Raw genomic sequence first — 72,089 nt, 5'->3', positions numbered from 1 at the left:
TAAGCATCTGGAGCAGCCCAATGAGGCGCACGACACAGTAGGGAGAGGCCCAGAGCCAGATGGGACAGAGCTAGAGAGAAGGCCAGCGTAGCCACAAAATGGGAAGGTGGGCCAGACAGCGTACGTGTGTGCACACGTGTGTGTGTGATGGGGAGAGTGGACAGGAGAGGCCCCAGAGCCAGATGGGTCAGAACTAGAGAGAAGCCCAGTGTAGCCACAAAATGGGAAGGTGGGCCAGACAGCGTACGTGTGTGCACACATGGGCGTGTGATGGGGAGAGTGGACAGGAGAATTTCACCCTGGCAAATCTATCCCGTCTCCATCCATCCACAACCCTGAGCTGGCACTCCACAGGAACGGCTCTGAGAGGCCCCGGGGGCGATTTAGAGGCATGGGTCCTCCCTGGGAGCTTGCCAGCATTGGACAAGTACTCAGTGGCAGATGGGTCAGAACGGAGCAGAGAGCAGGTGGGGAGAGGCCCCATGGGGTTGGGGAGGAGGTAGGCAGACAGAGACCTTGAAGGGTGAATGGAATCCTGACAGTCAGAGACAGCGTGGAGAGTGCATGGGGAAGGGGCGTACTGTTGGGTCTCCTGGCAAAGCAACGACCAAAGGGTTTGCTGAAGGGTAGGGACCTACTAAAGTAAGAGGGTCCACTAACAGTGAGCTTGATTCCTAGGTGGCAGGCCTGGGGTCCAATTTCTGGGGTTAGAGGCTGCCTCTGTGAGGACACCTTTCGGAAGATGGTCCTCAGACCCCCTCAGCCTGAAGGGAGCCAAGAACAAGGCTGGGGCATCCATAATACAGCAGTCATCAACTACCATGTGCCAGGACCCTGGGGATCCCACGCCAGCCCTGGGGACGGGGGCTGATGCCAACGTGGTGAGTCACTGAGGCTTGGAGAGGACAGGCACTTGTCCAGGGTCACACAGGGCAAAGCGTGTTTGAACCCAGGCCCTCCTTGCTATACTGTGGGGCCTTCAAGAGGGAAGCGCAGCCTGGCTCAACTCCTCCCACCAGCAAGAAGGGCCTGGGCATGGATGGGGGAGGAAACAAGATGCCCAGGTCGGCCCTGGTGCTCCTGCGGAATGACTTTTGGCGCTGGGAAGGTCTTCCAATTCCTCAAAGGAAAACCTAGACTCTTGTCATCTATTAGGGATAATTTGGGGTAAAGAGTCAATAAGGCCCCATTTGAACGCAGAGCACACTTATTTGGGGTAGGTCTGGCTCAGCCTGGGGAGCTGCTGCTTGCTCTCCCACTTGCAAAGCTTAGTGACCTTGGGCAAGTCATTGCCCCTCTCCATGCCCAGGCTTTCTCACTGGTGAAATAGGGTAAGAACAGGAGCCACCTCACAGGGCTATACTGAAGGTGGAATGCAGCACACAGGCAAAGCACATGTAATGGTATCCGGCTGAAGAAAGCTGCTAGAGGTGAGCTATTGCTGCTATTGCAAGTCTTAGCACCTCGCAGAACTATTCAGAGGAAGAACAACCACCATTCAACAACAACTTGGCTCCAAGGTGCCAAGGAGCTTGTCCAAAAGGGAAGGTGTCACCCCTCCCTTCCTCCTCACCTGCTCCTTCCCAGGGTTTCCTCGGGACACCTGACCAAGCCAGGAAACGCTGACTCTACTTCCTAAATATTTCAGGACCTGGTCCTGCTCTTCCACCTCTATGGCAATGAGCTGAGCTGAGGGGCTCCCAGCCTCCCTCACCTTATGGGCAGGTTCTCCCTGCCCATAGATTCCCCGTCTGGACCCTCCTCTACTGCAGCAGTTTGCAGCTTTCAAATGGCAGGGATTTTCAAATGGAGGAATTTTCCTCCAGTGCAAATCTGAGCCTCTGGGAGCCTCCTGTGACTCTCACGTGTTTGCCAGAACATGCCAGAATAAACTTGGCTTTGCACTTGCAGACATTCCTCTGTCTGGAATGCCCTTCTCCCCACTTTGTCCACCTGGTGAACTCCCTTTTATCCTTCAAAATCTAGTGCTGGCACGCCTCATCTTGAAGGCTTCCAGACCACCCTTCCTCTCCAACAAGTCTGAGACAATATGCCTGGTCTTTTATGCTGCCTTTTATGTTGTGTGGACCGCTCTGTTGTCACCCAGTTTACATAATCGTTACCATTGTGCAACCTCCTTTGGACCTATCTCCACCCTCACCCCTAATCCAGGGTCTGGCTCGTGTCAGTTTTAGTTGACCCAAACTGAATTTGTTATTAGTCAAAGACTCCATGAGCTATAGATGTCACTAGATCAGGGCCACAGTGTGTGGCCTTGGTCATGCCCTTTCCCTCTCTGGGCTGCAGTTTCAGCATCTCTATAATGAGGAAGCTGCTAGAGTCTCTGGGCTGTTTTGAATTTCTGGAACTTCCCAGGTCTGCCTGCCTACTCTAGGGGTGGACAAAACGTTTGGGGGGTCTCCATGCCTCGTAGACCACCTGCTTCTCTGGTCAGCTGTGCCCACGGGAACCAGCAACTTCATTCCCCTGGAATCTGGTGACTAGCATTCTCAGGAAACACAAGGATGTTTGCAGAACTTAGTATTTCTTTCTTTTCCCCCAAGAAATGGATAAACCTCATTAAGCCAAGACAAGAGAACTGGGTCATGCCCTGCTGATGCCAAGCAGGGGCTTGTGAATGAAGCAGGCTGTTAAATTTCATACATAAGAAATAATCTGCTCCTTGCACCCGCCTGATCACTTTATTAGCACAAAAGATAAATTTAAACCTCTGACTTATGACAAAAGGAAGTAAGTCTGCACTATCCTCCTAATTAAACCAAGAGAAGCCAGCTAGATCCAAGGACACCAGGCCCTCTCAATTAATTAACATTTATTACAATCAGAAAATAATCTAATTCAATTAAAATGTTTCCACAAAAGCGGTTTAATGACTTTCCCCAAAATAAAGTACATTCGACTGGAGCATTTATTATGCCAGGGCCCAGTGTCATTCGTGAGGGAGCCGAAATGACAGCCCTGATGTGGCTCTGTGGAAAGGTGAGGACAGGGCAGGTGGGGCCGGGGAGGGCTTGGCCGAACCCCTCGTCAAGAGAGAGGGGATGCTCCTGGACAGCAACGCTCTAGTGATCAAGCAGGCCCAGAGCCAGAGGAGCTGCCCACAGCTGCCTTCCTCCTCACCCCCACTTCCTGCTTCAGCCCCCTTCCCTCCTGCCAGCTCAGTGCTGTGTCTGGCACACCCTTCCCCTTAAAGGATCAAGCTTGGGTAAGGTAAGGAATTAAGGGGCAGGCTTGGATTCAGGGGCCTGAGCCCCTTTCTGCCTGTGTCACCTTGGGCAGGTAGGAAGTGTTTAGAGAAAGGACTGTTAGCAGGGCTTTCTGAAACTTAGCCAGGAGATATTTGCAAAGCTGGAGAAACTGCCATTTGAAAGTTGCAAGCAGTTTTCTGACTTTCATGAGGCAGAGATTTGAATTCATAGTGCCTTTGTTCAGCAAAAATCCCTTGATGGGTCCTTAGTTATAAAAACAGAAAGCAAATACTTGGAGTTCATCCTTTGGAGCTGACAATATCTGAGCACATACTATTGCCAGGCAGAGGGCTAAACACATTTGTTGGACTACGTCCTTTAATCCTCACAACAACCCTGCAAGTTAGAACTCTCCATCGAAACCCAGGCTCAAAGTGTGCCTGAGGATCACGGTTAGTTAGAGGTGAACCCTGGATCCAAACCTGGGCAGCCAGACTCAGGGCAGAGAGGCCCCCGGCAAGCTCAGAATAACTGTGGGACTCGGCGGGGGGGCCGGGGGAGGGAGGCCTCTGTCATTGGACTTGGGTGGGACCCCAGAGTCTGTCCTTTTGAAAAGCCCCCTGGAGACTCTGGTGCTCTGATCTTGGAGACTGAAATCTCTACATCCACCCTGTCTCCTGGCGTCACACCTTGCCCAACATCCCTGCTCAGCTGTGGCCTCAGAGAAAGGACAGTATGAATTAAGCCCCTTCTCATCTAATTCAATTGCACCTACATTGTCTGAACTTTATACAGTCACCAGCATTGAGTAGAAGCTTTAAAAAGAGCTCTGTTAACTTGATAGGCAGAAAATGGGAGGCCAAAAATAGGATCCTAACTAAAAAAGAAAAAGGCGGAGGAAACAACACTTGCGGGATATATAGCAAACGTTAGTGATGGTCACTTCTGGGTGGTGACCTAGTGGGTCAACTTTATTTTCGATTTTCTACTGTAAACGGACATCACTTTTATAATCAGAAAAAGCTATTAAAATGGTTTTTAGGTATGCCCTCTTAGTTTTTCATTTCTCTTATTTCTAGAAAGTTTAAGCATTTGGATTCTTCTATGACTTGTCTGTTCTCATCTCTCTATTGGCATTTTATGTTCTTAATGATGTGTATAAGCTCTTTATAACAGGATTTTAACCCTATGCCCATTATATTTGTTGAAATGGTTTTCCTGGCTGGTTATTTACTTTTCAATTTTGTTTCTAATGTTTTCAGTGGACGAAGGTTTATCATCTTTATGTAGTCAAACCTATTGATCTTTCCCTTTCAGGTGCCTTTTGTTGCTTTATAAGTTAGAAAATCCTTTATCAACAGCAGATAAAACAGGTATTGACTTAGCTTTCTTTCTAGTTCTTAGGGTTTCTTTTCTTTTTTCTCTCCTTTGTGCCATGTAGCTCCTTGTTTGATCTGCTTGGATTTATTTGAGTTTACAGAGTGCAGATTATTTTCCAAATAGCTAACTGATTGTACCAGCACATCTTATTGGATAAGACTTTCTTTCCCTTCCATATGGTAATGTCTGACTGATCCTATATTGCATTTTTGTAGATAATAAGCTTTGTTTTTAAGTTACCTATCCCATTACACTGACCTTTTTTTCTTGTATCTGTATCACACTGTTTTATTGATCATAGCTTTTTCATATACTTAAACAGCCTCTCAATTTCAACAATTCCTGGGTTTCTTTCACCTATTCATTCTTCCAAGTGACTCTGAGAACCATTCTGTAAAGGTCAAAACAACAACAACAACCCACTGAGGTTTAAGATTCAAATTTCATTGAAATATTTGAGGAGATACATTGTCTTTCTACCCAACCTGGGGGCTCATCTCTCTATCTGTGCATCTTCTACTATAATTCTTGGGAGAGTTTTGTAGTTTCTCGTACTTCTTTGTTTACCCATCCCTACAAGAATGTGACTAGATGCCCAGAGAAACAGAAATGATAAGAAGAATAATAAATTTACATATATGTATGTTATATAATACTGTCATTTTTAGTGAGAGAAGCTGTCTTTTGAAAAGTGCCATGATTGTGATGTCTATTGGGTCAGCCCTTAAGTGAGTTAAGTGAGGAAAGCAATTTGAAGAATATTGTACACATTGTACAGGTGTGTGTGTATGTTTTGTGTATATTTGCACAAAAATGGGGCAAGGGGTTGAGCACTTTACCATCTAGATCACCATGGCATGGGGGGAATGGAGAGGGTGGAGGAATGGAAGGTAGATTCCCGCCCACCCCTTTGCTTCCCACACACACAGGAAAAGAAAGTTGCCAAATTGGCCAGTTACCTCTATGGTGGCTGATGGTCACTCAGTTGCCTTTTTTTGTCCCAGAAGCAGTCCTAGGAGGCCCCCATGGTAGGCACCTGCTGGGTGGGTGAAACTGGGGTTTACTTGCTTGGCAAACTTTGCCCCTCTCCACCTGCAGAGGTGGGGTGGGGGGAGGCAAGTCTGCTCCGGGGCCTCTTGAGTGGGAAGCTTCCACAGGCAGCCAGTACCTCCCTCTCCTCATCAGACACCCCGTTCCTGGCCAGCTCCTTATAGAAGGAGCCAGGATCTGACTGCTCAGCCTGGCAGGCCATTTCTGGATTTGTCCCCTTCCCCATCCCCACTCTGCTTGCTTCAGGAAGCCTTCCTAGGCTGCCCCAGTCTGTCACGGTTGGCGTGAATGACCCTAGGACCCAGAATTATACATTGGCATAGAAACAGGCTAGCAGACTTGTGACGTGGTGGGGAAGAGAACTGGCTTCTGAGTGAGCCAGGCTGGGCTCGAATCTCAGCCCTACTACTTACCAGCTGTGCAGCCTTGGACAAGTTTTTCTTTTTTTTTTTTTTTAACATCTTTATTGGAGTATAATTGCTTTACAATGTTGTGTTAGTTTCTGCTGTATAACAAAGTGAATCAGCCATACATATACATACATCCCCACATCCCCTCCCTCTTGTGTCTCCCTCCCACCCTCCCTCTCCCACCCCTCTAGGTGGTCGCAAAGCACCGAGCAGATCTCCCTGTGCTATGTAGCTGCTTCCCACTAGCTATCTATTTTACACTTGATAGTGTATATATGTCCATGCCACTCTCTCACTTCGTCCCAGCTTCCCCTTCCCCCTCCCTGTGTCCTCAAGTCCATTCTCTACGTCTGTGTCTTTATTTGGACAAGTTTCATACTCACTCTGAGTTTCAATCTCCTCACGTGTAGAATGGGGGTCAGAGGGCTGGAGTGAGGATGGGCAGCGGGGAAGGCCGGCCCAGGACCCATGGGCCGCAGTTCTGCCCCTGCCCCTCCTGCGAGTCTCGCTCAGACTCTTGAGGAGAGAGATGGGAGGACAGAGCGGAGGCAGGAGGCAGGAGGCAGGACACACACCAGGCCAAGAGCTGAGTCTGAGGCGCAAGTTGGCGATTGCAGATAGCTGAGGGAACACTTCCAGTTGGAGTCACCCCAACAGCTTCTTGGCTGAATGGGGCCCTGAAGAATGGGGAGGAAAAAGGACAAGAACCCTGTGGGCAGGGAAATCTCCAGGTGTGTTTGACGAGCAGCAAGGAGGCCAGCCTAAGCAGGGCCTGGGGGTCTGGTCAGCAGTAAGCATGACCGGGTGGCTGGATTCAGGCTCTGCAATTGGGTTGTCTTCTCTGGGCACCAGGAAGCCACTGATGATTCTGGGGCGACAGCAGGGGGTGAGGGAGGAAGGCCATGAGCTCCGGGAAGCTGGGAGGAGGAGCCGGACCGTCTTGAGGACAAATGCTAGTTCCCTCACTAGGGATTTGGGGCAAACAAAACCTCTCTGGCTTGTCTTCTCATGGGTAAAATGGGGATAATTCTAGAACCTACCTCATAGGGTTGTTGTGAAGATAAAATGAAGCTAGTTCAACCCTAAGAAGCTCTCCCTTGCTCTCCTTTGCGTTCCTAGGAAAGAGCACTGACAAGAAGGCACACAGATCTGGGTTCATACCCTGAGTCTGATTAGTTGAGTGAAAATGGGCAGAATGGAGCCATTTCCTTGGAAGGTTGTGGGGATGAAGCACACTCTCACCTTTGGTAGTGTTGACACTCCCACCGGCGGCAGGCCAGGGCCTCTCTGAGCAGCGCCTAGGCCACAGAGCGTGGGGGAAAGGCCGGCTGCCCTGACCTGGAGGAGGCCCACGGTCAGGAGGCAGAGGTACGTCAGTGTGGGGGACGCTGAGCCACTCAGAGCCTGAGGGAAAGAGGCCTGCAGAGCCTGACACCCACAGTGGGGCTCTATCCTCAGCATCGTGAGAGCCTGAGTGGCCTGGCCTGGGATGGCCATGGCGGCAGGGTTAGGGTGTTTTCGGATGTGCCCCTGGGTGTGTGGGGGAGGGAGGTGCAGGGAGGAGAGGCGCTTGTGGGGAGAGGAAGAGCTGATGAGGAGCCATGGCCTTGCAGGTTTTCACTCTGCCTGACTTCTGACCCCTGGTTCCAAGACTCCAGCCCAGGTGTGGGCTGCTGGGCAATGGGTGGTGGAGGTGATGGACTCAGAGAGCTGAGAGCTCTGCCCCCCTGACAGAGATTCGGAGCCCCTCTACTCCTGGGGCCCCGGGTCCCCCTCACCGAGCACATTCCCCAGCACCCAGTAGCCCTGTTTGGATTCTCAAACTGGGACTGGTGACCAGTAAGGCTCAGCCTTTTGGTTGCTTCCATGTACCTTCCAGAGGGTAAGGGAATAGTTGGTTGGGATATGTGTGTGCGGAGAGTTATCTGTTATCTCCAGATCATCAGGGGTTATACCCAGGCAGCCTGTTTCCACTCAGAGGTTTGCAAGTTTGAGAGAACTGGACCTTGGCAGCCAACTCCCTACTCACCCCCCCCACCTCCAACCCCGTATGCAATCCAATTTTTAAGTTTCAGCTGTTAATTACCTCGACCTGCTCTTACTGGCAACCTGTGATCTGCCAACTGCAGTTCTTGGCTCCTGAGGCACTAATGAAGTTCTTTCCCTTGTAGAGCACAGGCTCACTTAAAAGGAAGCATAATTTGCTAGGTCTTGGAAAGCAGCAAGAGCTCCCGAAGCAGAGGGTGTACACTCAGTGCCAGGCACCCAGAGAGCTTCTCGTACCACTTAATTCCAGGTAGGAAAGAACTCAAGATTCTTTGTGGTCTGCATTGAAAGAAGTCAGTTCTCAGGCATGTAAGAAGCCAAAGGCCCTACTCAAATGTCAGTGGCCCATCACCTCTGGACAACCCAGAATCAAAAGGGAAGAGTGGTCTTCCTGAGGGCCCACTAACGGAATTCCTAGGAATGGATCCCATGCTGTGCAAGGCGAAGGAGGGGAAATAGGATCTGTCTCCAGTTATACCAAAGGACAAAGTGATCCTATTGATGACCCTGCTCCACCTCACTTGGAGTCAGGCTTGGGCAACCCTGAACTGGTCCCACCATCCAAGCTTGTATCTTTTCAGGGGCCCCGGTTGGCCACTCACCGGCAGAGCATTAGACAGCAACCCAAGCCTAGTGTGCTCCATCCCTGGGACAGCTCCAGCTGTCTGTCTTTGTCTTTAGTTCTCTTCCTCCAGAAGCCAGTGTGCTGTGCTCAGAACGAGGAAGGCTAGCTCCCCGGCTCCTCTCCAGCAAGCAGAGCCCGTGTCCCTGGGGGTCGTCTCTCAGTTTTGTTGCTGACCCTTCCTCCTAGGCCCAGGCAACAGAGAGAGCTCTGAGGCCCACATCAATATGGGTGTTGCCTCTTCAGCAACATAAAACTTGAGTATGGCAATCAGTTTTCTGGAATATCCCTTAAATACCATGTCTGAAAATTCCAGAGTGCTTGCTAGTGGAGAGAAGCAGAAATACTGGGCTGGAGACAGTGCCCACTGTTTAGAGCTCATGTTTGCACTTTCATTCATTCTACTCCAATAACGTGCCAGCTGTCACTGCCACTGCCCACTGCCGACTCGTCCTGCCTGAGCCCGGTGGCCTCCTCTCTCTGCTCCTGAAGTGTCTGCACATTAGCTTGTCTGCCTTTGTGAGGACAGTGTGTGTGACCGTGTACCTTTAGGAACAGGCAAACGATTTGGATTCTGTAGCAGACGATATTGTACAAGGCCCTGCCTTGCTCATATTGTCTGCAGAGCTCTGAGATGGCCACTCAGAGGCTCAGCCACAGCCAGCTAACCAAACCTCTCAAACATCTAACTGTACAAACCCAGGAAGTCTATATGGTGACTGGTCACCAGGGGGCGATCTGACACAGCAAACCCGCAGCCCTCTGAGCTCTGGGGGAAAGCTGAAGGCCTTCTTGTTCCCTTCCATGCCTCGTTTTCTCAGTTTAGGGAGGGAACGAATCGAAATATAGTCCAGGTCAGCAGGGAGGAGCATTCAAGAGGGCACGCATCCTGGGATTTAAGAGGTAACCATGTCTGCAACCAAACTCCCCCTCCCCCGCAGCACGTCAGTGTGGGAGAGCTGCGGAAAGGACAAGCGCTCGTCCGGTTTTTAGTGTATATGAAAATGAATTTATTTACACAGTAACATGATGCCACAGAGAACACAGCAAAGTACCACAGCAAACCAAAGGGCGGCGCCACCTGGTGACAGAGGGGACCTTTCATTGGTAGGTTTATACAACTCCAAAACATGTTAAGTAGAGGTGAAGCTCCAGGAAAGAGCAAAAGAAACAAGATTTTCAAAAAGAGAGCATGGGCAGAGCCATGGGGAATGAAAGAGAGAGTGGAATGAGGGCTGCCATGATTCAAATCACTGAGAAGGACCACACCTGGCTTCTGCCCTCATCTCACGCCAAAATGCCCGGCATATCATCAACAGAAAAATCCCATCCCAGTGTGTTCACACATCTGCTAAGGGAAGGGATAACCAAGTAGTATTTGGAGCAAGTTTCCTGAAGCAGTGTGGTTTATCTTTCAAAAATGCTACCCTGAAGCCATAGGACTGGTTCAACATTCAAGTTATCATGAGTGCGGACACACACATACTTTCCACACACTACACGGGCAAAGTGGATTTTCCATAATATAATATTTGTAGCAAAATATATGACTCTGTACTTCTGCTAGGTTAGAAAATGTCCGACCTCTTTGGATTCCCTGAAACTTTCTGGATTAAAAAAAAACAACAACAAACATGGAGGCAAATGGGTAGGTAAAGGTGAGAAGCTGGAATAAACGCGGAGGCTCTCTGGAGTGGGAAACATGCGATGGGATGTCCGGATGCAAGCCCCTGCCGCCCACCCAGGTGGGGAAAGCTTCTAGCAGTGGCTGACGCAAAAACCTACTCTAATTTCAAACAGCTGCAGAGAGGGGGGTGTTTAACAGCTGTATAGCACCTTGTACATTCTGGGCACTTATAAATATTAAATGGTGGTGATGCTGAGTGATAAACACCTCAGTAGGAAGGTTTATAAAAAAATATTACAATTTGTTAAGAAATTTCCCAAGAGTTCTTTAAACAAACCTATGGAAACTACCATATCTCTTTAAAAATATTCCTCAGCTCTCAGTATCACGTGGATATGATGTTCCCAAGCTGAAATTTGGGCAGTAGTCACAACCATGTCAACGAGAGAGGAAACAGTTCCTTCTCCTTAAATACTGGGGAACTTTATAATCTGTGCAAGGTTTTCTTCATCATCATCATCATCATCATCATTTTTTTCCTAATACACAAAATGGACTTGTTTTAAAAAAATAGGTGCTTATTTGAGGATGCATTATTTTATCAGCTGAATACCTGGATGTGGAATGTATGTGAATTCTCCTCCCATAGCATCTGTCATAACTCAATCTCATCACCTAAGAAGCATCAGGACAAAAAGGCTTGATTTCTTTGGCATAATCTCTACCTAGGATCTTGCACTGCACCTCTTGTGGCTTCCCTTATGGCATCATTTTTAGTCCAACGGAATCCCCACTTGTAGCGCTGCCATCAGCATGGACAGCTGGGCTGCAGTGCGCACTTCAGCAAGAGCGGCACTTGGATTCGTCTCAGCACAGCACTTAGGGTCTTTGAGAATATGAGCTTCAATGAGGTAAAACTAATAACCCGGTTTCGTGGGCAGCCATCCTGTTTACTCATTAGGCTGAACTAGAATCTTTAATCCTTATCAACTAGTGAGGGGAATAAAAAACATGTCAGAGTTAACCCAGGGAGTCAAGTTCCTTCCCCCCCACCCCAAAGTATGCTCATACTTCATTTATACATCTAGAATCATTTGGAATATAGTGCAGTATAATAAGTCCATCCCAATTTCTGGAACTAGCCTGCATTTTTTTCAGATCACTGCTGGTAACATCTAGGGAAAAATCCTAGTTGCAGGTTATCAGCAAAACCAAGTCAGGTTACTTCCCAGCACCAAAGTATTCTTAATTCAAATTTGGGAAGCTGAGTGCAATCCTTCTATGCCCTACCATTTACTAGGCCCCAAAGATCTTTCATGGAAATTTTACAATGCTGGAAACTTTAAAATACAATTTTAGGTAGTTTAACTCCCAGAAATATCATTAATATTTCTAGAGGTTCAGATCTCTTGGCTTAGAGTTTTCTAAGTTCACAAGCTTATTCTGAGTTTGGAAGCACAACTGTCCCCCACTGACAATGAAAGGTTACTCAGAGTCTTAAAATCCTAACAAATAGGTTTTACTTTAGCCCCTCAACATCAGTAGGCTAGGGAGTGTGGGTGCTTGTGCCCCCCATATATCTCACCTGGTTTATCTTCTGAGGGCAAAACTTGAAACCCACTGCCATATTCCTGGCTTCCAATTCAGACTTAGCCTAGGGGTTGGTGGACGTCCTTCCCGATTCTTTTGTTGTTGATTCCACATGTTGCAACTGCTCTTTTCCCCATCCTGCTGTTATTCTTGATGAATTAGCTTCTGGGCATCACACTAGTACACCAAAGGGGCTCTCCTCAGGCTAGCAGAAGAGCCCTCTCACAGCCCCCGTCCTTCCCGTGGAACATCTAATTCCCTTCCTTCCCAGACGAGGTTATCATGCTAACAAGGCACTCTGCTGTACATTCAGTCTTGGTCTTGGCTACTCCAGCCATTGTCCTGTTTCTCTAATACCCAAATGTGTACGAGAGATTATTCTTGCTCATGTGGCTTAAGGAAAAGTTCCAATAGCGGCTTAATTGTTCAAATTCTCAATATAAATGGAAGAATCTATAGTATAAACTTCAATAGAAGAGAAAAAATCCAATCAGTATTGAAGACAATAACTTGACATTACTTGAGAAAACAAAGTGCTATACTAGTCACAATCCAAAACTCATATATATATATATATATATATATATATATATATAAATATGTATGTCTGTCTGTCTGTGTCTGAGGGCAGGATTTCTTTCCAGTTGATGAATGTATTCAAAGTTCCTACTACAATTAAAATGGAAATGTAAAATGTTTGTGATAATATGAGATTGACTGAATTTCATCATATTTGGAAAAATATTTGGAGGACCATCTGATGTAAATACTTCTTGCCTAGAAATAGGGTTATTTTGCCTATTCTGCTCTAACCTGTAACACGTTCTTCCCTCCCCACCTTACATTCCTTGGCCCTCACTCAGAGAGCTGTTAACCTAGCCACCTGTCTCAGGGAAGCCTGAGTCCCTTCTCTGACTAGTTGGCATTACTCTTTTGCCCTTAACAAGTCTGAATATGAAAACAGTACTAAACACATCTGATGTGAAGAGGTGCTCGGTTTGCCAGTGCTAGGAGATAACGGTAGTGGAGGGTGTCCATGATTATAATACTGTAGAGTTAAAATGAAGAAGACTGGGTCCAAGGCAAAACAGAAACAGAGAAAAAAAGTGTGTGTGTGGGGGGGGGAGGGAGGATGCCTAGAGAACAAATAGAGGGACCAGGAAACATTCTTCATTAAATATGAAACCTCATTAAATAGTCAACATTCAAATTTACATGGGCAAGGCACCACGAGAGTGACATTGAGAAAGTGTCTCAATATGCAAACCATGGAGGGGGGCTGCTAAGGGAACGTGCTGGCTGACAGGGTCAGTGGTCTGTGCACTGCCACTTCAGTGTATAATTGGGCAGGGAGTTATGTGTACATGGGCTATGCTAAGATGAACCGAACACCAGCCTGCTAGGCAAGGTGTGGCCATGTCACAGGACACCGAGAGAGAGAGTGGACTGCTGGCCTGCAGCGGCATGCCCACCTTGTGGCCATTCCTAGGGGCAGAGCCTTGCACTCTGGCCAGAGGAGACAAGACTCTTTGTGGGCCAACCAGCTCTCTTCCCTGGAAGACCTGTACTGCTGGCCAGGAGGACAGGCACATGTTCCATATGGAGCCTCACATGTCCCATTCTCTACAAAAAAAAAAGAAAAAGAAACAAAGAAGAGCACAATAAAATACATTCTTCTCCTTTCTTGATCCTCTTTGATATAGGTGAATCACATGAAAGGTTGTTAATAATGTTAAAAGTTTAGAAATTACCAAAAGGCCACTAACGTGCTATCTAAGTAATACTGCGCAATCAGGCTTGGCTTTAACAAACTCTGCGCCGGTAGATGAGGGGCCCAGGGCTGTCTCACTAACCAGTGCAGAGAACGCGTCTATCAACCCTGCCACAGGTTGCTCCCCCAGAGGCCTGGCCTCTGCTTCCAGCGTGCATGTGCACACACACGGGTACATACGTGTACACACTCTCACACTGTCTGAGTGACTCTTGGGATTTCAAGGTTGAAGTAAACAGAACAGATACTCACAGTTTTGAATAACACACACACACACACACACACACACACACACACACACACACACACACCCCGGTGGAAGGAACACTCGTCACTCAGCTCAAATATGTGCCAAGGGAAGAAGGGGAGGGTTTCTGGAGATATTGCTTCAGGTGAAGTTGCAACATAAACATTGTATATACAGCTAAAAAAAAATACATACCAAAATTGCACATATATCCATAGAGGAGGAGCACAGACCCCACGTACGGTGAACAGCTCTCAGCCACCCACCTCAGCAATCCAAGTTCCCTGGGAGCTGTCCTCCAGAGCCATTTCAGAGGGTCACAAGGAGCAATGTGCCTGTGCATTGGGAGGCAGTCTCTCTAGAAAAGGCCAGCATTCTGAGGAGGAGGTCAGCAGTCTCATCAGCGGCCTTCTCCTCTTCCCCTGCCTTCTGGCCATCCTAATAGCCGGCCACGCCATGCCCTCTAAGGAGACATTACAGCTCCACTGACAGCCGTTTCATGCAGGGCTGTTGTCTACAGCATTTGGTAGACTAGTTAACGCTGGCTACTGACAGAAGGAAGCTGGCCAATTACTGCTCGAGGGAAAACTGTGATCTGGGCACCAGCAGCCCTGGCTGCCAACGTTGACAGCTCTGACAGTAATCAAAGAACAGTACTTTAAACTCTGTTCCTCTGATGGCCCCTAGAGAATTGCACATGCAGGAAAATCATCTCCTTGTGTCCTGCCAGCTATTTATAAGATCTGAACTGCACTCCACCCTGCTGAGGCACTGGTGACACCACCTTGGGTCAGCTCTGTAATGGGCCACAAGTGGCCGATAAACCGAAACTTCATTGGCAAGTGGGGAGAGAGTAGAGGTGAAGGAGAATCAGGCAGTGGCAGCAGAGGGGAGACTGTTAGGGCCGCCCTCCATGCAGTGCACACACTTATCGATAATAGAAATGAAAATGGGTTCATGACCCAAAGGATGGGATCTCTCCTCGTCCTTCTACTCCTCCTGGAACAAAGGATACAGTCCCCGGAACCAAAACTGGGCTGATGCTAAGGATGGCAGTTCTGCCTGGTAAGAGAGTCAGTTATTGATCCTTTAAAGGAAGAAAGTCTGTTGTGAGAGCTTAGTGGATGATGGTAAGGACTGGTTAAATCTGTCTATTGCTAGTGAGAATAAATACACGGTGTTAAAAAGACAGGGGATATTCAGAATTATGGAGGAACTGGACCCAGCTCATTGGGTTCAAACCACAGGAGCTGTCCCTTCAAGGATATGTCTTCATTTTCCCTGCATTATGGGGACAGTTAGGGCGGAAGGCATTCCCATGGAAGGCAGCTGCATGTTTGTGCAGCTGACTTTCTGTGAAGTTAAGAGAGACTCAGCGTCTCACTGGATTTAGAGCTGAGGACAACCTTTCAGAGTGGACTCATCTGTTCATGGATGGGGATGGAAGGCTCGTCTCTCCCCTTTCCTTGAATTCTGTGTGAGTACGAGGAAGGGGAAGTATGTGAGCGACTTGAAGAAGGTGACAATGAAGTAAGAGCAGCAACTGGGACACGTTAACGGGGCTGCAGGATCTTCACGACGCAGCTGAGGGAGTCTGGAGTAGCGAAAGCCAAATACTGAGCACAAAGCCAGTCCTCCAGGCTGACGCCACCTTCCCTGTCCAGGGACTTCTCAGCAAACTTGATCATGAGCAGTGTTCGCTTGATGTCTAGCCAGTTTTGGAGCAAGGCATTCCTCTGCACTGGGCTAGGGGAGGCAGTGAAAGTCTGGAAGAGGCCTTCCCGGGGGCCCCAGAGCAGACACTGGAGGATGCCTTTGGCGCCTGAAATGAGGAGTCGCTCAGAAGGGTTGGGGTTCAGGAGGCAGCTGGCCAGCTGCTGCAGGCCCCGGGAATAGGGGGAGCGGAGTGGGATGCGAGGCAGGTCTGCTCGAGTATATTCCTTCTCCTTCAGCTCCGGGTTCTCATCGAAGGGGTTGGGCAGGTGCAGCATCTCGTAGATGAGGATGCCTGTCTGGAACTCATCACACTTTTTATACTGGGTGGCTGTGATGATCTCTGGGGCGAGGCGGGACTGGTCCCGGAGGATCTCAGGGTCCACCAGATGGCTCTTCTGCTTGGCTTGAGAGAAGTTGCTTACTATGAGCCTCGTGGGACAAGAAGAGGTGGGGCCGGGCTCCGCAGGCCCAAGGCCCTGGGCGGGTCCCCCGGGCTGGTAGTGGACAAGCAGCAGGTTCTCCAGACGCAGATCGCAGTGAGTGACGTGGTAGGGTTTGAGGTGCTCCAGGCCGGAGCACAGCTGCAAGAGCAGCAGACACACTTGCCTCTCATACACGTCAGGGCTTTTCCCATGCTGCGTTAGAGAGTCGCGCACAAAGTCGGCCACGGTGAGACAGGGAACCTCTCTGGTGATGACCACAACGTGGCTTCTCTGCTTCCTGCTAACGACTGCCTGGCTTTCTTGGTGGGATGACTCTGCTTCAGAGCCGGGCTCTGGGCTTTTTCCATCAGTTCCTCCTTTCACCTCGTCTGTCGCTTCCATTTCATCCTCTTCTTCTTCAGGGGCATCAGGGTCCTCCCAGGGAAGCAGACGTTTAGGAACTTCAGCAAGGAAGTGACCACAGTCCTGCTGGATGTTAAAATGGACAGCCAGACTCTGCCGGACAGCCAAGCTGTGATAATACTGCTGCGATTCTTTAGCTTTGCTCTTACAGATCTGTAAGAAGAAAGCAAAGAACACAATTGAAAATGCACACTTTCATAATAAGGCTTATGATGTGTAAAGAAGTGTTACCTGGAAGGTGACTGGTGGGAGTCTGGAGTGGCAAAAGCAACAGTGTTTCAGTGAAGACACAGCGTTAGAGCTGAATCTTCAGAAAGGGTCTTGGCAAACCTGTGCTGAGTGACAGCAACAGTGTCTACATGCTTAACTTCATGTGTATTACCTCTAGTCCTTACACTAGCTCTTCAAAGTAGGCCGAGGACCTAAGAATTAAAAAAACAAACCAAAACCAAAACAAACCAAAACAAAAAAACCCAAGGGCCACCAGTTTGCAAACCTAAGTCTGTCTAACACCAAAGCTTCCTCTTTCCACTGTACCTTGCCCCTCATCTAGAAAACTGAACAACAAAAAGTCATTTTCCACCCGCTTTCTGTGGAGGTTTACAGCCTAGACTTATACAGCAGCTCAATAAATGGCTCATAAAGTAGGCCAGAATACCTTATTATATCACTGGTCAGGAGAGTGACATACAATTGGCCAAGTAAACTGTGGGTTTTCCTAACTTTTCCTAACTTTTTAACGAATGTCATTGTGATGGTCACAACTCAGGCACTCAGGGTAGAGATGAAAGAGTGAGAGAGTCGTTGGTCTCAACTAGTCAGAGCAAAACAAACATTTCAATGGCAGGAGTCTGAGTTTTACACTTTCTCTTAACAGGCCTCACTGAAGGCCTAATATTCAAGCAATAAGGCCTCTCAAAAAGACCTTAAGTGGTTACGGATCAAGGAAGAGTTGCTTGATCAAAAACATTAGCCAAGAGTTCTACATACTAAAACAACTATTGTATATCTGGTCTTAAAGGGTTAGAAAAGCAAAAAGTAAATAAAATCACCCCTAAATGGATTCTCCTCATGATATGATATGAGAAGTTGACAACGGAAGGCTGAGTCTCCAACACCAGTTCATAGATCATCATAGTCTGGTCCAGACAGATCCTCCACGACCCTGGGAACCAGGTACACACTTGCCACTCTTCCTCCCCAGCAGGAGCACGCTGCCACATCTCACAAACACCAAAGCCTCCCAGCAACAGGTGCTCTGTAGTGTTTACATTTGCCCGTTTATTGCAGTAACACAGAAATGCAAATTTTAAAAAGCTTTTCTAGTCACTTCTATTTAAAAAGAAAAATGTACATCTTAGGAGGACGCTGATGGGTTCTCAATTCGGAGAAGCAGCATGCTCTGATTTCCATTCAAATAGATATTAAAAAAAAAAAGGGCCAAAGGCAAAGGAGTCTCAAGAGAGAGGAACATCCCTCTCTCATTTACTGTATTTATACATATTTATTACAGTTAGAGACTTGATATGAGTGATTCAATGCCACACACACACACGCATGCACACATGCACACACACACACACGGAGGTCTGAAAACAAGTTCCTTCAAGTCTTCTACCACCTACCTAATAAGTTTGAGGGCACAGTAAGCATCTCTTCTTTAAGCAAACTTCTGGTCTTAAAACAGAGATATCCCCAGACTGAGTTCAAGTTCAAACATATATCTTTCAGAAAGCATTATCTTTGGAAAGCTCTCAAAGTCTCAGCACATGCAGTATAATATATAATCCTATATGCTCATTAATCACAACATGAATCCTTTCTATACTGTACTGTTGGCAATATTTCATATTTATATGTCACTAGGTATTTAAAAATCCTATACTAGTCATCACCTAGTTGTATGGGAGTTAGATCCACGACATGGTACCATTAACCCCATTTCCAGTTTTAATAATTTGCTCAATATCACACTGCCTGCTGGAATGAAAGTTCAAAGGTCCCAACTCCTCAGCCTTTGAAAAGTCAATCAAATACCACTGAGTTTGGCTGAATTAGACTGTGTAGTTAAACTCTCGCTGTCATCCTATAGAAAGGACACTCACCAAAGACTTGAGGGGCCTAGCGTTTAGCCTCGTTACTAGCTGTGTAACCTTGGGCATTTCTCTTAATTTCTCTGGGTCCCAGTCTTTCTAATAAAGGAGACAATATAAAGAATACTGAAACCTACTTCACAGGGCAATTATGAGAATCAAATGAGATCAAGTATGTAGAGCATATCTGTAAACTACAAAGCTGTACAAATGTAACATTCATAATGACTAAAACAGTTAACAACTTGTAAATGTTAAAATGATGCATTATAGAATCGTCATATTTTTTCAAACAAAGAGAGCAAGATAGAAAAATGCATCTTTCTTTTGAGTCTGAGAGCCACTAGCCCCAGCAAGGAGGCTCTCTGACCACAGGATTCATAGAGGGCAGCTAAAGAGGGACCCTTAAAGTTTCACACCTCTATGCCAGGTCAGCCCTGACAAACAAGTCAAGATCAACAGCCTGTTCTGATCTAAGACAGGCCAACCCAAGGCTAAGAGAGAGAGAACTGTTTGGCCCAACTGTAGTTTTCACTATGCCAAGTTGCACTGAAAAAAACTTGCCACCTTTGGTTTGGCATTAGAAGCAGAGATGATACTCACACACATTTATATAAGATATCCTAGAGCTTTGTGAGTAGATAAGAGCATGGATACTACAACTAGAATTTATGTTTAGCTTCACAGATCAACTTGAGATAAAAGTTCAAAGTGATTTACAAAGAAGAAATGATAAATTGTTCAGTCATTTTGGATGCTCTGAAGGAAAATGGTCTGCCTAAATAGCCAAGCTGAGGAGGTAGCACTTCATTATCTCTTCATCTTATAATATGTAGACAGGCTGGAGAATAATGGGTCACTCTAGTTGTAAGGGCAAAGGAGAAAGGGAGAAGACTGGAGTGTGAAAGAGGAAAACAAAATACCAGGGCTTTTGATTGGCTCATAACCATGAGAACAGTACAACCAAAACACAGACCTATGGAGATTTCCATAATAGGATTTCTCATATGATGAGTATCTCATAAATCTTTATTATGGAGCCTGCGATGATGTTAATTTAGGTAGGAGTATTATGTTATTCTATGTACCACATAGTAGCCATTTTTCAAATATTAATAACTTCTTTAGTTTGAAAAAAAAAAAAAACCTCAAAATGACCTGACTTCAGATGATAAATTTCTAGTCCAAAAGTCATTTCAGAAAACGAGCCACTCTTTCCGGAACAAATGGACAGAGTTCTTCTAGCTGGTTGTTGTTTTTTTTTCCTTCTTCCCTTATCCAGTATTTTCTCTAGCAGAGATCAAAGTAACTTCTTCTTGGCCTCCCATTTTTATTTACTTTTCTTGAAAGGAATTCATACTCCTTCCTTACAAAGCGTAGCTGGCTTGAACTGAAAGACCCACTCCTCAAGAAGAATGATTTCCACAGGACTCCTAGGCTTCACAAAATTTTGAAATAGGAACAAAACTGGAGCTGGAATGGTCCTATATCTTCATGTAAGATTCCCTTTTGTAATGGGAGAAAAATCATCTCATATTTGTTTTGACTATGTATGGGAAAGCCTATTTAAAACACTGCCAATTTTGACAGACTGTACTGTGTACATTTTCTGAATGGGAAGAAAAGCCCTAGGAGAGCCTGAGCCACAGTGACACTAGAGGGAGCTGCAACATCAAGATCCTTGAGTCCTTTGCATGGAGACTGCAGCAAGAGAGCAAAACCAGGCTGGTGAAGGTTGAATCTTGTAAAATATGCCATAGGTCCTCTTTGTGGACAAGTTCTTGGTTCTATGAAGGTGGCAATGCCTAATTCATGAAAAGGGAACACTTCGTGTGAGGAGCACAAGCAGGAAGGGATGCCCATCCTGGGCACAGTGACTCTTGTCTCTCTGCCCACTCACAAGGCACACCTTCTAGAGCTACTTCTCCAGAGGAAGCCAGAAGAACATCAAAAGGGACAGTCAGCCAGCTGGTAGTTCCACGCCCACCAATGTGGACAGTACATTGTCCCAAAAACAGAGGTTTGAGGGAAACTGAGTGCTTGTCTCAGTTAATAAAGATGAGTGAGAACAGAGAAGGGGAAGGAGAAATATTTATTCCTATCAATTGTGCATTCAAACAAGTATCCGACAGCTCCTTAAGCTTCCTATCTGTGGAACACAGCATCCTGAAGCAATCTGGCCAGAGCCCCTAAATACAGTGGGGTGGGGGACTCCTTAACCACTGTTAAATCATCTGTTGGAAAATGGGGAAAAAAATGCTTCCAGAATCAGAGCCAAATTAATCTCTCCTGAGAACTTCTTAGACCCAGGACAAAATATACAACACTTAACACAAGCCTGATCTTAGTGGGGAAACAGAGCTGACAATGGATCCTCACACACAACCTGAGAAGTTTAATTCCAAACATTCATTTCAGTGCAGGAGCTCATTTTCTGTGTTGCTCAGGGCAACTACTCTGCATATCTTTGAGGCAAATTTGCCATTATAAAGCATTTATGTTTATTATAATAATCTCAACCTAGATAGCTAACTTTAAAAAAGTAGACTGTGGGGGGCTTTGACTGTAAAGCCTCATTAAAAGCAGCTGGGAAGGAGAAGACAGCGTTATGTGTCTAATGCTACTGACACTTTCAGAATGCCCACGATGCCTGGGACCTGTAAAGAGGGTGTACATCTTGCTGCCCTTTCAGTATTGGGGAGTGGAATAGATATTCAGTTTAAGGCAACAAAGTAGGGAGGTGGGGGGGAAAGGTGGACATTTGGCAAAACAGGATGGCTATGGAATAAGTCAGTTGTTGAATGGGGAGTGGTATTATCTGTTCTTACTTACTCTACCTTCCTCCCAAAGGCTTCCTGAAATGCTGGTGTTTGAGGGGTCTGCTCTCTATCCTCTTTTCTCACTGACGTACTCCCTTCAGTAAGCTCATGGCTTCAGCCCTCTTGATATACTGCTGGCTTCCATGTCTACATTTGCAATCCAAACTTGTCTCTGAGCTTCAGACTTATCTATACAACAGCCTACTTGATTTCTCTCCATGTATGTTCCATCCTATAGATGGATGCCTTAAACTCAACATAACCAAACCTGAACTTTTCCCCACCAAATTCCCTGTTCTTCCAGTACGCCCTCTATTGGTGAATGGCTCTGTTATCTGTCCCGACATCTAGATGAGATATGAAGTTCACTCTGGATTTCTCCTCCATCTTCATTCCCTGCATCTAGTCAATTACCAACTTCTACTGATTTTGTTCCCATATAACTTTCAAATTATCCTCTTTTCTCCATCTCTATGGCTACCATTATCATTTGCTGGTCTACTACAAAAGATTTCCAACTGGTCTCCCTGCCTCTCATGTGATTCCCCTCAAACACACCTTCTACGTGGTCACCAGAGCTACCTTTCAAAAAAAAAATTGGATAAACTTCCTCGTGGTTCCTCATTATCTTCACAGGATAAAGTCCTGGCTTGGCCTCTCTTTCTAGTCTTATTTCTCACCCCTCTTCTACGTTTGCCACACTGAACTACATGCAGCCAGAGCCCTACTCCTACCCTCCAGGTATTCTCTCTGATTTAGGCTCCTCTTCTCCCCTCATATGCCTGAGGGATTCCCCTTACTTTTTTCAAAGTCATCACATGCATCATGTGTGTCAAGGAGAGAAAGTGCTATATACCCTAAACCTCCTTTCTGTTTCACCTGCATCTCACGTACAGGTCTCTATTATTGCAGCTATCACATTTTTCTTTTGTCTGTCTTAAGAGCAGATATTTGTATCTTTGGGTTCCAGCACAGAGCAAGACACCTAGTGCATGCTCAGTATGTCTGCACAAATACTAAGAGAGGTGACATCTGACCTGGTATAGCCATAAGGCTTATTTACTCAGAACAGCTAGAATATATGCATAGCTTTTACTAAACACATGGAAGTTGGCAAGGTGATGGGGAGGGGGCAATGGCTGACAAATCTGGGTAATATACACTCATGACCTGACTACACAAATGAGTAAAATCTGAACAATGAGGGCTGTCTGCTGAGTCCAGGCTGCCTTGGAGGCTCAGGGGTTTTGTATTGCACAAAACGACACTGTTCTTCATCATTCCATTCAATTTTCTCTTTTCCCCAAAGAAAGAAATAATTACAAAATACAGGACTCTTCAAAAATATTCTACATTAGCTTTTATTTTTCTATTATGGGCCCAGTCGGCCTAGTATGACTTCAGCTGACTTCCACTTTATCAGCAGGGATTCTCATTTCCAGCTCGCACTAAGCACTTTACAGTTCCTCAGTGAACTTTAAGTGAGATGGATATTGTAGGGAATGAATGGTAGAGGGACAAAAATGAGAAACACTGAATATCACACACACACTATTATACCATCTGTGGTATTTTGTCACATTACCCAAAAGCACAACTCCATACGGGAAAGAGTATAGAATGAAAACTGGCAAATTCTAAATTGATATCCATTATTTGGTACAACCTCACTCTAAGAATACAGGCTGATCATCAATTGACCTCAATTCCTTGATCTGCCCAGGAGGAGTACTGCTTTACTTGCTGCTACACAGCTAAGACCTATACACACTCAATGCTGTTACAAATATATTCAAAATGGATTAAGTGTTTAATATATAAATGCTCTCTGGGCCCCAAGTACTCAGAACTCCATGCTTTAGGAATCTGCTATGAGACCTGTCAGGTAGGCCAGGTATTTTACAGATTGAATTGCTGCAAAAATATTCACATGCCCAAAAAACATTTTGGAGTCTAGAAGAGAAATTCAAGAAGGCAACTGTATAAGATTTTTCTATTTTATCTGTGATTTGTACTCATAAAATCTTTTTATGCTCCCACTCAGCATATGGATCAAAAGAAAATCACCTGTTCCTGAGCCAGTAATTTAGGCTGACAGAATGACACCCAGGATGATCACACTAGAGAAACTGAGGCACAGCACAGTTCAATAACCTGCTGAGGGCCCAGATTAGGAATTCACTTAATTTGAATCCCAATTTATAATTCCCATCTATGTCCTCTCACCTCATTAATTAAAGCTATGGCTCTCTTTTCCTACTAGACAATTCATTTTGATTCTAGGTTTACATGAGCACTCCAAACTTCTTCTTTCTAAATCAATTTCCAGCTGAGACTTTAAGGCACTTCTGTATGTATTCAGCTCTGAAATAAAGTGGACACTGACCTAGGATGGCTATGAGTCTGTAGAGCTGGCTGCTGATTAATCACTTTCTGTGAAGTTCTAATGCTGGGCATATTTGTGTTGAATTATGATAATGAAAGTGGTTTCCTCTAAAGCTTTTTCCTTGTCACTAAGCCAGTAATTAATTGCCTGATCCTATAGTCTGAACTAGTTGTAAATTCCTACCAATCATAGTTATTCCTATTAATGCTTTTTCATTTAGTGTCCTGCTTTCTCAGCATCCACCCAAATGAGATCAACGGAGACTCCAGAGTCAAAATGCAATAAAAGATGCTGGTCTCCACAGTTCACCTCTATTTTATTACAAGCTTTTAACAAGATTCTTGGCATAGCTGGAAGAAAAGAAGCTGCTCCAGTGCTGTAATAGGAAAGTGTACATCTTCACTAAGCTTTGTGTGCTCTATCCCTGAGAACAAAGACCAGGACTACTTTAAAAAGAGAAGATACCTAGTACCACAGAGTTGGAACTACTGGAAAAATAAGTCAGAAATTTATACTTTTTGCTTATAGAAGATTTTCATCACCTTCCTCGAGGTAATTTCATCAATTTCTCATGTGGTCTCACATAGCAGCATTTGTTATAAAATGATCTCATGACAACGGTGAAAAAAGAATGTCCCACTGACACTGAGCCATAATTTTACCAACTGTCCACCCTGCTTCTAGGCAAAAGGCTGTCATTTGTCCATTCAGGGATAACACTGAGACACAGCAGGGTCAATCTATTGACTCAGGTATGATATAACAGGACAAGTTCCACATAGGAATAAGGAGGCAGCCTGCCATAAAGCTAATGACGATATGCAGAAATAATTGTTCCTCTCTGTTCTCAGTTTCTTCCTGTGTAGAATGACGAAGGCCTGCCCTTCTAAAGTTGATGAGTGTACTTTGAAGACTACATGTTTGGTCAGTGGCTACCCAGATTCTTTGAAAGGTGGCAAAAGCAGGTGGATTTTATTTAGAGCAGGGAAGTTAAGGGCTGGAGGCCAGCCAGCGTGTAGCCACAGAGACAGACGGTCCAATCTACCGCGTGGTGGCTCACCAAATGGTGACGAGGGGATAAAAGGAGACATGAATAACACAGAAACACAGAGTTGAATGTTAAATATTGTCTGGGAATCAATTTGGCCTTTCCTTCACCAAAACACTTAAAAATACGTTGTGCTCACTGCCTCCTCAGCCTCCCCGTTCCATATTTCCACTAACTCACTGCATTGGATATCCACTTCCACTAGTACCAAGACTGTATTTTTTTGAGGTTTACCAGAGATTCAACTCCTGCCTTCTCATTCTGCTCAAGCCTTCTGCAATCTTGGACTCTGATCTGTGGGCCCTTGTTCTTTGCTACATCCTCTCCGAATTTTCCTGCTTTATGTCACTTAGCTGTGTGGGCCTTTTCGCAATTTGCAGACTTTACCACTACAGTCTCATACATTCCCACAGTTTGAACTAAATCAAGTTTATGAGAGGACTAGGTAAACCTGACCTCCCTTCTGAGTACCGAACTCACATTTTTGTCTGGTTACAGGCTTTCTCTTGACTTGGCTATCTCATGGGCATGCTCCACAGAGAGCTCATCTTTCTGGCTTTTCTGATTCATATTTCAGTTAATGGTATCACCATCCTCCTGGGGTTGCTCCTCCGTGAAATCTTAGCACAGTGCCCTCATCTTACATCCAGCCGCGCACCAGACATGGTCGACGGCCTGCCTCAGCTCTTTCACTGCCTGTCCCTTCTTTTCCATGGTTCTATTTCAGGATCTCTTTATTATTTACCTGGACAATTGCAATAGTATAATGACTGGCTTCCCTGCTTCTGATTCTTCTAGACTCTTCCACTGCAGTTTACTTCCAAAATCATTAATCTTATGTCATCTTTCTGTTTAAAAATCCTTAATGGTTTCCCACAAAACACAAAATACAGCCCAACCTCTTAAGCTCATCAATCAAAGCCTCTAAATTTGGTCCCAAATCTTTCCACTATTCAATTTTCCACTATTCTCTCCATGCACTGTATTCACCCCTAAGACTAGTGTGAAAGGGACACTAGAGGCCCTTTTGTATTGGCTCTGAGGTAAGTGTTAACAATGACTTCTTTCATTCATTGATCTTTATTTATCTTTACATCTCCACACCACTGTGAACCTTTATTATAATGTCTTGTTTAAAAGTTATTTATGTCTTTGTCTTTCCCACTGGAATATATGCTCTTTGAGGGCAAGGCTTTTGTCTTATTCATATGTATTTCTGTATTCTGTTAAATGTGATATAACAGAGATATCACAATGTTTTATACAGTAAATGTTTGCTGAAAGGTTAGAAATATTTATTGAATGCCCATTATGTACACGTGGTGTGGTGGATAAGATGCTGCACTCCCAATGCAGGGGGCCTGGGTTCTAACCCTGGTCAGGGAGCTAGATCCCACATGCATGCCACATCTAAGAGTTTGCATGCCACAACTAAGGAGCCTGTTAGCCGCAACTAAGGAGCCCGCCTGCCACAACTAAGACCTGGTGTAAATAAATAAATAAATAAATAAGAAGATCAGAGAAGAAAATTCACAGAGCTGGATTCTTTAAGAAAATAGAGGTGTTTTCTAGGTACATGAGAAGAAGAGTGGTGAAGTAAATAGCTACCATTTACTGAATGCTTACTTTGTGTCAAATGATGCTCTGAGCACTATATACATCTCTATGTACATATTGGCTCTTGTGATTTTTCACAATGGCTTTAAGAAGAATGAAGTTTTTTCTCCATTTTACAGGTAAAGACACAAGGCTTAGAAAAGACAAGTAACTGGGCCAAGGTAACACAGCCAATAAGCTGCTAAAGCACAAATTTAAAGCTCAGTATCAAATAATCCAAAATCTCCAATTCCTTAGCTTTTTCAATGAAAAGACATTATGACATCATTTTTAAACAAAATAAAAACTGCCTATAATCCTCACCACTCTAAATTTAGAAATTATTTGCATATTACCATTTTGTAGGTCATTTTTTTTAAAAGTTATGGTCCTAGTATTTGCTATTCTGCTATTTTAATGTGACATTTTACAAAAAATGTTTTCCATGATTTTATACAGTCTTCATGATGACCATTTTTAATGGCTGCAAACATTCCATTGGGCTGATATACCATAATTTATTACATTGTTTCCTTAATATCAGGCATTTTGTTTCCAATTTTGGGCAGTGCTGAAATTCTGAGGGATTGTAACATTAGTAGCTTTCTCTCATAATTTTAAGGAAATATGTTTATGATTTTGAAGGAATGAGAAAGAAAATATCTAAGTGCAGAGCATATTAAAAATATGCTCAGGCTAGTGCCTAATATTAATGAAGAATAATAGTGAGTGACAAAAGAATGTTGAGAAGTAATTTTCCATTATTATTAACAAAAATAATGCAGTTTTATTATATTTTATATATACTTCATAGTTTACAAAAGCAGTTTCACTACATAAACACATACACATATAACAATCTTACAAGGTAGGAAGGGCAGTGAAAATCAAGGGAGATTACATGACTTGTTTGGGAACACACAATGATAGATTCAGAATTTGGACTCATGTCAGCTGACTACTTTTAGTTGAAGACCGATACAATTCAGATATCACACTGAATGAAAAACAGAATAAAGCTATGAACCGAACTGTGTCTTCCCAAGATTCATATGTCAAAGCCCCAACCCCCAGTGTGACATATTCTCTCCCCCACCCTCCCAAGCCTGACATAAGGACACAGCAAGAAGGTGGCTGTCTATAAGCCAGGAAGAGAATCCTCCTTTCCAGTCTCCAGAACTGGGAGAAAATAAATTTCTGCTGTTCCTAAAGCCATCCAGTCTATGGTATTTTGTTATGGCAGCCCAAGCAGACTAAGACCTTGTTACTGAGAAGTGGGGCACTGCTGTAACCAATACCCAAAAATGTAGAAGTGGGTTTGGAATTGGGTAGAAGCTGGAAGAGTTTTAAGATTCATAATAGAAAAAGCCTAGATACTTATGAACAGACTGTTGCTAGAAATATGGACATTAAGGGTGATTCTGGTGAGGTCTCGGAAACGAGGAACATATTATTAGAAAATAGAAAAAAAGGTGAGATTTCTAATAAAATGGCAAAGAACCTGGCTAAACTGTGTTCCAGTATTTTGCGGAAGGTAGAACTAGTGAGCAATGAAATTGGATATTTAGCTGAGAGACTTCTAAATAAAGGGTTAAAGGAACGACTTGTTTCCTCTTGACTGCTTATAGTGAAGTGCAAAGGGAGAAAGAACTGAAGAAGGAATTGTTAAGCAAAAAGGAACCAGGGCTTGAAGATTTAGAAAACTCTCAACCTACTCACAGATTGGGAAGGCCGCAAGGAACCTGCTCAGTGCCTCAGAGGTAGGCTGCCCTGGCAGAGAGTCATGTGAGCAGGGCCCCTACAAAGAGCCAAAGGGGGCTTCCCTGGTGGCGCAGTGGTTGAGAGTCCGCCTGCTGATGCAGGGGACGCGGGTTCGTGCCCTGGTCTGGGAAGATCCCACATGCTGAGGAGCGGCTGGGCCCGTGAGCCATGGCCGCTGAGCCTGCGCATCCGGAGCCTGTGCCCCGCAACGGGAGAGGCCACAACAGTGAGAGGCCCGCGTACCACAAAAAAAAAAAAAAAAAAAAAAAGAGCCAAAGGATCAGGGTGCCCAACAGAGCCATAGCGGTGATGCTATTATCTCAGTGGGCCTGGAGGGCAGAGTACTGAGTCAAAGAGGATTATTCTTGAGCCTTAATATCTAACGGAATTTGCCTTGCAAGGTTTTGGACTTGCTTGGGACCCATCATCCTTTCCTTCCTTCTGATTTCTCCCTTTTAGAATGGGATTGTGTATCCTATGCTTGTCCACCACTGTATTTTGGAAGCACATAACTTGACTAGTTTCATAGGTTTACAGTTGGAAAGGAAATTTGTCTCAGGATTTAACAGACCTTGAGTTTCACACATATCTCATTTAGATAATATTTATGTCATCTATTGAGACTTTGGACTTTAGACTTCAGAGTTGATGCTAGAATGAGTTAAGACCTTTGGGGCTGTTGGGATGGACTGAACATATTTTGCATGTGTTAAGAACATGAATTTTGGGGGACCAGGAGTAGAATGCTATGGACTGAACTGTGAACCCCCCCAATTCATATGTTGACGTGTTAACCCCCAATGTTACTATATTTAGAGATAGGGCCTACAAAGAGGTAATTAGGGTTAAATGAGATCACAAGGGTGGGGCCTTGATATGGATTAGTGTCCTTATAAGAAGAGACACTAGACAGCCCCCACCCCTTCAGCCATGTGGGGACTTAGGAAGAAGGCAGCCACCTGCAAGGCAGAAAGAGAGCCCTGACTAGAAACTAAATCAGCCGGAACCTTGATCTTGGACTTTCCAGCATTCGGAACTATGAGAAAATAAATTTATGTTGTTTAAGCCATCCAGTCTTAGTATTTTGTTACGGCTAAGACAACACCCAACGTTAAGATCTTAGTATTCTATCACTGCAGTGGACTTGTTATTTAAGGGGTAGTATCCTTTGGTTTACAAATTGTTAAATTCTAGCACCAACTTCCTTTTGTAACATTTTAAAAGACCTTTCAGTCTCTTCAACAGACATAGAGAACAGACTTGTGGTTGTGGAGTTGGCAGGGGGTGTGGGGTGTGGGATGTGGGTGGGGGGAGGGAGGGATGGACTGGGAGTTTGGGGTTAGTAGATGCAAACTATTACATATAGAATGGATGGACAAAAAGGTCCTACTGTATAGCACAGGGAACTATATTCAATGTCCTGGGATAAATCATAATGGAAAAGAATATAAAAAAAGAATGTATATATATGTATAACTGAGTCACCTTGTTGTACAGCAGAAATTATCACAACATTGTAAATCAACTATACTTCAATTTAAAAAAAAAGAGAGAGAGAAAGACAGTCATACCTGTTAAGCTACTCTAAATTCCATTAGTACGGAAAGGGATATTTTAAGAAGACAAACAGTAAAAAGTTGTTTGTGTGAGCCAACTGCTGGTCTTTTTTGCTTATCTCTGCAAAGGTAGGGTTCACAGTATGCTAGTAGTTTATTCCTTTAAGGTTGTACTATCAACTGGATCCTTCTACAATGCCTAGAGGGTCTTCAAAGAGACATTTATAGTCACCATTTAGTGCAAAACATCCTTTCCCAAACCTGCCAACAACTCTCAGTATACAACCACTTGCCACCTGTTCTTTGGAGATTGCTTTTGCATCATTACAAGCAAAGAAATCAATACCAAACCATTGATTTGAGAAAGAGACAAGATTGAACAGCAATAATACATAAAGTTAGTCAAGCCCTACTTCTTAGTTGTTTTGAACAACAGATAGTTCAATGCCCCTTTCTGAAATAGGTACTCATCTTGCTTGCACTGGTGATCTTGTAGCAATACAGGCCCAAGATAGATGAGGCCCCATAACTCCAACCGGTATAACAGCTCTTGAATGCTACACAGAATCTCTAAATGCCTTTTTAGACTCAACAGTAACATATTAACTCGAATCTAGATCCTCTCTCTGCAGTTTACCCCTCAGTTTAATTTAAAAAGTGTGGGTTGGGGCACAGTGTCACTCTGCGAGTGTCACCAGAGAGTGAAGTGGCTTAGGTGCTGCAAATGCAGGGAGCAGCCAGCTGAAGGTCTGGTGCAAAAATATATTCTGTCTTGATAGACAGGCAAGACCAATCATTTACCTTATCCATTAATTTAATAAGACACCATCTGGTCTTTCTAAGTCAAATTAACACATACAAGTCCTTTAGATATGTTAATTAGTTTTGAACCAGTGAACAGAATCAGTAAAAAGGGACTATGGGAAGGGAGAACACTACCTTAAGTTTACACAGAGCTTTATGCTTTTAGAAACTCTTTCACATGCATTATCTTACTTGATCCTAACCTCAATCCCACAAAGTAGATGGATCATTGTTGTAAACATCTGAAAGAGGAGGAAACTGAGGCTCAAAAGATTGTTGTTCTCCTAAAATAATCTAGGGAAGAAGCTAAGTGATAGTGAAAGAAGTGAATACCTATCAGGGGCATTTTGTTCTCTTTTAGCCAAACGGCCCCGTAAGATGGGTATCATTATTATTCCTTTCTAAAGCTGAGGAAACTGAGACTTAGAATAGCAACTTGTAACAGGGCTACTAAGTGGTAGAGTCAGGATTTGAACCCAGATCTTTTGGACTTCAAAGTCCATGCTTTATTTATTACATTGATGAAGCCTATGGCTTACTGTTACAGTGAATGTAATTGCTCAAGAATTCTTGATTTTAAGAGTTTTAGCGTTCTTAAAGAACTGGGTTGTCTGGTATGGGTGATATACATTTAAGAAGTTAATATGTGACATAACAGACAAAGTGTAGGCTATGGAGTCAGAGAGATCTGTGTTTAAATCCTAGCTCTACTAATTGCTAGCTGTGTGACCCTAAGTTTTATTCTCCTCATCTGTCAAATGGATAAAAAGATCTTAACCCCATGAAGTTGATGTGAAGATTAAATTATATAACACCAAAAAGTTCCTGGTACATCAACAAATATTGGCTACCTTCCTCTATAAAAATGTTTCTTCAGGACTTCCCTGGTGGCACAGTGGTTGAGAGTCTGCCTGCCGATGCAGGGGACACAGGTTCGTGCCCCAGTACAGGAAGATCCCACATGCCGCGGAGCGGCTGGGCCCGTGAGCCATGGACGCTGAGCCTGCGCGTCCGGAGCTTGTGCTCCGCAACGGGAGAGGCCACAACAGTGAGAGGCCCGCGTACCGCAAAAAAAAAAAAAAAAAAAAGTTTCTCCAGGAAGCAGAGGAGTTAGAAAGCAGGGACAGACAAGGGTCTCTTATTTGCTAGAGGATAAAGACAGAAGTATAGAGTGGAAGGCACATAACAGACCTCATTTGTACAGGAAATCTTTGCAAACAATCACAGCTCAAGTATTACCTACTTCAAGAAGAATTCTCTGGTATCGAGAGTCTGGGTTAAGGTCCTTCTAAGCTCCCACAGAATTCTGTTTACTTCTGTCTTAGCATTCAGTATACTGTGTTATGTCTGTCTCTTTACATATCTGTTTTCTCCTCTAGATAATAAGTTAACCTCTCTTCTATCACAATATCTGGTGTAAGGTAGATGCTCAATAAGTTTTTGCTGAATGGAGGAATGAAGAAAAATAAATAAAACCAGACCCATCTCAATAACAGTGTGTCGGAGAAGATTAAAATCAGATTTATAAAATTTTCTTACCTTGACTGCATAGTTATTAAGTGGATCTTTTGCATATGAAGCTGTGTAGTAAACTGCATCGCCTGCCTCACAACATGGCTTGTCACTGGTTAGCCTGAAGTCTGACCAGCTGTCCACCCCAAAACGGAGCTGGTCTTTCTGCCCAGCCATGAAGAGGTCTTCACATTTAATAGCCAGTTTCTTCAAGGCATCTGTATGAAGGCTTCGGATTTTACCCACCACTTCTTCACGATTCTCAAGTCCTCGATAAAGTGCTTGTCTCTGTGGCTTCTGGATACTCCGGCCTTGTCTACAAGAGGGACCACGCCGGCTGGACAGGGACTCTGTGCTATTGGAAAATCTATCCTTAATACTGAGAGTGGTTAAGCTGGAGATGCTGTTTGCTGCTGAGGGCACAGGTCTCTCCTTGTGCAAAGGTCTCTCCAAGGAGTCATAAGACTCAATGTCCAGTCCCTTGAGTTCATAACTGATTGAAGAGCCAGCACTGCTGGCATCCCAGTTCGGGTCGATATCATAGGTGGGATTAGCCATGACACAAAGAGTAGTTTCCAGGGATTTTTGGAGGTCTTTGGAGATTGGCTCTGTATTGGCTCTTATGATCATTTTCTTTGGCAGTGGGGGTGGTGTAGGTTGAGAAGCATTAGGTGTTTCTTGGTCTGTTTTCCCACCAAAGGCAATGGCATCATCTAAACCTCCCTTAGGCTGCCGTGGATGCTTGGGAGGTATCATGGCTGCTCTAGATTGCCCTGTATTGTTTTAAAATAAAGAAAGAAAGGGAAAAAAAAAAGAATAATTAAGTAAAGTTTTCATTCTTGTTACATAATTGAAACTTAAGCAGAAATAAGGGAGGTGGCTACAAGAATATACAAAGTCAATGCTTTAATCCAAAAATGGTAAAAGAAAACAAAGAACAAATAGCTAAATTTAAAGGTAAGAGTTCAAGACTTGATGGAAGCAACAAATGTGAACAATGTCTCCATATTTCTTTGCCATAGGAACAGGGCAATGGGCTTTTTTTTCAAGAAGGAATTCATATTCTCCACTCCTGGCCCCAAGAGTGCTGTATTCACCACTCTAGAGTACTAACGAGTGACAGACACTCAAATAACTGTACTGTGACAGAACAGAGATGATAGTATTTGTGCATTAAAAAAAATTACTTGGGAGCATTATTAAAAACAATTGGGATTAGCAAATGAGGCCGCTAGACTGGTGCTCAGAAGATACTATTCTATTCTTTTAACTTTGTTCCAAAGTTACATTGTATTGTATACAGCACTTGTCATTCTCCATCCAATACATATGAATACAATTTCATAAACCATGTTATTTCACTTCACTACAGAGATGAATTCCAGCACCACTTAAACTGGTCTATGTATAAGATCCCTGAGACTGTGGTAAGGGGAACCATGTATATGAGCAGTAAACTGCTGTTTCAAATATCATTCACAAACTCTTACATGATTCTGTTTTATTTTGGGGGGCATATAAAAACTGTGATTTGAGAGATGCTACTTTTGAAATTCTCTTACAACAAGCCCTGGTTACAGGACCAGTCATCTTTGTTTCCTTTCTAGAATTTATGCTTAGAAGAAGATAAAATGCATAAGTATGTGATCAATGACACCTTCAGGTCTTACTGTATAATGGGGAAGGAGCATTATTTTTTTAAAGACAGAAATATACCATGAAAGTTTAATAAAAGCTATTAAAATCAGTAATGTTATTAAAATGAAATCTCCACTCAATATTTCAGAGTTAGAGCATAATGCTCTGTTATGGGTGGAATTATGTCCTCTCTCCCAAAATATACTGAAGTCCTAACCTCTGGTACCTGTGAATGTGACCTTATTCGGAAATAGAGTCTTTTTAGAGGTAATCAGGTTAAGATGAGGTCATTAGGGTGGGCCTCAATCCAATATGGCTGGTGTCCTTATAAGAAGGGGAAAATGTGATATAAAGACAGACACACAGGGAGAACACCATGTGATGACAGAGGCAGAGACTGGAGTAATGCAGTTGCAAGCCAGGGATGCTAAGGATTGATGGCCACCACCAGATGCTAGGAAGAAATAAGGAAGGATTCTACCTAGAATCTCGGAGGGAACATGACCTTGTTAACACCTTAATTCACCTCCAAGCTGCCAGAACTACAGGAGAATAAATTTCTCTTGTTTTAAGCCACCCACTTTGTGGTACTTTGTTATAGCAGCCCTAGGAAACTATGCTCCTACTGATGATTAGACAGAACAGAAGGCATCAGATGGTCTTGAGGATGATAATGAATAAAGATGGTGGCTTGTTTTATTAAAAATCATGTCCTTGTAGCAATGCCAAGGGGAAGCACCATACAAACTGTGATTGTAACAACAATATACTCCATTTCCCACATATGCAACTCTCTTCGAGGACACCCAAGAGTTTACACAAACTATGACAATATACAAGCAAACCTAAGTATGCCCTTTCTCCGTCAATGGCATGTAGCAATATTCTTTTACAAGGAACAGAGCTACATTACATATAAATAAGAAATACAAATATATAGACAGCATGAGAATGAGACAGAGAAAGAGTATGAGAATGCTAAACTCTAAGAGGGCCAGGACTTTTGTTTTACTAATTGCTGTATCCTCTATGTCAAAAATCAGGGCCTGTATTTAATTGATGCTTAATAAATATTTCTTGAATGACTAGAGGAATAAATATTTAGGGCTAAAAGAGGCAAAACTGTATAGGTACCTGTAACAAGTAAAGATACTGAATTAATAATTTACAAAATCCCCACAAAGAAAAGTCCAGGACCATATGGCTTCATTGATGAATTCTACCAAACATTTAAAGAAGTATTAAAACCAATCATTCACCAACTCTTCCAAAAAGTAGAAAGGGAGGGAACACTTACGAACTTGAAACCTATGACAGGCCAATATTACCTATATATCAAAACAAGAGAAAGACCTTACAAGAAAACTATAGACTAATATCCCTTATTACTAGGCACAAAAATCCTCACAAAGTACTAGCAAACTGAATCCAGCAACATATGAAAAGGATTACACATCACAACAAATTTGGATTTATCCCAGGAATGCAAGGTTGGTTTAACATCTGAAAATCAATCAATGTAATACACCATGTAAACAAAATAAAGAGTGAAAAAACCTCACATGGTCAGCTCAACAGATGCGGAAAAAGCATTTCAGCAAATCCAATACTTTTCATAATAAAAACACTGAACAAACTGGGAAAAGAAGGGATCATCCTCATCCTGATAAAGGTCACCTATGAAAAACCAAGAGCTAAATCATACTTCATGGCAAAAGACTAGATTTTTCCCCACAAAGATCAGGAACAAGACAATGACTTCCATTCTTGTCACTTCTAGTCTACATTGTACTGGAGGACCTAGCCAGGGAAATCATGAAAGGAAAAGAAATAAAAACATGCAGATTGGAAAAGAGATAAAATTATCTCTATTCACAGGTGACATAATCTTGTATATAGGAAAGGCTAAGGAATCCACAAAAAAACTATTAGAACTAATATACCAGTTCAGCAAGATTGCAGGATATAAGATCAATATAAAAAATCAATTGTAACCTAAACAGACATTTCTCCAAAGAAGATGTACAGATGGCCAGCAAACACATGAAAAGATGCTCAATATCACTAATCATTAGAGAAATGCAAATCAAAACCACAGTGAGGTATCACCTCACACCGGTCAGAATGGCCATCATCAAAAAATCTACAGACAATAAATGGAGAGGGTGTGGAGAAAAGGGAACCCTCCTGAACTGTTGGTGGGAATGTAAATTGATACAGCTACTATGGAGAACAGTATGGAGGTTCCTTAAAAAACTAAAAACAGAACTACCATTGACCCAGCAATCCCACTACTGGGCATCTACCCTGAGAAAACCATAATTCAAAAAGAGACATGGGGTTTCCCTGGTGGCACAGTGATTGAGAGTCTGCCTGCTAATGCAGGGGACACGGGTTCGAGCCCTGGTCTGGGAGGATCCCACGTGCCGCAGAGCAACTAGGCCCATGTGCCACAACTACTGAGCCTGCGTGTCTGGAGCCTGTGCTCCACAACAAGATAGGCTGCGATAGTGAGAGGCCCGCGCACCGCGATGAAGAGTGGCCCCCGCTTGCCACAACTAGAGATAGCCCTCGCACAGAAACGAAGACCCAGCACAGCAAAAATAAATAGAAGAAAAAAAAAAAAAGAGACATGTACCACAATGTTCATTGCAGCACTATTTGCAATAGCCAGGACATGCAAACAACCTAAGTGTCCATCGACAGATGAATGGATAAAGAAGATGTGGTACATATATACAATGGAGTATTACTCAGCCATAAAAAGGAGTGAAACTGAGTTATTTGTAGTGAGGTGGATGGACCTAGAGTCTGTCATACAGAGTGAAGTAAGTCAGAAAGAGAAAAACAAATACTGTATGCTAACGCATATGTATGGAATACAAAAAACCCCCCTACTGATGAACCTAGTGGCAGGGCAGGAATAAAGATGGAGACATAGAGAACGGACTTGAGGACACAGGTGGGGAAGGGGAAGCTGGGACAAAGTGAGAGTAACACTGACATATATACACTACCGAATGTAAAATCGATGGCTAGTGGGAAGCTTCTGCATAGCACAGGGAGATCAACTCAATGCTTTGTGATGACCTAGAGGGGTGGAATAGGGAGGGTGGGAAGGAGGCTCAAGAGGGAGGGGATATGGGGAGATATGTATACATATAGCGGATTCACTTTGTTGTACAGTAAACTAACACAACATTGTAAAGCAATTATACTCCAATAAAGATGTGAAAAAAAATCAATTGTATTTCTATACACTGGCAATGAATAATTCAAAAGTTAAATTAAGAAAACAATTCCGTTTACAATATCATCAAAAAGAATAAAGTATTTAGGAAAAAAATTAGGAAATTAAGTGTAAGACTTGTACATGGAAAACTACCAAACACTGATGAAGGACATTAAAAATCTAAATAAATGAAAAGACATCTTATGTTCATGGATTAGACTTAATAGATTCAGATGGAAATATTCTCCAAATTGATCTAAAAATTTAATGTAATCCCCATCAAAATCCCAGCTGGCCTTCTTGCAGAAATTGACAGGATGATCCTAAAATTCATATGGAAACACAAAGGATCAAGAGTAGGCCTCCCTGCCCAAATCTTGAAAAAGAGAACAGCAGAAGAACCCACATTTCCCGACTTCAAAACTTACTTCACAACTACAGTAATCAAGACTGTGGGGTACTGGCATAAGAATAGAAATACAGATGAATGGAATAGAATTGAGAGTCCAGAAATAAACTCATATTTATGGTCAATTGATTTTCAACAAGGATGCCAAGATAATTCAATGGGGAAAGAGAAGTCTTTTCAACAAATGGTGCTGGGACAACTTGGTATCCACATGCAAAAGAATGAAGTTGAACCCCTGCGTCATAGTATACCCAAAAATTAACTCAAAATGTATGAAAGATCTAAAAGTTAAGAGCTAAATCTATAAAACTCCTGGAAGAAAACATAGGAATAAATTTTTTCGACCTTGGGTCAGGCAGTGATTACTTAAATATAACACCTAAAGCAACAAAAGAAAAGCAACAAGAGAAAAAAATAAATTGGAATTGATAAAAATGAAAAACTTTTGTGCTTCAAAGGTTAACTTCAAGAAAGTGAAAAGATAGCCCTTAGAATGGGAGAGAATATGTGTAAGTTATATATCTGATAGGAGATTTGTATCTAGAATTTATAAATAACTCTTACAATGAAAATATAAATAACCCATTAAAAGTGGGTAAAGGATTTGCATAGACATTTCTCCAAAGAAGATATACAAATGGCCAATAAGCACATGTAAAGATGCTCAGCATTTCTCACTAGGTAAATGCAAACTAAAACCACAAGACATCACTTCACATCCACAAAGCTGGCTTCAATTAAATAGATGAGCAAGTATTAGTAAAGATATGGAGAAATTCAAACCCTCATATATTGCTAGTGGGAATCTAAAAGGGTGCCACCACCTTGGAAAACAGTTTGGTAGTTACTCAAAAAATAAAACACAGAGTTACCACATGACCCAGCATTTCTAATCCTAGGGATATATCCGAGAGAAATGAAAACATATGTTCACACAAAAACTTGTACTCAAATGTTCACAGCAACACTTGAGTAGAAGTACAAGATAAAAGCCCAAAAGTGGAAATAACTCAAACGTCCATCAACTGATGATGAATGGATAAACAAAAGGTAGCACAGCCACACAACAGAATATTATTTAGCCATAAAAAGAAGTGAAGTACTGATATGTGCTACAACCTGTATGAACCTTGGAAACATTATGCTAAGTGAGAGAAGCCAGTAGTAAAAAAACACATATCGTATGAATCCACTTATATGAAATGTCTAGAAATACACAAATTCATAGAGACAGACAGTAGATTAGTGGTTGCCATGGCTCGGGGGAAGGGAGAATGGAAACAGAGAGTGATTGTTAATGGGTTTCTGTTTCGGGTGATGAAAATGTTCTGGAATTAGATACTGGTAGTGGTTGTAAAATTCTGTTAATATACTAAAACTCATTGAATTGCACACTCAAAAAGGGTGAATTTTTTTTTTTTTTTAATTTATTTGTTTATGGCTGTGTTGGGTCTTCGTTTCTGTGTGTGGGCTTTCTCTAGTTGTGGCAAGCGGGGGGCACTCTTCATCGCGGTGCGCGGGCCTCTCACTATCACAGCCTCTCTTGTTGAGGAGCACAGGCTCCAGATGCGCAGGCTCAGTAATTGTGGCTCACGGGCCCAGTTGCTCCGTGGCATGTGGGATCTTCCCAGACCAGGGCTCGAACCCGTGTCCCCTGCATTGGCAGGCAGATTCTCAACCACTGCGCCACCAGGGAAGCCCAAAAAGGGTGAATTTTATGGTACATAAATTATATCTAAATAAAGCAAATCAACAATCCATTTTTAGAAACCACCATAAATTCAGTTTTCAGTCATATCTTCCCATTTTTCTGTGCTCTTAACAATATGAAGGATGTAGGGGCTTGGCATTTACTGAACTCTTCCTGTGATGGTGAGGCCTCCCTCCCAGTGCTGCCCCAGCCCTACTTTGCCTCAGCTAATGTGAGAAGTCAGAAGCACAGTTTATTTACAAGATGACAGAAATATGCTTTGTAACAAATCTTCATTTTCCATTTGCTGACCCAGACAGTGGAAAAGGTTAGAAGTAGTGAACTGCACCAGCACCTTATCTTCCTGTCCTGACTACTGTGGCAGTGTCCTGTTACCACTGTCTCCAGTTTTGCCTTCCTCACCACACTAGCCATTAGAGACTTTATTCAAACACCAAAGCTGATCATGGCACTCCTCTACTTCAAAAATTCCATCCTTGAGAATTTGGACTTGATCCCGAGGATGGAGTTTTCTTTGCTTCAGCACAGAAAGCAAGGCTTTTATGACCTTGCCCTGGTTGTTCTGTTTCTCTCATAGCATTTCCCCATGTGTCATAAGTTGGGGCTACCAAACTGCTTGTGGTTTCTCCAGCACTCTTGGCTACTTCATGTTGTGTCTGTGTTTATGTTGACCCTCTTTCAGGAATGATTTCCCTCTCCTCTCATCTTTAAACATTCTGCCTCTGAGGAATGTTTCTTACTCCACTTCGCGAAACTGACCTCTCCTTCCTTGGGACCACAGATACATTCTGTGAACATTTCTCTCTAAGTACTTAGAATACTTGACTTGTGTCCCTGTCTGAATTCCCCATGGGTTTGTTCATTGAGGACAGAGACCTGTCTCATTTGTACACCCATGACAAAGCAAAGAGTCTGGCTGAGGGGGAAATGGAAGGAAGAAAGGAATTAACAGAAAAACTAGAAAAAGGAACCTATTCTCATTCCTTCCAATGTGCACCTTAGGAGAATCTTTATGGGATGGTCATTTTCTTTCCATTTTTCTAAATCAGAACAAACGAAAACAATCATGGACACAGAAGGAATGGAGGATTCCAAAAGTGCTTTTCTTTTCTTTTAAATGACCTCAGAACTGACAGGTGAGACAAGGTCTGTCATCATCAGCAGCTCTTTAGCGCTTATCAGAGGAGGTAGAAGAGGGCTGATCATGCCGCTTTCCACCACCTTCAGAATAAAGTCCAAACTCCTCAGGAAGTTGGTCAAGGCTGTCAGCTTTATCTACCACTATTTCTCATCAACGCTCCCACAAGAATCACTCAATTCCTGTTCTTTTAATATGCTCCATGTTTTTATTTTTACATCTCTACCTTAGTAAAGGTGTTCTGTCCTAAGCCCAGCTCAAATAACCCTTTTCTACTGAAGCCCTCCCTCCTCTCTAATCCCCACCTCCAAACTGGGAGCCATCCCTTCTTCCTCTGTGTTCTCTTACCACTTTTCACTCTATGATAGCATTTTTAGCCTTTTATAATGTGTGTATGTTTTTTTTTGTTTTTTTGTTTTTTTTTTTACATTTCCTCAGAAATTCTGGCACGGTGTGAGAAACGCAGCAAGTGTGCAGGAAACAGCTGCCAGACTGAAGGACAGAGTGTCAGCAGAGTTGGTCATCATTCCAAAATGAAAATGGACAGCCAAGGCAGCAAGGAGGTAAAGATAATTAACAGTGGTTTCTCTCCCTAAACAGTGGGATATGATCTCCTGGGAGCTAAGATTTCCACATGGGAATAAGAAATGTTTGCGTTCCAAATGAAACCATGAACATTCTACAGCCCATGCAAGTAGGTCAAGCCATTCGCCCAAGTCTAAATGCGTCCTGTGTTTTTTAATTTTTTTCTTCTGAGAAGGACAAGTTCTCCTAACTGAATTCCAATCATCTGGGTCAACATTTTAAAAGCTTGGTATCTTAGCTGTTTTTATTTTAAACTTTTAATCCTGTACATTCTTCTCAAGCCTCCGGGACCAGACACTAAGCTCAGCTTTCAGCAGGCCTGATATAACATCACATACTCTACATTTTTGTGGCATGCCAGCTCTCTAAACAGAAAGAAAAATAGATTGTGTTCTAAACCTTGCCTTATAGACTAAAAAGTTCTTTTGGACAAATATATTTGACTAAACCACACTCAATCTTTCCTTTCCTTTCTTTCTGAGTTTCTAAACTCTATCTTTATACTTTCTCTTCACTTAAAAATGTCTTCACACTGACAAATAAGGTCTTATATCACATTCTGAAAAGCAAATGATGAAAGATGGATTAAAAGGGAATAATTTAATGACACTACTTCAAAGAAGCAAAAAGGTGTTTAAAACTCCTCAGGAAGGAAGATTATTGATATAGGCTCTAAAAACTTACACAATTGGTATAATAAATAGAAAGGAAATAAGAAAAATATTATCACTAAAGATCAACATTTTAAAGATGATTACACAGTAAAAAAATCAAAATAATAATTACATCACTATAGACATCTACTGGAAGGCACCATCATTTGAAGACACACTCAGGACAAATCACAGCAAATGTCTGCTTAAGACCTGACGATCACTACAATCTTAGGGTGCTAGGGATTAAAGGCACTTAAGGATGACCCATTTAGACAGGAGCAGTATGTTAATGAGTACAATTAGCCCTTTATTCTAGTAAGACAGGAATGTCATGGTCTCCTGGTCAGTCTCCCTGCCTCCAGTCATTCTGTAGGTAGCTTCCAGAATGATCTTAAAAAAATCCTGATCATGTCCCTCTATCCAAAATTCTTCAGTGGCTCTCCATTTCCTACAGGTAAAAGATACACTCACTGTGATACATACATACCATTTATGATCTGGCCTTGCTTTTCCACTCTGCCCCATTTTGCCAACTCTGCCTCTTTCACTCTGCACTTAAGCTACCTTTAATTAATTACTGGTAGTTAACTGAACATTCATTTTTCTATCAAGCTTCAGGCCTTTGTACATACTCTTCCCTCTACCTGGAATGTTCTCCCTTGCTTGTCAATCTGGCAAACAACTACTCTTCTTTCAAACTTGAAAACTTAGTGACCCTCTCCAAGACTCCTCCAGGCAGGGGCTTTTATTGAACCTTTAAATACCTGCATCACAGCAACTATCACATGAGCTCCTAAGAGTCCAGCCCCCATGGCTGTCTTTCCCAAAGAGCAGAAGTCCTTGAAGATAGCACTAGTATTCCCAGTGCCTAGCCTGGTTCCCAGGAGATAGCTGGCACTCAACAAATGAAAGTGTTAAAGCCAAAATAAATGGAATATATTTTTCTATTTAAATTGTAATTTCAATATTCATCCTTAATCTTTCCCCAGGGCTCATGACAAGTAACACAGATGAGAATGGGAAGGGAGAGGACAACAGAAGATATGATCATCACCAAACTGGGAAAGATGCACTGGAGTTTTTAAATATAGATGCCACACAGCACACTGTGCCAGCCTTGTCAAATAAGTAGGCCTCTCCTTGGCTGCCCCCAGCACTCACTGTATCATCCCCTGGCAATGGGCATCAGCAACTTAGGAGGAAGGGTCCTAATCTATCTGGGCATTATTACTGTGCTAGGTCCCACCACAGTTAAATGTAAGCACCAACTGGCAAACCACAGGGGACATCAAGATCATGCCAAATGATAAAACAAAGCTTTAAGACCACTTCAGGTTCAGGCTTAGCCTCAAATAAAGAGATACACGGACCACTTTAAAGAATGTCAGTGGTGTAGCAGCTGACAGACTCAATTTTTAAAGATCTCATTAATGAGAACCTCTTCAAGAATAGAGATTATTTATTTGGGGGTAAGTTATCTATGTAATTTGAATATTGCACTCTGCCAACAAATTCCAGTGCATGGGAAACTATTTTTAAATGTGAATGCAGCTAACTTAAAAGATAGGAACACAGTCTATAGTTTCTTTTTAAATAGAGATAATTACATTTTTAGGAAGTACAACAAATGCACAAACAAATGTTCAGAGCTGTCACTCTCACTTTTTTGTTAAACATCCAGATAATCTAAAAACGTGCAATTCTTTCATCTTTGGTTCAAATAGTTAACTTTGCATTGTGTGGCATAATGTCTGGCCCATAGAATTGTTATTCCTCAATAATTATTTGTTGAGTAAATGAATGAATGGTAATATACTCTTCAGAATGATTTTTTTTAAAGCTGCCATTTATGATGACATTACTCCATAATTACTACCATCAAGGCTGGCAATGTAATGACATTCCTTTAAGTTTATCTACTCTTTAAAATTTAACACCGATGGTCAATACATTGTCAAAGGAAGTTCTGGAGATAGAAGGCTTTCAGGTGTTTTCTTTCAGTGTTTGAACAGTGCAGACTTAAGGAGATGCTCTAGGTAAGTAAGATGAGAAATGTGGACAGTTTCACGTGGAAAGGAAACTGAGGTATGGCTTACATAATTCCTTAATTAGGAAACCCCTGATTAAGTCTCATTTTAGAAAAAAAAAGCCAGCTGATAAATGGAACACACAAACTAGGACTTGAAATTTTCCTGTATGAACTTTCCTCAGGAGAGCTCCGTTTCCCTAACCCGAAACTTACATAGTCAAATGCTAAGTCATTTTTGGCATATTCATCCAAACATGTTTTCAGCACCTTCTGTGTGTTTTAGATAACGTGCTAGGTTGTAGGCACAAAGAAAGAGGAACAAGCCAAAATTCTGTCCAGTAAAGGGAGACTAGATAGATCTTTCTAAAAAGTAACATCTAGAGTACTCGGTTAAAAAGTGAGTGAAGGAGAGCTAAAGTCACCAACTAATTTCCAACAGAGTAGAAGTCTTTACAAGATCCTGATTTCAGCAGGCTGATAAAGTTGTCAGGTGTGCCACATAAAAATCTAGCGATATTTCTTCTAGACATTTTGAGACAGACATAAGAAACGTGGGGAAATGTTGAAGGTCTGATTAAAAAAACTTTCTATCACTTCTTTAGGAAATCATTTTGGTGGCAGATACCCTGCTAAATTCAGTTTCGGGTGTATTAAAGTGTTATAGATCAGAGTTTGTTCAGTGATCACATATCACCATCACCCAGAGGAAAACCATCACTCTATAAGGGGCAACCTTCCTAAGCAGTTGTCAAGCACATAAAAACCAATAACGATTTTTGTGCCCACAGAAGACAATACAAATCCCCCAAATAACCAATTCTTTAAAGCAGTGTTGTCCAACAGAACTTTCTGTGATGACGGAAATGTTCTGTATCTGCATGTTGAATACAGTAGCTATTAGCCACATGTGGCTATTGAGCACTTGAAATGTTGCTAGTGAGACTGAAGAACTGAATTTTTATTTACATTTTAATGAATTTAAATAGCCAGATGTGGCTAGTGGCTACCATACTGTATACTGTAGCTCTAAAATCTATAATTAATTGTTATAAACAAAATAAAGTTTGCTTTATTTATGTTAAGGACAAGAAAAAAGGCAGCTGAATTAACCCTGGAGAGGGATCTCTAAGGTAAAAAAAAAATGGATGGTTCGCATAAGTCGGTAGCTTTTTGTGGGAATGGTTGAATCACAACAGCTCTTGTTATACCATAGCAGAGAAAGGAAGCTGTCTCAAAGGTAGAGGTCTAAAGGGAGATTCTGACATACGGTAATCAAGGCCCATTCCAATCCAGTTTTTTTTTTTTTTTTGACTAATTAGTTTTCAGAACTATCTAAGAAATGTGGGAACTACAAAGCAAATGCAAACCATGTCCCTTTGTTTTGCTATAACTAGCAGACTTTGGGGGACTGGGTCTGTCGCAGTACTTCGCTGTTATTTGTTATCTCTCCTCTGGTCCCTGTTGGCCACCTTGGTGTCCTGTCTCCTCTATCGTGTTTCACTCTCTCAGTCATCAGTTGTATAGGCAGCCCACAACTTTTTGGATTTTGTTGCTCTGCTTATTCAACATTTCTAATAAACTTTTAAAATTATTTCTGCTTTATGCTACATTTTCTGGCTAGCACATCAAACATATTGAAAAAAGAAAGCAACAGTATATTTTGGTGTAGAAATAAAGGAACTTCAATGATTAAGCACTTCTATGTATCAAGTACTTCTTTTGCCATCAGCCCTACAAAGCAGATGCTACTATTCCCTCATGTCAGATGAGGAAACTGAAGCTCAGAGATGGTAAATAACTGACCCACAATCATGTAGGTGGGCAGTGATACAGCTGTCATATAAACCTAAACCTGTCTGATCTCCCAAACCTACGTTTTTTTCCTACTATATAACACTGCTTCCTAAGCCCACTTCACGATGCAATTCTCAGAAATAAATTCCACAGCAAAAATTATGGTAATCCTTAACTTCCCTCCTTCAGTTTCTTCCATCAGTCCATCCATCCTCTGACTCATTTTTTTTAAAAAAGAAGAAATTAGGAAAGAAAATGAAAAAGAAATATGTAACATATGTTTGTGGAATGGTTCTAGAATATTTAAAAGGATCTGAAGCTATTATATTAGGTTTTGTTTCCTTTTGGTCTTAAAACACAATTTTTTTTTTCAAAGCTACCAGGGCATTAAATTATAAGAAATTACTCCAAGGGATAGTTTAAAACTTCATGCAAAAGATTTATTGAAAATATTAAAAAAGGTAAGTTCCAAATGCCACCTGGAATACTTGTTCCATTAGGAAAAATAACAACAACAAAACAAAAAATTAAAACAAACAAAAGAAACACCTATCAGTTTGTAGAACTGATGGAGCCAACCCTATCTATTACTCAGTTATTATTTTACTCGCATAGTAAAACCGTTCCAAAGAAGCAACTAACCACATATCATATCCTATGGAGTCAAGTTATCACCACTTAAGCACTTAAGGAAAGTTAGGCAACATTTTATGAGTATCACATACTTTTAAAAGTAAAGCAATAGGTAGAAAGAAAGCTATTTTTCTGATGGGGCATCTGTAACTTGGTATTTTTGTACTCTAAGAAATCATAATCTTTTAAAAAAAAGTCTTAAATTTTGTGTCTCAAAGTAGATGACTTTAAAAAAAAAAGGGGAGACAGCTGCAGCCCTTCAGTATCTTCTAAGAATTTAGTGGTTGCCATCATTATAGTCTAGTAATATAGACCAACTGGGTTCCAATCTTGGTTCAGTTCTTACAGGTTCTGTGACTCTGGGCACGGCACTCTGATGTACTTTCCTCATCTGAAAAATGGGGATAATAATTCCTAAGGTTGTTGTGAGGATTAAATGAGTTAATATATGTAAGGCACTAGGCATATTCATGAAAGCAATGCTCTATTTTTTTCTAACAATCTACATAACTGAGACGATAATAAGATAAAATAGTTAACTTTAACTGATGTGGGCAAATGGATATTTTTAAAGAAAAGATGCCATAAGATAACATACAATCAGTAAAAATTTGTATATATTTTACTGAGGATGTCATGAAAGAAATTTCAGTGCAGTAAGAATGTCTGAAATATAATTCCTGATATGTTTGCTATCTGAGGACATATACTAAATAAAAAAATAAAATTTTCATCTCATAATATGTCTCATAAAATGTAAAAGAATGGAAAAAGTTCAATAAACCACTTGACTATAAAATCTATTCCAACTGGAAAATGGTATCCAAGATGGTTGCTTGGGTAAACTGCAAGAGTTTACTTTCCCCTACCCACAAACCACAGAAGGCTTCAGGAACTTAGAATGGAAGTCTTCTCCTTATGGAATGTATTTTCAACTGTATGTGGGTTGTTATGATTGAGTTTCCCAAAAGGACATAGTAGAGCATTTCTCCAATAGTTTTACCTAACCTTTTGGTCCTCTTAAGGATGCCCTTATTTCCAAGTACACTAGCTGATCTTAGAATGATTTATCCTTACAATAACCTGACAGAGGAAAAAGACAAAGAAAGGAGGTGAGACACTAGGTAGAAGAATGCTTTGATATTATATGCCACTGGTTTCCAGACAGATGTGAGAATTGGTCAGTGGTCCATAAGAATCTTACTCGTGCTACGCATGTGGCAGTGCAGCTCATGTTACTCATCTCTCTCTTGACTTCATGGGAGAAGAGCACTAAGAAATCCTTGTCCAGCCCCAAGCTTTGCTTTTCAGAAGGAAACTCGGTGACACTCGAGGGAGAGAGAGATCAGAAGTCACTGGGCAGTCAAGGAAGAAGAGTGAAGATGATTTCAAAATTGAATAATCTTTGCATTGATAAGTACATTAGAGATAATTTAGTTCAACCCTCTGTGTAGTGCAGGATTCGCCTTCACAGCATCTCTGAGAGATGATCCCTCAGGCTCTGCCTAAACACCTCCAATAACTGGGATCTTCCCTCCTCAAATCTGCTAGCTCCAAGCCAGAAATCTGGGATATATTATAGATTCTTTTTTTTGTTTTTTTGTTTTTTAACATCTTTATTGGAGTATAATTGCTTTACAATGGTGTGTTAGTTTCTGCTGTATAACAAAGTGAATCAGTTATACATATACATATGTTCCCATATCTCTTCCCTCTTGCGTCTCCCTCCCCCCCACCCTCCCTATTATTATAGATTCTTTACATCATTCATATCCAATTAACCACTGAGGTATTTTACCTCACAAATCTCTCTTAAATCTGTTCACTGTTCCCCTTCCCCACTATCTTAGTTGAGGCCTTTCTTTCTCATCCCTTTATGTGGTTCTGCAATAGTATCCAACTACCAGATTTCCTGTTACCAAATAATTTGCCTCTAATTCATCCTCACATGGCAGCCTGCAGTGGACATTCTAAAACACAAATCTTTTTTTAGATTTTCTTTTTTTTGATGGGGACCATATCGAATTTATTACGATATTGCTTCTGTTTTATGTTTTGGATTTTTGGTCATGAGGCATGTGGGATCTTAGCTCCCTGACCGGGATCGAACCCACACCCCCTGCATTGGAAGGTGAAGTCTTTTTTTTTTTTAAATAAATTTATTTATTTGTTTATGGCTGCATTGGGTCTTGGTTGCTGCTCGTGGGCTTTCTCTAGTTGCAGTGAGCAGGGGCTACTCTTAGTTGTGGTGCGTGGGCTTCTCATTGAGGTGGCTTCTCTTGTTGAGGAGCACGGGCTCTAGGCATGCAGGCTTCGGTAGTTGTGGCTCGTGGACTCTAGAGCTCAGGCTCAGTAGCTGTGGTGCACCAGCTTAGTTGTTCTGCGGCAGGTGGGATCTTCCCAGGCCAGGGCTTGAACCCATGTCCCCTGCATTGGCAGGTGGATTTTTAACCACTGTGCCATCAGGGAGGTCCTGGAAGGTGAAGTCTTAACCACTGGACTTCCAGGGAAGTCCCTAAAACACAAATCTAATCATATCATTCCTCTGCTTAAAACCCTTTACCCTTTAGTGGTTCACTACCACAAACAGCAAAAAAAAATCTAAGGTTTCAGCATGAAATGCATGATCTTGTCTAACTCTCCAGGGCACACCTCAGCAACACTAAATGGTTGTGTTATCCACACGTATCAAGCCATTTCGCAACTCCATACTTTTTGCTCATGTGTTGCCTCTTCTTTGCTCATGTTGTTACACTTCTTTCCCTCTGTCAACCAGCTAAACAAGTTCAGAAATTATCTCCAGGAAGGCATCTTTCTTTCTTTTTTAAAAAATTTTAATTTTATTTAATTCATTTTTTGTGTGTGTGGCTGCATCGTGCAGCATGCGGGATCTTAGTTCCCTGACCAGGGATCGAACCCACGCCCTCTGCAGTGGCAGCGTGGAGTCTTAACCACTGGACTGCCAGGGAAGTCCCCTGGAAGGCATCTTTTGACACCCTTCCCTGTATAATATAAAAATATTCTGTGTGGGGAATTCCCTGGCAGTCCATTGGTTGAGACTCTGCGCTTTCACTGCTGCGGGCCCAGGTTCAATCCCTGGTCGGGGAACTAGGATCCCGCTAGCTGCATGGCACGGCCAAAAAAATTCCATGTGTATTCTCTATCACTGCACTCATCATATTATACTGAAATCATTAACTAGTTCATCTCTTTCCCTCCAGGTGAGTCTCTCAAGGCAGGGACTATGTCAGAATCCTAGCACATGGCACAGGACTCATGGTAACAGGTGTTTAATATATGCCTAGTACAAATTAAATACAGGACTTTTTCTGATGTGAGTTAAAATTTATAACTCCAATTTCCAACTTTTGCCCCATGGAACAATAAAAACCATCTTTCCAGGGAAATAAGCATTAGGCTGGTACATAAAAAGACAAACTTTAAATACTCTTTACGTGACATTTGCACTTACCTAAGTTGCTGTATGTCGCACTACAGGGATTCGGGTCCATAGGACCTGAAATGTCTCCCTTTTCCTCTTCCCTTTCCAGTTCAGGCAGCGGCAATGCCGGTGTGACTGAAGTACAGCCCCCACCATCTTGCTTCACAACAACAGTGCTTGGATCCCGAGGAGAAAAATCCTCTGTCACTTCATGGGTCACATGACTGAAACAAATCAGACCACCATCACACTGGCATTCAAAGGATTTTGCTAAAATTTAGATTTATGGAAGGCACATATTGCCATAAATGTAAATAACTGGCCCTATAGTCACAGCAATGGGTCATAAACCCCAACATACTTGTCTGAATATAAGGCAGTCTTTCATGCAGGCGGATACTTCTATCATACATATATTGGGATACTTGATACATACTTGATTCATACATATTGAGAATTCAGTTTGGTACAGGAGCTATAGTAGGCTCAGAGGGAAGTTTGAGAATAACAGGTAAGGAGTGGAACTTTTTTTTTAGGTAGTAGGGGTAGAGGGAACTGAATGCTTAACTAGTTAAAGACTAATACACTAAAGTATTTAAGAAAGTATTTAGCATATTTACTATATTTACCATACTATAGTACAGTCATCCCTTGGTATCTGAAGGGTGCCGGTTCTAGGACCACCCACAGGATACCAAAATCCACAGATGCTCAAGTCCCTTATATAAAATGGCTGTAGCATTTGCATATAACCTACACACATCCTCCCATATACTTTAAATCATCTCTAGATTACTTATAATACCCAATACAATGTAAATGCTACGGAAATAGCTGTAAATACAATGTTAATGCTATGTAAGCAGTTGCCGGTGCACTGCGAATTCAATTTTTGCTTTTTGGAACTTTCTGGAATTTTTTTTCCCATAATATTTTTAATCCATGGTTGGTTGAATCTGCAGATGTGGAACTTGCAAATAAAAAGGGTGAACTGTGCTATAATACTATAATAAATATGAAATACTTTACAGTATTTACTTTATTTAGTATATAGTATTTACTACACACTAAAGTATTTACAAAACTATTTAGTAAACGATCAGGAGTAAAGTTGAGATTTGAAAAAGGAAGTAAAGCAATTATTTTAGGTAAACTGAGGCCTGGAAGTCTTGTTGCTAGGAGCACAGTGAAGCATCAACCTTTGCCTGTATGCATGCAGCAGGCAAGGCAAATGGAAAAGAAAGTTCTGACCTCTAGTTAATCTCATCTATTAAAATGAATCTGAAGCATCCCATTGGCCACATACCAGAGGATGGTCTTCCATAGTGCTTTGTGTTTCCCAATCTTGTTTCACTGCTGCCTGCTCATTTGCTTATAGCTATCTCTTCCAGTCTTCCCCACATCCCACTCTGCCTGAACTTCCAATTCTGTTGCTATAGAGTACAAGGGGGTGGAATGATTATTAAATGTTGGTGGAGAAAACCGGCCTAGTTAGAAAATCTCATTGGGCTGGTTCAATGAAACAAATTCAAAATCAGGCACCTTTAATGGTTTCTGGGTCTACTAAAAGTATTCCTAGACTGTCACACACTCACCAGCTAGCTCTTCTTCCTGTTTTTTTTTGTTTTAATGGGCAAAGAGAAAGAATGAAAGGAAACATCTTATATACTGTGACATGTCATTTCTGGATTTTCAAATGACAGTGAGTCATGGTGACATTTACAAGTTTCTTTAAAAGAGGTACTTTGTTTGATCATGTGTCATCAGAACATACATCACCTGTGGATTTGAGGGAGTAGATCTGAAGGAGGAGTACTTTCTTATCAATTTTTCATTATGGAAATTATGCATGTGCCGGAACAGAAAAATAAGCCTTGAAGTCTGCTGGATATACAACTTCAAAAATATTCTTTCAAAGCTGGCAGAGCCAGAGGTCTCTCTATACTGAGAGTAAGCAATGAGTGAGAGGTACCATTATGGAATCTGGCTCTTGGGGATAGGGTGAGGTGGCAAGGGATCAGTTCACTAGCAGTCAACAGGGTGGTTTATGTAAAGGAGGCCTCACATGGTAAAGCATGCTGCCTCTTCTTAATGGGCTGCCTTAGGTTATCAACCCAAAACAAAGCTAGTTTTTCATAATATGGAACATCATAAATTCAAGGTAACAAGGGGCTCTACTTCTACGCATTAGAAAAGCAAAGCAAAGTGACACTTCTGAGACACTCTCAGATGCCACTTAGTGTCACTGAGAAGTTATCAACATGCTTCAGGAGAGGGAAAATGATCTTTGCTGGGCAAAAGTTAATATAAGCCATTTAAAATTTCAAAGCAATAAATATAAAATGATTAAAAACATCATCCCCCTTTGACAGGAAAAACATTAAACCTCCAGACGCTCTCTTCTTATTCTCGAGTCAACTTGAGAGATTTCTAAAAAGGTGTTTTTAGGCTCCTAATCTCTGCAGCCTTGCTCTTGCCTTTTCTCTTACTTCCCCCAATCTCATCGTTATTACTAAAAGGAAGCTCTCTTTTCCATTTGTCAAAAATGACTGGTGAAGGTGGGTTCAGAAACCATGACTCCACCCTCGCTTGTCTGTTTTCCTCCCAGGAAATGGGCTATTTATATTAAGCCTATTGTAAAAACTACAAGAAAGAGTTGCTGCTATTAACCAGTGAGGAATTCCCTGGGCCTGTTCCCACATACATGAAACATAGCTCTGTACTCTTAAGGGGTTCTCAAAACAAAATATGGATGCTAAAAAGCAAGAAATATTAAAGACTCACCCACTGTACTCACTCATACAATTCCCCATTAAAGGAAATTCTACAGGGCCTTCTTCAGTCTGTTAATCATGTTCTGAAGCTCTGATGAACCATAGCTCCCACTGAGTTCTGGAGGACTACAAGTTGGGCAAGATATAAGAGGCTCGAATTCTGCACCTTAATATAACCCACTGCACCTTGACCTTTACCTGAGGGGTTTGGTCTGGGAAATGAGCCAAATTACCTTTGGGAAACTAAGCAAAGTGAAAGCTAGTTTTATTAACTCTTTGAGGACCAGGGCAGCACAACCTATATTCTCTACAAAGGTCAGTTTTCACAAGCACATTTTAAATAAGTGCACTGGTATATTAAATCACCAGTTAAAACAACTGTCAACTATAAAGAACTATGCAAAAGAGTTGATGAAAGTTAAATCACATGGATTTGCAAATGGATACTAAGATGTTTAACCTGCATTTACAGTGACAGCAGTGTCTAAAAAGAAGAATTTTTAAAAATGCATCAATGATATGTCATGTCAATGCTTGAGGGAAGAAAAGCTCTTTGTATGATTAAAATGGTACAAGGGAGAGGAAAGGGGAAAGGAAGAGGTTTTGAGAGTTCAAGCTTAGATGTGGTAACATGCTGTGACTAAAAATGAAAAAGAATCAAGAACAGCATCAGAGAAGGTGATTCAGTCACTACGTATAAACAGACAAATTGTCCAGGAAGAAAAAAGGAGGTAAAATCCTATAATTAATTTATCTTAGGCATATTAATTTTATAAGGGAATATAATTTTTGACCATTGACTTTTTTAATGTTTCATATTTAGATATAAAATCAGAAAGCCCTCCCAAATAGTAATATGACACTTTCCAAATACAGGCTTTATCTCCTAACAAAGTGGTTCACCACTGACCTTTCATTGCGAAATGTTTGATGTAATGGAGAAAACAGCAAAACAGGAATCAGAGAACCCAGATTCTGTTTCCCTATTACTTTGATCTTCCGTACAAACTAGATGACAACATCAGGAGGGAGATAATGGAGAAAATGAAAAGTTCCCCCATTTCGTCCATGAGATAGATGGTTAAAAAAAAAATTCTTTAAAATGAAATTACAAGAAATCTACTAGGATTTCTAATACAATATATCTTAGCACATGTCTTGAAGTAGCAAATAATGATGAAGGTAATGATTTTTTTCAGGATAACTACAAGTTGATATTCATTATTATAAAACAGAACTGTTAACTGATAAATGGTCCACAGAGAGGAAATTATGGCTTTTCTATTCCTGCTATTTAAATTCATGTTGAAACAATCCCTAGTTCTGTAATGCAATGTAGGATATCTGTAATAACTACGGCATTGACATCTAGGTTCTTGATCATCAGGCTGGGTCAAACCCTGACTTTTTCTGCTCTTTTCCTGGCCCCTCAGCATTTGTTCTGCTTTCAGAATGGGAGATAACACACATTTCTTTTTACCTCAAACTCTTTGACCAACTTTTCATTAATGACCAGTTTTTAATTGAGATTTGGTAATGTCTGAGCTGACACAAAAAAATCACGTCTCTATCTCCACAAAGACACATCTCATTTTCTGAACATGGAGGATGAACTTAAGGTATTCAAAGGAAATGGTAACATTGTTACAGATTTGTCTGTAATACAAATGAATCCCTTGGTAAGTTTATATCTCAACAGTCTGCAATATTCATACATAATTCAAAGCCGCAGAAGCCATCTCCTGCGGGAAGCTCACTTGGCTTACCCAGGTGGTAGGATTAATCACTACACCATCAAATGAAATAATCCTCTTTTTTTTTCCCCTGGCAAGTTCTTTCAAGACAGATTTTGGTAGAAATTCTGTTAATGTCTGAATATACTTTTAAAAAAGGCAAATCAAATGCCACATTAGAAAGGATTAAAGGTCTTTATGTATCCAAGTATTTCCATGATTTAAGTTCAACTTTTTCTTCAAATTCAACCACCTTCATTCAGCTTCAGAAAGGACAGTAAATGAAATCAGGCTTCTATAGAGACCATCTGCCTCTTGGGGCAAATGGTATCCTAAATTCTCATTTGCCAGCTGTCTTCAGCAGCTGCATCTGTCTTTAGTTGTCTAGGTCAGCCAATAAGCAAATGCGTGATTTTTAAAACCTCCTTTTACCCCTAAAGATCAGATCAAAGCAATCAGAAACAGCATTTCATGGTTTTATTACTGGTTTCCAAAGCTGCTTATTTCTGGAGTTGCTGGGGATGATGGACCTTTGCAGAAATGGGATGTGAATCAACACGAGGAGGAAAGATCAAAGTTATCGAATCCCACACTGTTTATCTACTGAAAGGGGGAAAAACTCCATTTCCTTCTGTCTCTCTACCTCTAGGATCCCCCACCAATATGACATTTCTTAATCCTATCTTAGTTTCCAGGTCATCTACTTGATTTCGCTACACTTTCCAATTACTGGCATTCTCAGGTAGAAAAGTGTTGTGTCCATTGATCACTATCTTAGTGTCTCCAATTTTCCACTAAGCCTTCTGTAGTCTTTAACTGAAAACTTCAAACTTCTTATCCTGGACTGAGATTAACCTTTAACTGAGATCTGATGAGTTCTTGCTAATACGTCTAACATAGTCTGGTCAGACAAAGGTAGCTCTTCCTGGTGTGAATGAAGTGGCCAGGTCTTGGGATGGGGAAGACTGGCAGCCATGTGCAAGGTCTTGAATAGACTCTAATTTCCAGATACTGCACAGTTTCAATTTTTTTCTTTAACAAATATGTTTTTTTTCTTTAACAAATTTTTTCTTTAGCAAATTAAAAGTGTCTTCAAGGCACTAGACTGCAAGACAGCAAAGTAGATAAAAACACAGGCCACTGTAAATCACTGTCACCTTCATAATATTAAGAAAAATTACAGTTTTAAAATCCTATGAAATAAAAATTCAGAATGGCATCTGTACAAATTAACAGAAAAGATAAATTAATCTTGGAAAAGAGCAATAAAATAGGGCTGCTTTTCTCAATAACAGAGGTGTGGAAGGAGATTCTCAGCGTCACCATTTGGCCTTAGCTCACTTCTAAAGAATGGGGTCAGATATTGATGTTTATTTCCTGGAAAGGCAAGGTATGAGAAGAAAATATCAACAGGCCTCTCTAACAGGACTAACCTAAGGATGATATGGAACAGTCATTTTCAGGTCCTGGACTTTTCCCGCATGCCCAGAAGCTCTGGAGAAGTGAGTCACTGCACCTTTCCCCAATGTCCTCTTATCTCCCTCAACTGCCCGTTTGCCCTTTGAGTCGGGGGAGCGAGATGATTATGTATACTAAACTCTCCAGAACATGGCAGGCTCGCTGAAGGAATGGATATAGGGAGGGAACAGGAACCAACACTGCTCAGAACTTATTCCTACTCTACACTGCACAAGCTGCACACTATTCTGTTTAACTCACAAAAACACCTCAAGAGGTAAAGGTGATTATTCTCACTTTACAGATGGGGAAACCAAGACTGAAAAAAGTGAAATGAATTGTCTAAGGTTATGTGTGTACTTAGGTGACAGAGTCAGGGTCTGAATTCGATACTATGCAACTCTAACAGCCATGTTCTTTCCACCACACTCATACCATTAGGTAAGCCTGGTGCATTGTAAAGATTCAAGAATAAATGCTTGATTATGAAGATGAAGAAGTAAAAGTGGTTTGAAAAGAAAAAAGCTATTATTGAAATGTGGGGTATTAATGATTACAGATGCATTCTTTTGAAAAATTCTAAACAAAGTCATTGTTTACATTGCAAAAGGATTTCTTTACATGGGAACTGCTCTGGTATAGAAAGACTGTGTTTATAGATGTTTGGCTTCCTAATAATAATCACCACCACTACCTCCACATCTGCTGACTGCTAGGTACTGTGTGCTTAAATATATATCTCCTAACAATAATACTCTGAGTAAGGGTTGTTATTCCCATAATAGCAATTAATAATAGTAGCCAAAACTTACACAGTGCTTATTATGTCCCTGTTCTAAGCCATGTCTCTCAACAGTGGAACTATTGACACTTTGGACCAGATAATTGTCGTGGAGGGCTGTCCTGCGCATAGTAGAATCACACTAACATCTCATACCTTCTATCCAACAGGTGTTGGAATTACTCTCTGCTTCCCCAGTTGTGACAACCAAATAGTCTCCAGACATTGCCAAATATACCCTAGGGGTATAATAATCCCTTCCCCTCCCCTCCTGTTTAACACTTAACATTAATTCTTTTAAGTCATACAAGGTTATTATCTCTGTTTTAAAAATGAAGAAATATTAAGCCTGGAGTGGTTAAATTATTTGCCTCAGGTAACACAGCTAATACCTGGTGGAGCTGAGATTCAAACCCAGCACTTCACCTCTAGTCTGTGCTCTAAACAGATACATTATTCTGTCTCTCAGTTTATAGACGAAGAAACTAAGAAGCAGAGCTCAAGTAACTTGTCCCAGATGACACAGCTAATAAGTGGTAAAAGCAGGATTCAAATCCAGGTCTGAGTGACTTCAAAGCCTATGTTCTAATATATTATGCCAATTGTTATCAGACTTTAACATGTCTAAGAATTACCTTGTTAAAGATGCACATTTGCAGCCCTCACCTCTAGGGATTGATTCTACAGCTCTGTGGTATGACCCAGGAATCTGCATTTATATAAACACCCCAGGTGATTCTGATGCAGTTGGTCCTAGGGCCACAATTTGAGAAACTATTTTTTACTGCCTCTCTCTCTGCAGAGAGAAGAGGGAAATTAAGTATAAAAGGAGTAAAGTATAAGAAGTGAGGAAGAAAATTTTAAGTAAAGGAGCATCATTGCTCAGAAGCAATATGGCTGAACAGGGGAAATAAAATAATTTAAGTAGTCACAGATAAGAGATTCATAATGGGCTATTAAAAAAGGGAGGGAGTGCTTTGGGACCAATCCTTACCTTCTGAGGTTTATTCTTAGAATACAATTATACAAACTTACAAAATGTTAGGAAATGAGGATATGGCCTAGTATGACATTTATGATTTTTATTAGAAGGCCTGGCTGGATGGAGACCACTCTGAAAATAGGAAATGGCATTTGTGACACCAGCAATTAAGTCTTCCAACATGCAGTACTATCTCAGTTCTTTGTATCAACAGAGGACAAAGGTGAACACAAAAGGCAGGCCCCTATGACTGAAAAAGCTGCTCCAAGACAGACCACAGCACCTGTACCTTCTACAGAAATAAATTTCTGCTGTTTAAGCCACCTGTCTGTGGTATTTTGTTATGGAGCCTGAGCTAAGGCAGCAGGGACTGAGGATCACAGAAAGCAGTCAGTAAATGGGTGTTGAATAAATCAAATCAGGTGGGATCTGGGCAGCAAGGCACTAGAAAATAGCACCAGGATCTGTATCTACATTCCTCCCAGCAAAATTTCTGCCTATATCACAATGGAGAATGGAATAGGGACAGGTTCCAATGTGGAGCATCCAAAGGGGGGTTTCCTCTCCCCAACTAGGAAGTCAGAGGAACAGGACATCTTCCCTGATGCAGAGTGGAGCTTCTCCATGCGCCAGCAGCACAGAAAGGCCAACAGCTGATTCTTGAGGCTGTTTCACTCCATGATAGCTAGGAGTTGGTGTGGGGAGAGGATCAGTGTGCACTGCTATCATCACTTTGCTCTTTTCAGGCAAGCCTTTCTCCCTGCTATTAACAAATCACCATTATAGAGGTACCATATGAGGATATACTGCTTGTCCTGGGCTAAACCTTTAAATATCACCTGATGACTCTAATCAATATTCTACTGCAGTTATATTAAATAATCACTGACTGAAACTATGGCCTAGAGGTTTGAATAAAGGCCTAGAAATTAGAAACTCAAATTTATCCCAGCTCTGCCACCAATGCTACTCTGTCCATGTCTCCCATTATTCATCTATAAAATGGGTGTAGCAACATTTACAGGAGTATGTATTAACTAAGAATTTCACATAAAGTGCTTCGAAGAGAGTGAACAACTGTGCCAATGTTGAGTACTTTAAGAGTGCTCGACAGGTCAATGAATCAGTATGCATCACTGTGGCCCTTAGTGGTCACAGACATGCCTTCTTGAACTTAGGCTGCCTTTATAAAAGACATGGTAGACACCAACAGACTCAATAATCACCAAAAGAGTGTAAGAAAAATTACTAACAGGCCAAACATCTCTAAAGTCAGAGTCTGGCTCTGACACCTACTTGCAGAGTGGCCCTGGGACTGTCGATGAGCCTCTCTGTTTCTCAATTTCCTATAATAGGAAGAATGCACTGTCAGAGATACTGGGACAACTGAGGAACGTGAATGAAAATTATGAATTATATAATAAGATACAGGTATTTAACTTCAGATTCATTAGGTGAACAAGGAAACAAAAAGGACCAAATAAGTAGAGGAATTCTCAGTTTGATTCTTCACTTTGTAATACATTCATTATGAGACTCTAAACAAGTCAGTTTACTTCTCTGAATTTTTAATCACCTCCCCAAAGAGAAAGGAACATAAACCTATCTGAAGACCACCCCATAACCATTCTGCATCATTTTGTGATTACAATAAAGTGAGATATTTATCAGTTTTCTCTAAAAGAGGATTATTTAAAAATTCAATAGTGAGGACTTTATGAACTCATCTAAACTTTAGGAACAATATGTCAGCAAATGTAGATGTGCTGATAGTCCAGAAGTTTCTTTAGAGCAAAGAACATATGATCAGGAGAACGAGCTGCTACTTTCAGCTTCTGTCTCCAATTTTTTTCCTTATGAGAAATAGGAATTTGATCTTCAAGCCCAGTTTGATCTGAAAAGATGACTTTGACAGGTTGTCTTAGCAAAGAGTAGAGACAATGCAAATTAAGATATAACTGGAGCACACCTGAAACTAACATAACATTGTAAATCAACTATACTTCAATTAAAAAAAGTGTTCTTAAAAAATTTTTTTAAAAAGATTGTACATACCAAAAAAAAAAAAAAAAGATATATAACTGGAGCATAAACATTAAAGAAAAAAATTCTAGCTGAACTTTCCAGAGAGAAGGACATCACATTGTACCATAATCTAAGAAGTATTTGGACTTTCTTTTTCCATACCCTGTGTGCATACACACATGTATATAAAGAGACTCAGACTCTGGTTATTTTAGTGAGTAGCAAACCTGACTAGTGTTTGACCAGAATGGCTACAGGCCACTAGCATGTCTGATGACTACAGATAAATCAGATATTATAACTTAGTCCAGGGGTCAGCAAACTTTTCTGTGAAGGGTCAGATAGTAAATATTTTAGGCTTTACAGGCCATATGGTGTCTGTTGCAACTATTCAACCCTGTTGTTATGGTGCAAAAGCAGCTGTAGATAACATGTAAAAAAAAATGAGTGTGGCTGTTTTCCGATAAAACTTCATTTATAGAAACAGGTGAAAGGTCAGATTTGGCCCACAGGTCACAGTTTGCCAATTCCTGGTCTATACCCCTGAACCTTGGAGTGGATTAGAGGGACTCTGAGGACTGACTCCTGGATTATTTAGGAATATAGCTGAGTTCTAAGGACCCTAAGAAGATCAAAATGGTCTCGGAAGGGTATAAGAAGGCTTATATTTATACTTCCCTGGGCCACTAGGGAAGCCCTAGAAAGAAAATTTTTGAGCTAATTTTTTTTTTGTTTTTCTTTTATGGGCTGTGCTGTGCAGCATGCAGGATCTTAGTTCCTGACCAGGGATTGAACCCGTGCCCCCTGCAGTGGAAGCATGGAGTCTTAACCCTTAGTTAGACATGGAGTCTTAGTCCCTTGAGCTAAATTTTTAAGGACATGTATGTGACTGGCAATAGATATTGCCTACCAATTATGAAATAAATACGATTTTAGTCAATAATCAAGAATTTACCACCAATTTACTGAAAAGACTACTAAAAGGGTATATACTTTGGGAAGAAGTAAATTGAATCCAGAAGGGAAGAATGAAATAAAGATGTAATAGTTAAAAAAAAAAAAAGTGATAAACATGTGAATAAATCTAAAATTTAAAAAGATGATGAGATGTGATGGGGAGTGACTGAGAGTGGGGGTGAGTTTCTTATGATTGGGCAGCCAGTGAAGAATCTTCTGAGGGAGTGACATTTAAATCGAGAGCTGAATGACAAGGAGCCAGCCATGCAAAGATCTGAAAGAAGCATAGCAAACAGAGTGAATAGCTGATAAAAAGGGATTAGGCCTGGCACTTTTGAAGAACAGAAAGAAAACTCCTATTGTGAGAAGTTTATGAGCAAGGTGGTGAGTAGGAGACAGTTTATACTGGTAGTTAGAGGTCAGATTGTATAGGGACTTCCTTCACTGTGTTGAAACAATGGGATCTGCATTTTAGAAAGAGTACAAGGCTGTTCCAGAGAGACTAGATTAGAAGGGGTGAGAGATTAGGCAGGGAGATCAATTAGGAAAACACTTTATGATATTTTGGGTGTAGGGGATGAAGGGAAGAGAAAAATCAAAGATGACTCCTAGTTTTCTAATCTGAGCGACTAGATGGATAGTGGGACCATTTATCAAGGGAAGGCTTGGGATTGAATAGATTTGTAGGGAAAAATCAAGAGTTATGTTTTGAACACATTTCATCCGAGATGTCCAGTTGATGTTTAAGTGAAGATATCAAGTGGATAAGTTATATGTGAATCATGGGCGAAAGAGATCAGGAGTGGAGATATAAATTTGGGAGTCAAAAGAATATATGTAATATTTAAAATCTTGATACCAGATGATGTTCAGCCAGGGGTTAGCCATTAAAGTTTAAAGAACCCTTTAGGCATATGGTTATGAGGGGAAAAAAAACCCCACTTATCTTTTAGAGATACCTACTGACATTTTTACAAATGAAATGATGCCTGGTATTTGCTTCAAGATAATGGGGGGGGGGCTTCCCTGGTGGCGCAGTGGTTGAGAGTCCGCCTGCCGATGCAGGGGACGCGGGTTCGTGCCCCGGTCCGGGAGGATCCCACATGCCGCGGAGCGGCTGGGCCCGTGAGCCATGGCCGCTGAGCCTGTGCGTCCGGAGCCCATGCTCCGCAACGGGAGAGGCCACAACAGTGAGAGGCCCGCGTACCACAAAATAAATAAATAAATAAATAAATAATGGGGGGAATGGGATGAGGTACAGATGAAACAAGACTGGCCATAAATTGATAGTTGTTGAAGTGTGGTTTTGGAGTAAGTGGTGGTTCATTTTATGAATCTATCTACTTTTGTATATGTTTAGAATTTTCTATCATACAAAGTTTAAAATAAAAAGAGGGGAATTCCCTGGCAGTCCAGTGGTTAGGACTCTGCACTCTCACTGCTGGGGGCCCGGATTCAATCCCTGGTCAGGGAACTAAGATCTTACAAGCCGTGCGGTGTGGCCAAAAATTAAAAAAAAAATTTTTTTAAAGAAAATAAATAAAAGGAACTATTTTAAGCTAGTCTCCATTAAAAGTGGTAGAAGCAGAGATGGAGACAAGTAAATAGATTTGGGATTAAAAGGTGCTCCTCCATTAAAAGGTGGTAACAATTCCACGGTCAACATTTTAAACAAGGCACTCAGGAAGAAAGCAAGCCTGAATAACCGGAGGTACATGAGCAAGAGGGTAAGTAAGATTAATCAGGTAGACAGAGGTCACATATATAGGGCCTTCTTCAGTTTGGGGATATGACTGGGTTTATATTAAAGAAAGAGCACTTAGCTGTTCTAAGAATAGAATGCAGGGGGGAAACATTAAGCAAGAATTATCTTAAATTCTGATGTCCTAAGCATAATTTGTAAAGAGGTCAACTGTTATTGCTAGGTACTATGCTAGATGCTTTATAGATATCTGTTTAGTCCTCATAATATCTCTATAAAGTAGGTATTATCATCACTGTGGTACACATTGGGAAATTTCAGCTCAGAGAGGTTAAGTCAAAAGTCACACAACTACCAGTGGTACAATTAGAATTCAAATTTTTGTCTGTCTGACTCCAGTGCTTGCATTTTTCTCACTATGCAATATTATTCCCCATGCTATGGACACCAAAGAGTTGCAGAGATGGTACGTAAACTAGTGCTTTTAAAAACGATAATGGAGAAATTCCCACCTGGTCACAGACCAGACTAACCACTAAGTTAATTTCTCTTGATCCAGACTAGCCGGATGGAAATGATGCTTATGGATACATTGTTGAGCCAAAGTTTGACTGGTATCCCTGTCACCAATATTTTCCCCTTCCAGTTCATTTTTAATACTGCTGCCAGTAGAGATTTTATTTAAAAAAGAAAATCACACTACTTTCATCCTTAAAAACTGTTTCTGCTACAAAATCTATAACATAAAGGCCAAACATTTCAATGTAGCAAGCAAGGCTCTTCTGTCTTTCTCAGCAGTTCTCAAACTTTTTTTTCTCTTAAAAATTATTGAGAACTGTAAGGGCTCTTGCTTATGTGGATTATATCTATTGACATTTATTATATTAGAAATTAAAACTGAAAAATTAAAAAATAATTAATTCATTAAAAAATAGTAAACACTTTAAATATTAACCAAAATAATATGTTTTTCAAATCTCTTTAATATCTGGCTTAATAGAAGAGAGCTGAATGCTCATATGTGCCTCTGCATTTGATCTGCTGTGATATGTTGCTTTGGTTAAAGTATATGAAAAAGATCTGGTCTCATCCAGATATGTAGGTGGGAAAGGTAGTATTTATAGTCTTCTAAATAATAGTGGATATTCTTCTTTGGTACTATATCAGAACTTGGCAAGTGGTAGTTTCTTAAAAGTTACTTGCAATATGGAATCTGAAACCATACCAATGAACTTTTTGTACTCAGTTACATTAAATCCCTTGGTCTAACTTGCAGTTTCAATGGATCTTTTTTACTCATGCATAATTCTGTAACATCCTGCATTGGGTCATTTGGAAATAACTGGTTCACTGAGTTATGTGGATCTTCCAAATGTTGACACATTTCATTATATAATTTAAAAAAATCTTTTTTGCTAATGCCACCACCAATCTCATCAGAAAAAAATGTTTAAGTATTAGGAAGCTGTCACGGTAGCAGATACAAGTTTGCAAAAGTTCTTATTTTGCTTGAAAGCGTGAATTTTATCATTGACAACAAATACTGTCCGTTGTTTTCCTTGAAGTAATAGGCTTACTATGTTCATTAAGAAAATATCTGCCGGGCTTCCCTGGTGGCACAGTGGTTGAGAGTCCGCCTGCCGATGCAGGAGACACGGGTTCGTGCCCCAGTCCGGGAGGATCCCACATGCCGCGGAGCGGCTGGGCCCGTGAGCCATGGCTGCTGAGCCTGCGCGTCCGGAGCCTGTGCTCCGCAACGGGAGAGGCCACAACAGTGAGAGGCCCGCGTACCGCAAAAAAAAAAAAAAAAAAAAAGAAAATATCTGCCAAACACCCAAGTCTACATAACCACAGCTGGTATGCCCCTTGTTCTTTCAAGGTGGTCCATGAAAAAGGTGCTGGTTCAGCTTTGTAATTCAAATTTTGAAACTCAAACTATTTTACAAGAGTTTTTCCTTGAGACAGCCATACTTTGGTATGCAGCGTAAGTACTCCCTGTGTACTTCTCATTTTATCACACAGAATTTTTAAACAGACATATATTCAAGGGTTGAGATTTAATAAAATTTACTACTTCATCAAGGACATTCTTAAGTGAAACTGGTGTTTGTTTTTTAAAACTACTAGTACCATGTGGTGCCATGGTTTTGATTTGTGCAGGTATAAGTAGTTTTACCCATTACTGTTTTTGCACCATCAGTGCAAATGTCAACACAGTGAAAAAGACAAATAATGTCTTAGTATTATTATGAAAATGGTGACTTTTACATGGTCACTATTTGACCTTGCATGGGCCACATTTGAAGAACCACTGGTCTATTCATTATCCTTTGCCAGTCACCTGTCCTGCTTCTGTTTGTCATCATCATCTATGACTGCATATATTGTTCCTTTTGCCTACAGTGTCTTCCTCAGCCTGCTGGCAAAATCTTATTTGTCTTTTAAGATCTGGTTTGTATTTCATCTCTGAGGAGCTGATTTCATGTCTTTTAAGCTGATTTAATCACTCTGTTTTTTACGCTCTGTGCCACTCTGAACATACGTTGTTTTAGCATTTATCACGTTGAGGGCAGAGGGGCTAGTATCATTTTCAAGCATCTACTATGTGCCAGACCCTGTGCTAAGTCTTTTACATATTTTCTTATTATATCCTCAATCAATTCTATGTGATAGGTATCATTACAGCCACTGTACACTGAAGGACCAGATAGATAGCTGAAGCTGAAGTCAAACCCAAGCCCACTATTTCAGCAGTATGGTTATCTTTTCCCCTATTTATCCCTATGGCACATATACAGCACAGTTAAGATATTCAATTTATGTCACCTGAAAAGGCAAATAAATGAACTTCGTAACAATCTCATCTCATAATGCAAGACTCTACAAAGTCCCTCATCTTTCAGAGCCTAGAGTTTGGCCTTCAGTAGAGTATTTTTCATTCCTTATATACCGTTTAGATTTGGAATCTTCATTTACTTATAGAAAAACTGGCATTTTGATTATATACCGTTTAGATTTGGAATCTTCATTTACTTATAGAAAACTGGCATTTTCATTTCTTCCAGCAATGTGTTCCCAGCCGTGGGATGGTAATTTAATGATTACACTGCCATCAAGCTGGAAACATAAATGTTGACATTTGACAGTAATGTTTTTCCTCTCAAAGATGCTTCAAGTAAATACTAATGGTGTATCCAAGTAAATGAAGTAACTGTTGGAAAAGCAAATGGTGTATATTTTTCAACATGAGTATTCAAGTTTTAAAAAGTTAAAAAAAAACCTATTTGATACTAATACCTCTTTTTCTACTTAGTCTGGGATCTTATGAAATGTGAAAATTCCAGTGTGCCTCTACGAAAAGCTTAATACCTCAAATTTGCTTTACTTAGACTACAGTACATATCTTAAGAATGGTGGGAAGACCAGTGGTTCTCAAAGTGTGGCCCCAGGATTAGCAACAGCATCATCAGCTGGGAACTTGTTAGAAAGGACCCAACTCAGACCAATTGAATCAAAAACTCTGGGGGCGGGGCCCAGCAATTTGTGTTTTAATAGCCCTCCATTTATTGTGATGCATGGTTAAATTTGACAGCCAATGGGGCAAATGTGCTGCATCATTTGGATAAATGGATGTTACCTATAAAGAACTAATAAATTTTGGAAGATACGATTGGCCCATATACAAGCAAATCTGTGAAAATATAAGCTGTATAGTAAGAGGTCTGCCATACCAAGCACCCAGGCTATCCTCAAGTCTGTACACAGTGGCACGCAGCCAAAGTAGAGAAATCTCATTCCACAGAAGAGAAGCCAAATTATTCCTTGACTCTGCCTTCCAGGATGCGGATAAATACACCACAGCCATACTTAATGAGGAGTAAAGCCATTTATTGATCTGCAAGGACTATCTGCCATTCTGTCATAGGTAACTCCAACCATGTGCTGTTTAAATTGCTTCTTTTCTAAATAAAACAGCAACCTGCAATACGTGTGTTTTATTACTACTACTTTCAACTACCAATGACAAGCCTATTCTATCCAGAAATATATTCCACTATTCTACTTGCTTTGTTATTACATGGATTTAAGGAAAATAGGAACTTGTTAGCATTTTGACTAGTTGGGGGTATGTAAAAAGCTTATTTTAGTAAAGAATATATATAAAACTTCCTGGCATTTTGCTAGAAAAAGTGAAGGCATTAAGTGTTCATTTTAATTTACACTTTTCTAAAGAAAAGCTGGTGAGAGAATCTGCTCTGGATCAGAGTTTTCTGTCTTTGCTGGGAGGAAGCCAGGCCTGGTAGAGAAGGCTCACTGTAAATCAAGAGGGAGGAAGACTCAGAATCAGATGAATGGAATACTCAGGGCATATCTTTGCTAAGAACAGAAAGGACAGGGGATATAAGGAAATCATCCCATTTGTTAATACAATCTTGGATAACAGTTCCTTGTTTTTATTGGCAGTACATTAATTTTGATTAAAATACAAATGAGAAAGAAAAAACTTAGGCTTCCTAAACATAAATGTTTATGTGAATGATTACAAGTGAAAATATAAAAATTTTGTTTGATTTTATGTTCATTAACAATGCGGCATTATAGGAAGAATACCAGTTTTACAGTGAGACAGATCAAGGTTTGAATTCTCCCTCTGAAAATTACTAACTGTGTGAATCTGGCCAATTCTAATTTCTCTAATTTTCAGTTTGTAGGGCTGTTACAAGGATTTGAGATAAATATTTGGGATGTGCCTTATACAGGCTAGGTGATCAATAAACAGTTATTCAAGTATTAAAGAAAACTGATGCTTAGAGAACTGGTGTGGGTGTACAATTTGCCTAGGTGGATTGAGAATTATATCACTGGGTCTCAATCTCACTAACCAACTTCTCTTATTTCACCTACATGTTAAAAAACTATAAACTGCTTGCCCTTTCCCCCACCTTTCCACAACACATGAAATAAGGACAGAAAGAGACAGAAATAAAAAAACAAATATTCCCTTTAAAAAATAATGGAGATAGAGATAACACCTTGGTGAAAGCCAAAAAAAAAAAAAAATGCTTAAGAGTTTGATTTCATTTATAGTGAAGGAAAGCACAGTATCACCATTTATTCATTTGATCCTGTTTCTTCCTCACACTATCACAGCAGTTCAAAGCAACAAATTATTTATTGCTCTTAAAGTATTATGGATTTGCTTTTCTTTTAAAGCCCCTCTGCATTTACCAGAATGCAGCAGGCTACTTTAGCTAAAGATCCAGGGCCATAAAACTTGTTCAGTCTAATAAGATCACTTTAATAATATTCTAATCTTGAAATGCAGTTGAAAAGATAGATGATGGTCGCTGAGTGCTACTTACAAACAAAAATGGCTCTCAAATAATCTTAAAGATGCAAAAAACTTAGCAACTGAAAATGTGTTTAAAAAAATTCCCACATTCTGCCAGGATATTTTACATACCTGAGAAGTTTCTTAGGAATCTGTGATGGAGAAGAATGACTCCTTTTCTTCTTCTCTGAGTCCCCATCCTCTGCTCTACCCTTCTCTGTGACTGCTGATTGCTCTGCCCTGGCTTTGCCCTGATCCACACTGAGCTGGCCTTGGGCAGGGTCACACCTGTACATGAAGACGATGGCTGGCTTCTCGCTGGACTCTCCTTTTGCCTCTGTGAACCAATGATGGCGCTGAACTGGAGGAGGGGGCAGCATGTGGATGACTGTGCCATCCAGGCCCACCAGTTTCCCTTTCTCTCGGTCTTTCTCTTTGTCGTCCTCTTCATCTGTTTTCCGACGGCGGAAGAAACTTTTAAATGATATCCAGCGTTTAGGTTTTGCATCAGCTGCCCGCCTGCTGCCTTCAGAGTGCAAAACTGATTCAGCTTCCGTTGACCTGGTAGGGCTAGTTGGCTTGGTCCAGTTGGTGAAATGCCTCTGCAAAAGGTTACTTGCATGGTAAGGGGAGGAAGTCGAGCGTGGTGGGGGAAAGGGGGGTGGTGGCTCACTTTGGGGGTTAGTCACTAATTTGGAGGGAGGGGTGGTGACTGGCTTTGTGAGTGGATCTTTCTGTACTTTGGTGGTAGGACTTTCTGTGGTCTGAGGTGCTTCAGCCTCACCACTGGGCTGGGATGTGAAGAGAGACTTGGGCCGGACTGGTGTACTCTTAGGTGTAGTCTTAGCAGCACTGGCATCAGGAGGAATGGCATAAAGTTCTTCCACACTGCAGGCTTTAGGGCCAGACTGGGGCATTTCTGGAGGAGACTGTGGGGGCTGGATAGAAGCCACAATCTGAGAAAGCACAGTGCTTGCCTTCTCCCTGGTGCTGCTGCTCCTCACAATCTGAGACTCCTGAGTGCTTTCTGTTTTGGCCACAGGTTCTTGAGTGGTTCTCTGGAGCTTTGTTGGGGAGCTGTGGCTGGAACTGTAGCTCCTCTGTGGTGAGGACTGACCTCTGTTAAGACAGCTGTTAAACTCCTGAACCTTCTGAGCCACTGAACCCCTTTTACGCTCTGTGCTGTTTAAAAACCCTTTAGCTTGGGGACATTCAGTGGGTTTGCTAGTGGTGTTATCAGACACTTTGCTTTCAGTTTCTATTTCTTCATAAGTATGGCTTATTACACTTGTGGTTTTTTCCTTCACTGAAAGTTCTCCACTTGTTCCGAGAAAACTTTTGTAAATGGCTAGATTGTCATAGGCATTTGGATTGATCACAATGGGAACTTTGATAGCATTTTTGGAACTCCGAGCATAAGTTGGCTCATCATGAATGATAATTGGAAAAGGTGGCATACCGGCATTGTTATAACTATTAAATTTTATTTCAGACAAATTAGGTGACTTAACAGGGATGGTTTTGGAGGAAATGTTTGTAGCTGTGGGTGAAGTAGGTGCTGATTTGTGACAGTTTTTCCTTGGAGGGACATTTGGTCCAGTCCCACCGCTAATTAATTCCACCTTAGGTATCTTTTGTCGTGGACTGGTACTGGAAGTCCATACTTCCTGGTAGCGGATTGCACTGGATTTTTGGAAATGGGCACTTATTTGTCCTGATGTCAGTGCGGGTGATGTCACTGGAGAGTTTGGAGTAGAAGATGAGCTTTTCGTCTTGGGACTGTTAATAGGGCCCTCGAGGTGCTCACTGGCCATGGCTGCTGACACATCCACGACAGTATATGGCTTGCACAAAGGCTGTTCCAGATTCACAACTCGGTAGGGCTTTGCTTGCTCTTCTACAGGAACGAGGTTTATTGTTACTGCTTGCCCAGTAATATCTGTAGGGGCTTTACTTTCTTGCTTCTCAGTTTGTACGGCAATCTTGCCATCCTTCTCTTCTAATCGGAGAGCAAGGACTGCTTTGTGCGTCTCTGGAACTTTTATTGAGCTTTTGGATGCTTGCGATGAGTCCTTCTCCTGATTATTACCAGAGAGGCTTTCATAGTTGGGCTCACTTTCCTTCATGTCCTTAGAATCTCCTGGGTTACCAGGAGCTATTCCCACATTACAAATCTTCTGGGATAAACTACTGGCTGTCTCAGAACGTGATTCTTCTGTTAAAGAGGAATCTGGGGATGTGGAGTCAGATGACACCATGCTCTGAATGCTTCCTGGTCCATAGGAGACCACAGAATTCTCTTCATAACCATTCAGGATTTCATCATAACTGTCATCATAGTCTACAGCACAGATTCTTTGCAGAGATTTATTTCGCAGGGGGACAGTATTCCATTTTTTGTCCACAAAGAATCGAACAGGAGACAAAGTGTTTGCCCTAAAGTTGGCAAAGCGAGGTTGCCCTCTCATGCGAATCTCCATGGCCAGCAGTTCTTCATCACTCTCATCCCAGCTCTCATGCTCCTCCTCCATGTTACTCAAAAGCACATCTTCCTCACTCTCTTCGCCACTAGAAAACTCTGGGTAACAGAATCGACCCCCTTCATTACTGATCACTTCTGTGCTCCCACTCAGAATAACATGCTTGCCCTGAGTATCCTTTATTCCGCCCATCATGCAACTTGGTGGAAGCTTTCTTTCCAGTGATCGTTTATAGCAATCATTTATTCTTCCTAAGAATGTTTCTCTGGAGTTTGTTTCATTTCCTTTTATTTGAGGGGTGGTATCCAAGCCTGCTATCTCCTTTAACACCTCAGTTAGTCCACTATTGTTATTTGATATCTTCTTTGCACTATCATTATTCCCATAAGGCTTAGGAACAGGGCTAAATCCTTCAATATCATCTTCATTATTATTATTAAGTGGTTTCTGATTCAAGGCCATCCTGTTTCGGTTCCATCCTATGATGACAGGTTTGTTCTCACAGTGTTCTTGGATACTAAGCTCACCACACATACTTTGCCCATCTGCCACCATCATAGTGGGCTTCACAGCTATAGTGGGTTTTTTAGCCACAGGAGGCCGGAAATTTCCGGTGTTCCTGATTCGGTGGTTGTTACTGTGATTGGCATTAGTTTTATTGCCATGGGTGATGGGTGCCTTCTCAGGGTCTGGGGGGAGCTGATGTAAGCTTTTAGGTTTAAAGCAGTTCTTGCATTCACCAGGTTTCCAAACGTGTTCAGTAAAGGTATTACAAGCAGACATTTTTAAAAATAGAACTTCACAGACAATGCTTTCCTTTCAGTGCATGGCAAAACTTTCATCTGTTAGTTTTCACCTCCCCTATGTTTCATAGCAGCTCTTGTAAGTGTGATCAATCTGTTGGGGGAAGGGGGAGAGAAGAAGAAAATCTGAATGGAAAAGGTACTATGAGGCTTATCATGATGAATGATTTGAAAATACTGGCTCCAACTTTTCCTTAAATTAAAAGATTGAGAGATAAACTAATTTGGGCACTTTATGAACTCTCTTTAGCTAATCAGCAGTTTTGGAATGTTAGATTTTTAACCATAATTTTATGTACTCTCATTGAACCAAGTATAACATTTCATTTGATGTCTCTGTGACAATGATACTGTGAGCTTCCCCTCCCAGAAATTCTTTGGAACCGTTCTTTCTGTTATCCTCCAACCTGAAGCTTCTTGGTCCATTGTGGGTTCCTCTCCTTCTGCCCACCCTTTATATTGGGATATCTCATAGACTCCTCAAACACAATGCATTCAGGACTAATCTTCTGTCCACCTCTTTTCTCAACTCTAAGGATCTTTTGTACTCTAAGCAGCCCTCCTCTACCCTCCAGGCCACCTTCTTCCTCTGTCTTTATCCTAGTTCAGTTACTGTCACTATCATCCACCTAGATAGCTAAGCTTCAAACTTCAGACCATTCTTGACACCCCTCCCCTCACTTCTAACTCCACATCCTAAATCCTTTTGTAAATTAGTCTTGCCAATTTTTTTTATTTTTTAAAAATATTTATTTATTTATTTGTTTTGGCTGCACCACGTCTTTGTTGTGGCATGTGGGTTCTTTTTTTAGTTGCGGCGTGCAGACTTCTTAGTTGCGGCATCTGGTTCCCCAACCAGGGATCAAACCTGGGTTCCATGCATTGGGAACAGAGTCTTACCCACTGGACCACCAGGGAAGTCCCTAGTCTTGCCAATTTTATCTATTACATTTCACTGGAACTCCTTTCCATTACCAGACACTGCTAGTACTACAGATGCCCACCATCTTTTGCCTAGATTCCTGAAATAGGTTGTTAACTGACCTCCATGCCTGTAGTCTCACCCCTTTCCAATCCAACCTCTCTACCCTTGCTACTCAAATTATGGTCCTCAGACAAGCAGTATCAGCCTCATCTTGAAGCTTGTTAGAAATGTAGTATCTTAGACTTGCAGTTTATCCTCAAGATCCTTAAAGAATCTGAAAAAGAATGACTATATGTATATGTATAACTGAATCACTTTGCTGTACACCTGAAACTAACACAACATTGTAAATCAACTATACTCCAATAAAAATTTTAAAAAAAGAAAAAAGAAAAAAAGAAATGTAGTATCTTAGGTCCAATCCCAGACCTACTGGATCAGAATTGCATTTTAATGAATTCTCAGGTTGACCCCATTGTTCTGTACTACTATCAGATTTTCCTTTCTAAAATGCTAATATGATCAGCTTATTACCTAGCTTAACTATTCTGTGGTTCAATATTACCTAACGCATTGGCTCCCAAATGTCAGATAGGGGTTGCTAGATAGGTAAGAACCACCTGGGGAAACACCCAAGTCAATCTCTAAGGGAAGAGTCCAGGAATTTGATTTTTACTATAGGTAATTCTATGTGCATTGAGGTAATGGAATCTCTGAGTTACAGGATGGAATACAATCCCCTTAGGTTTGCATGATATAGTCCTTGCCTCCCTTCTAGCCTT

The 72,089-nt window shown here is 41.4% G+C and overlaps 1 protein-coding gene across 1 annotated transcript; it reads right to left on the bottom strand.

Annotated features, from left to right (window-relative positions):
* Window positions 1-15,505: 15,505 nt before the first annotated feature.
* Window positions 15,506-70,377, bottom strand: PEAK1 (pseudopodium enriched atypical kinase 1; the record flags this gene model as incomplete). The annotated part of the gene is made up of 4 exons (XM_079700558.1): window positions 67,232-70,377; window positions 49,386-49,579; window positions 32,116-32,861; window positions 15,506-16,666 (listed from the first exon to the last, which is right to left on the bottom strand). Exons 1-4 carry the CDS (start codon window positions 70,360-70,362, stop codon window positions 15,506-15,508), a joined length of 5,232 nt encoding a protein of 1,743 aa, XP_079556684.1. The 5' UTR covers window positions 70,363-70,377.
* Between the last annotated feature and the right edge of the window lie 1,712 nt (window positions 70,378-72,089).

This window comes from Hyperoodon ampullatus (genome assembly GCF_949752795.1).
Source record: "Hyperoodon ampullatus genome assembly, chromosome: 3".
Taxonomy (NCBI): domain Eukaryota; kingdom Metazoa; phylum Chordata; class Mammalia; order Artiodactyla; family Ziphiidae; genus Hyperoodon; species Hyperoodon ampullatus.
The sequence above is the reverse complement of the archived record's forward strand: the minus strand, read 5'-3'. Positions and strand labels throughout refer to the sequence as shown.